At 30.9% G+C, this 72,089-nt stretch overlaps 2 protein-coding genes, 1 long non-coding RNA gene and 1 pseudogene across 3 annotated transcripts; all 4 read left to right on the plus strand.

The window, feature by feature from the left end:
* Window positions 1-9,756: 9,756 nt before the first annotated feature.
* On the plus strand, window positions 9,757-19,134 carry LOC114755545 (receptor-like protein 34). The gene is made up of 2 exons (XM_028944439.1): window positions 9,757-9,761; window positions 17,924-19,134. Exon 2 carries the CDS (start codon window positions 18,054-18,056, stop codon window positions 19,113-19,115), a length of 1,062 nt encoding a protein of 353 aa, XP_028800272.1. The 5' UTR covers window positions 9,757-9,761; window positions 17,924-18,053; the 3' UTR covers window positions 19,116-19,134.
* Window positions 19,135-23,890: 4,756 nt separating this feature from the next.
* Window positions 23,891-32,732, plus strand: LOC114755544 (protein FAM91A1-like; annotated as a pseudogene).
* Window positions 32,733-32,769: 37 nt separating this feature from the next.
* Window positions 32,770-33,679, plus strand: LOC114755546 (uncharacterized). The gene is made up of 2 exons (XR_003741317.1): window positions 32,770-32,837; window positions 33,385-33,679. It is a non-coding gene; the product is annotated as an uncharacterized LOC114755546 (long non-coding RNA).
* Window positions 33,680-60,894: 27,215 nt separating this feature from the next.
* Window positions 60,895-63,987, plus strand: LOC114755574 (receptor-like protein 34). Its single transcript, XM_028944463.1, has one exon. It carries the CDS (start codon window positions 60,895-60,897, stop codon window positions 63,985-63,987), a length of 3,093 nt encoding a protein of 1,030 aa, XP_028800296.1.
* The last annotated feature ends 8,102 nt before the right edge of the window (window positions 63,988-72,089 follow it).

A 72,089-nucleotide genomic window follows, 5' to 3' on the forward strand; every position in this document is an offset into this window, starting at 1 on the left:
GATTATTCACTTTTTATTAAATAATTTGGTTTTACAATATGATAATATGAATATATATACAAACCAAATAACTTGATTTTAAATTACTTGATAATGTTAATGTTAGTATAATGTTCCTATTGCAATATTTAATTTGATTTAATTTTAAATATGATATATTTTGATAAGAATATTTTAGTTATTTAGATATTTGCTCATTTTTTCATTTCTATTTTCTCTTGTCTATCTAAACAAAAGAGATAACAACATCTTCTCTTTAATTTTTCCTCCTCCCTATTTTACCAGTTTTGTGTTTTACTGTTTCATTTGACATCATTAAAATTCAATAAAAAATAAGGGTCAATGAAATATTTTAAATACGAAAGAGGACAAAACAAAAAAAAAAGTATAACAAGTGCTTGAACCCACCAATTTCTCCCAAAAAAATAATTTTCAAGTATGTATTTATATATATATGTCTATCTGTATATATAGAAGCTCATTCATACATTTTTTTTGCCCTCATTTTCCTCCCAATTTTCAAATCCTTCAAAAACTTCAACCAAGTTAATTCAAACAATCAAATGGTCATAATTAAAAAGAGGGTCTTAAACGAAACCGTTCAACGAGCCGTCATACAAGGGCATCCCAAATTATGTGGTGAATATATCTTTTAAAAATTCGTATGTACTTAGAATATAAGGTGTTAAATTGGAAAAACCCTCAGGTAAAAAAAAAATGGAAGACCCAAAAAAATACAAGGTGTTGATTCAGCACAACTTACTTGGACAACTAGGGGTTCCGAAAAAGTTGGGGCATGAGTCTTTCTTTCATTGTTTTTTTTTTTGGGGATACATGAGTCTTTCTTTATAAGGCTTGTTTTATTTTTAATTTTTGTAAAGTTTGTGTGAGAGGATGCAAAGAATTGCAGAAAAAATAACAGCAAGGGATGTTTTTCAATATTCTTGCCATAGTTGTAAATGTAAGAGTTAACTCTTAAATTGATATCTCAATATCTTTTGTCTCTAAAATTTATAAAAAAAATTTTAAGTTATTGATTGCATATTAAAGAGAATTTTTATTCCTGAGATAATGACCAAAAGGATATTTTGAAAAATTAAAACATATTTATTGCAAATAATTAATTTAATAAATTTGTTTGATATATATATAAATTAGTGATTTAGCTTTACCATTTAGGACCAAAAGAAATAGTTCTTAATATAAGAGCTTATTTAATTTTTATTTTGATCATAAATATAAGACTTCAATTTATTTTATATCTTATATTTATCCATTTTTTAAGGGTAGTTTTTATAATAATGGTTGTTCTAGCTAATACACTTGATTGATGAGAATATTTTAGGAAAGACAATATCTATTTATTACAAATAACTAACTTAATTATTTTTCTTAATCTACTTAAATTAATCAACTAGCTCTTATATTCAGAATTGAAGCTAGTATTATTCTCTTAAGGGGTTATAAACCTTTGAATGTTTTATGATGGGAATATTAGCCAAATGCAAAATAAGATTCCCTTGCTGTTTTTCAATATTAGCCAAATACAAAATTAGCGACAGACTCATAACAAAATTTAGTGACGGAATAAGATTCCGTCACTAATCCTTCTCTAAGTTAGTGACGGAATAAAATTTCGTCACTAATCTTTCACTAATTTAGCGACGGAAATTTTCCGTCACTAAATTCTATCGCTAATTTTAGTGACAGATTTTGTAAGGGATTAAAATTCCGTCACTAATACGCTATTTTTTTGTACTGTATAGAGAGAGAGACAAAAATAAAGTATCAATTCATGAACATAAGCTAGTTTGATTGATTTTAAAGCAAAAAAAAAAAAACACAATTCAAAGTCGGTGCTGCCATGATGAGTTTGATTGATAAATGAATGGAATCTTAAAAATTAAATTTTGGTTTTGGGTTTGAAAAGTCTTCAAATTTTGTTGGCTTCAACAGTTTACAAGGTCGACCGTCAACGCTAATTAAGCAAACTTTGGTTGATTTACATGTACTTTGAAAAAATTTTGTTTCGCTGGTCCAAGGGGGAAAAAAAAGAAATTTTTTTTATTTCTCAAGAATTTCTTTAAATTTATGTTTTGAGTAGTACTCAATAAGATAATTTAATACTTCATGAATTTATCATCAACTTATTTGGCTGTGAGTTTTCTTTAATTCATTTTCATTTCAATCATATCACAAAGGCCAGTCTTCTGCCCCATTTGGTCCGCTTTTGGAAAAATAATCGTGTAATAGAAAACATTATAAGGTATTCCCCAAAAAGAAGGAAAAAAAACATTGTAGGTTTACTATTTTCCAGTTCTCAGTATATTCTCATTGTTTTAAATGTTTTTTTTTAATAAAAAGGGGCATGAACATTAAATTTTATCAAATAAATTTATTTTTTTATTTTTCTCTTTCATTTATAGTATCAAATAAACTTTCACATTCTATACTTTGTTGCATATATATTATTTATGGGTTAATGTGCAAATTCAGATCATAACAATATTGTTCTCATACTGTTAAAAATATTAACGATCAATGCTATCATTTTAATAAATACTATTAATTTTTTAATGATAAGAAGCAATATTATCATAATTTTAAATATTTAAAATAAATTTGCACTCAAAATTAATAAAAAATTTCAGGACAAATTTACACTTTAACCGTTAATTATTTTGTATTGTGCATTTGTATGATATATTCAAAAGCAAGATAAAAGTCTTCATTCACTGTCACCATATGGGTATGGTTTATTGCCAGAAATTCGTGTGTTTGACGGTTTGAGGTAGTATTTAAATTAGAATAATTCAATACCACACTTGTCATGATAAAAATAAATTTATTAGTTCGTCATAAAAAAAATAGTTTATTTCCATTCGATCTCATATTATAATAATATATAAATTATTAGATTTGAACAGATTAAAAAAGAGTTGAAAAAGCGTTATGTGCCCCTCTTCACCAAACCTTATCCTTATTGGTCTTCTCATGAGCGTACCATACATTTTTGTCGGTCCAAAATTCTTCTGGAACAGCTGGACACAAAATTGACAACACTATCATAATTTTAACTTCAACTCAAACAAACAAGTGTGTCAACTCAAATGAATAAAGAGGATAATCTAATATTTTTCATTTGGTAACAATTTACTTGGCTTAGCTTTCTATGACTCATTTTCGTTTCGATCACGTCACAAAAGACAAGTCTTCTAGCCTTCTACCCTGCTTGGTACGCTTATGAAAAAATAATCCGTCATTAAAAACTTTTTGGAAAAACTACATTAAAATCTCACTTAAAAGAATTAAATATAAAAAAATCTCTTAAAATTATTAAATTAATATGAAATTTCAAGAAAACTTATTGCAAGAAATTCTACCTGTTTAACTCTTTTTTTTTTTTTAAGTATGCATTAACAACTAAAAAGCAGTCATTAACAATTTAAGACGTAACGATTAACAATTATCGCAGTAGATATTAATAATACATTTTCTCAGCACATCACAAAAATTTAATGCATGGTTGTTAATAAATACTGCAATAGTTATTAATAATTACACTTTAAATTGCTGACGACTTATACTTAAAAAAATAAAATGAGGACAATTTAATAATTGAACAAGTAAAATCTCATACAATGAGATATTTTGAGAGTTCAAATTAATTTAATGATTTCAAGAAATTTTGTTTGTATTTAATTTTCTTGAATGACAACCTTGATCCAATGTTCACAAATTTTTTGGGTATATATTTATGATTGATACTCATATAATCATTATTGCCTATTTTTCATTGTTTGAAATGCCTTTTTTCTAAATAGGGGCATAAACATTAAATTTTATCAAGTAAAATTATTGTTTTTAATTTTCCCTTTTCATCTCTAATATCAAGCACATGTTACACCATTTCTCTCTCTGTGTTTATTATCATTATCTGTTATTTTGCATTGTGTATTATAACGTGATTGACGGTTTGAGTAATTAGAACCACTCAAAACCAAAATTTCGGGGAAAAAGAATTAACGGTAGCTGGACAATGAAAAATCACTTTGAATATTGTCACTTCCAGACCTTCTAGCTCGCCGTTCAAATAATACCCAAAAAAATTTGTTGACGGTATGGTAATCTCTTTATATCTCTGCGATACTCTTAATATTCAAATAATGTTCAAATTGAGTTACTTTTTCTAAAGAGTATGTTATAAAAGATCTCTCATATTTCACTTTAAGTTCTTAATTGAAATTTTTGCTTATTTGGCATAAAATAAAATTATCAAATGGATCTGCCTCACAAAATTCCATATTTCTTGACCATATTAGTGATTATATTAGATTATATATGAACACTAATTTCACAAATTTTCAGAAAAAGTTGAATCAACATTCGGTCAGGCTTAAATGTGGCCATGTACTTGTCTTTTACGCCTTTTCTTGTTCTTTTGATCCATTCTCATTTCATCAATCAATCACAAAGTCAAGTCTTCTCCCCTGTTTGTTACGCTAATGGAAAAATAATCCGTAACTGAAAACTTTTTAAAGCACATATTTATTATATATATTGATATAATCATTATTCCCTATTTTTCATTGTTTTAAATGATTTTTTCTAAATAGGCGCATAAGCATTAAATTTTATCAAAAAATTATTTTTTTTCATTTTCCCTTTTAATTTATAATATCAAGCATATGGTATACTATTTCTGTGTGTGTGTATACTCAAAATCAAAATTTTGGGACAAAAATGAATTAATGGCAGCTGGACGATGAAGGACCATTTTGAATTTAAGGTTTAATAGGAAATTAAGTACGTGATTCATGTAACGTAACGTGTTTATACTCACACACGCAAATATCAATTTATGAATGTTTGAGTCAAAATTGTTCAATTTAGTTTTGGATTTGTGAGGTCTTCAAATTTTGTCGGCTTCAACAGTTTCCAATGGAATCTTAAGGGGTGTTTGGGTGAGTGTAAAAAAGCTTTTTAAAAGTATTTTTTTTTCAAATCGAGACAACCTCCTCCACATATTTATTTCGTATACCGTAAAAGTACTTTTAAAATTATAGTTTTGTTTCCACTCAAATATTTTTTAAGAAATTCACCACTTGATGCGCATACAATGGACATTGAACCGTAAACCTTGGTGGACAAACGTGTTATTTGAAAAAACTTGTTTCCCGATAATTTCTTCAAATTTATGTTTTCGCCTGCCTTTATTTCTTTAACCAGAATTTGGGTCCTTCGTGCCACAATATAATACGTTGTATGCAAATAACTAAGGGTCTCCAAATCGGGAGAAGAACATTTTCACTAACTTTTCTCTTCATTTTCTTTTCACTTAATGTCTCTGCCGTTATATTAACTTTTAATGGTTGAAATCCGAAACTATATAAAAACATTATTATAATATTAAATATAATAAAAAATTTAGCATTGCAAACTATTCACATCAAATTTTAATACTATAAATTTATCTATCTATTTTATTATTTATTATTTAATATTATAATAACATTTTTGCTGAATAAATGTCACATGTTAAAGTGAAGAGGGAAATTAGTGAAGATGTTCCGCTTCCAAACCTTCACGACATCAGGTCAACCCGACATATTAAATAGAAGAATTTGTGTCATAAGGAGTCAACTCAAATGGGTCAAGAAGATAATTTAATATTTCATTTTCTAAGAATTTATTTGGCTCTAAATTTATTTTCTTTGTTTCATTTTCATTTCAATCATAATTAATTGGCAAAGTCAAGTCTTCTGCCTCGTTTGGTACGCTAATGGAAAACTAATCTGTAAATGAGAACCTTGTAGGGGTTTATTATAGTGATATAATCATCATTCCCCATTTCTCATTGTTTCAATTTTTTTTTTGGGATAATTAATCTGTAAGTCCTTATAGTTTCAACCAATTTTGAATTAGGTCCCTATAGTTTTTTTTTCTTTTCATCAAGTCCTTATACTTTCACCTGTTTTTAAGTAGGTCATTGTATTATTTTTCTTTTTATCAAGTTCTTATAAGTTTACCTTAATTTTAATTAAGTCCCTGAATTTGTTATTATTTATTTTTATAAATTCTAATAATACCATTCTATTACCATAAAATAGTATATACTATTTAATATTAGTTTATAAACAATAATATTCTAAAAAATGAATTATTATAATAATTTTATTTTTTCCATCAAGAAAATATTAATTGTTCTAAAAATTTTTCCTAAATTAAATAATTATATTACTTATTTTTTATTATATAATTAGTAATTTAATTTCATTATCAATATTTTATATTTCAGTATTAATCTATTTAATTGATTTTATATTTAATTAATAAATAAAATTTAAAACTACATGGACATGATTAAAAATTTAGTGAAATTATAAGGATTTGATTAAAAAAAAATGCAAAGACCTAATTAAAAATAGTTGAAAGTATAAGGACTTGATACAAAAAAATTATAGGGACCTAATTTAAAATTGGTTGAAACTATTAGGACTTGTAGATTAATTAACCCCCTTTTTTTTAATAAATAGGGGCATAAACATTAAATCTTATCAAGAAAAATTATTATTTTTTAATTTCCCCCCTCATTTTTAATATCAAATACATCGATACTTGCTTTGTAAAATTGGGTCAAAGTCTCTAATTGAAAATTTTATTAGTGAAAAAGACCTAAATAAAAGTACCGGTATTTTGTATGTGCAGAATTTGCAAAGTAAAATATCGGTATTTTTTGCAGAGTAATAAAAATACCGGTATTTTTCACACAAATAAAATTTTTAATGGAGGAAATTTTTTTTCCCTAATTTTCTCACACTCGGATGGGTATTATTTTGTAACCTGCATTGTAAGGTACATTCAGAGGGAGGAGAAAGGTCTTGCTTTCTCTATCACCATATGGATAGCTAGCCAATAACAAGAAATTTATAACTTGTTTAACGGTTTGAGGGGCGTTGAAGTTAGAACCATTCAAGTACAACTGATGATAAAGAGCAATGAGGATTGACGAAGCAGGAAGCAGGAATTAGTTTTGATGTTTATTATTTTAATGAGTATTCTAAACTTATCAAATTTAAACTGTTTATATCGAATTTAAATGGTTTAGTTTGAAATCTTTAATTAATTATTTTAAATAGAAAAAAAATTATTTTTTTTAAAAATAATGGTTAAGAGATTATCTTTATTTTAGATTTCATTTATATTAAAATAATTATTTTGAAAAAATAAAAATGAAAAAGAAATCAAGTTTTGACTATCCAAATATAGTATGAATGATTTAAATTTGATGAGTTTAAGATATTCACATTAAGATGAGTACCGAAATTGGTTAGGGGGAAGCAACTGAGAGGAGTGAATAAGATAATTTAATATTTTTTTTATTTGTTAACAATTTACTTGGCTGGGTTTTCTTTGATTATTTTTCATTTCAATCACATCGCAAAAGACAAGTCTTCTTTACCAAATACAAAAAAAGGTAAGTCTTCTTTCCCGTTTGGTACGCTTATGGAAAAATAATCCGTAACTGAAAACTTTCTAGGGCACATATTTATTATATATATTGATATAATCATTATTCCCTATTTTTCATTGTTTTAAATGATTTTTTCTAAATAGGCGCATAAGCATTAAATTTTATCAAAAAAATTATTTTTTTCATTTTCCCTTTTAATTTATAATATCAAGCATATGGTATACTATTTCTGTGTGTGTGTATACTCAAAATCAAAATTTTGGGACAAAAATGAATTAATGGCAGCTGGATGATGAAGGACCATTTTGAGGTTTCTCACTTCCAAACCTTTTAGCAGGACATTCAAATAATGCCAAAAAAATTTTTTTGATAGTATGGTAATCTCTTATATTTCTCCCACACTCCTTTGTATTCAAATATCACCTTTTATCCTTAATATAAGATCTAATTAATTTATTTGAGGAGATCAAAAAAGTTAGTAAATGACCTTAATGTATTTACATTTATCATCTCTCTTCAAACTAATTTGTTACTTTTATAACTTAATATATAATCTAATGTTATGTATAAGTATTTTCAAAAAATCATTTAACATGTAATTATGTAACTGGGTTTTATATTAACGATGAGAGTAGTAATTTTGAAATTTAATTACTTTTTCTAAAGATTATATTATAAGGTCTCCCATATTTCACTTTATTCAAGTTCTTAACTGAAACTGTTTTTTATTTTAGTATAAAATATAATTATCAAATTGAAAATTGACCGGCCTCACAAAATTCCATATTTCTTGACTATTTTACTGATTATTAAATTATATATGAACCCTAATTTTCAAAATGTTTTAACCACAAATTTTCAGAAAATTTTATTCAACATTGAGTTAATCATGCTTGGCGTGTTGCCAGGACCATTTGTTTAGCCATTTCTAAGCCTTTTATTTAAGTCCAAATGAATGTTTGAATTAGTTTATCATAAGTGATTTTATATTTACAAAATAAGTATATGAGAAGAATATTGTGTCGCAAAATGTAAAATAGCTTCTTTTTTTTAATTAATTCTCTTAATAAGTCTTTCATTGTTTTTTTAATGTCAAAGGAAACATAACTTCTCTTCTTTTCTTTTTTTTTGGTAGCCCCTTGAGTATGCTCTAAACTCTACCCCTCTCGATGTATATAATATAAGGAACTTATTTTTATTTTCCTTAATTATAATATTTCCATTCCGTTTAAAAGATATACGTAAGCCTTCTCTAAATAAAATAGTTTAATTGTCAATGTATACTTGAAAAAAAAAAAAGTAACTTAGTAATTAAACAAGTGGAATCTCTTATAATATGGTCCCTTGGGATTTCAAATTAATTTGATAATTTCAAAGGAATTTTTTGTATTTAATTTTTTTAAGTAAGACCTTGTTACAATTTTTTCTAAATAATTTAGTCCCCCCAATTGTTTTATTTATTTATATATAAATGGGGCGTGAGCATTAAATTTCATGTTATAAAGTTACATTTTATTTTCCCCTTCATTTCTAATATCAGACGTATGCTATACTTTTTGAAAAATTGGAGAAAAGTTTCATATTGAAAATTTTGTTAGTGAGAATGACCTAAATTATGTATACAAAATTTATAGAGTATAGATACTTTTTGTGCATAAAAATTTATCATTTTTTCCTTACTAAAATTTTTTGATAAAATTATTTATCCAATTTTTTCATACTCGTGTGTGCATTATAAGATATATTCACTATTCAGAGGGAGGGAAGAAGTCCTACTTTGACTATCATATCATAGAGGGCCCATGAAGTTGGAACTATTCCAAAACCTAATTTTGGGACAAAATGGAATTATGCCGCTTTCACAATGAAGGACCACTTGAATTTCTCACTTCCAAACCCTTTAGCACGCTATTCAAATAATAGCAAAAACAAATTGTTGATAATATGCATGGTATATTCAAATAATTTTGAAATTTAATTACTTTTTCTAAAAAGTATGTTATAAGATCTCATATTATTTCACTTTCTTAACGGAAATTATGATTGATTTAGTGCAAAATATAGTTATCAAATTGATCTGTCTCACAAAATTTCATATTTCTTGACCATTTTCGTAATTATTAAATTATATATGAACACTAATTTTCAGAAATTTTAACCTCGAATTTTCAGAATACTAGTTGAATCAATGCTCCATCAAGTTTTATCACACACGAGAGAAAAAGAACCATCAAGTTTGAATGTGGCTAATGGCGCTGTCAGGACCATTAACAAAGGAATTTGTAGTGTGAGTCATTTTCTCTTTTAGCTTAAGCGAGTGTTTAAATTAATTTATTTTAAATGATTTTTTACTATACAAAGAAAATACATGAGAAAAGTTTGTTTCTTAGGGGGTAAAATAATATTATTTCAATTGATTCCCTTTTTTCCCCCAAAATATCCCTCAAGTCTTTTTTTTTTTTTTTTTTAACGTCCGCGGGCACACGACTGTTGTTATTAATTTTTTCTTTTTTGTAATCACTTTAGTACACCTAATTTATTTATGACTAATTTTATTACTAAATTGTACGTGAACACTAATTTTTGGAAATTTTGACGTCAAATTTTCAGAAAAGTAGTTGAATCAATGTTCCATCAGGTTTTATCACGAAAAATAAATAAATAAAAAATAAAAACAAAGGTTCCACCAAGTTTTTGGATATGGCCATGTGCTTCTTCTTTACGCCTTTTCCAGTCAAGCACGTCCATTGGTCTTGTCAGGACCATTAATTAAATAATTTCTTCTATATAGGTCTTCGCATAAAACTTAAGTGAGTGTTTAAATTAATTTATTTTAAATGATTTTGCACTGTATAACAGAAAAGTTTTGTTTTCAAACCGTAAAATAATTTTATTTCATTGACTTTCTTGTTTTCCAAACCCTTCAGCTCGCCATTCAAATAATACCCAAAAAATTGTTGATAATATGTTAATCTCTTAATATCTCTCCCACATTCGTTATATGCAAATAATATTGAAATTTAATTACTTTTTCTAAATATTATGTTATAAAAGATCTCTCATGTTTCACTTTATTTTAAGTTCTTAATTGAAATTTGTATTGATTTAGCATAAAGTAAAATTATTAAATTGATCTGCCTCACAAAATTCCATATTTCTTGACCGTATTAGTAATTATATTAGATTATATATGAACATTAATTTTCACACAATTTTCAGAAAAAAGTTGAATCAACATTTCATCATGCTTAAGTGTGGCCATATACTTGTTCTTTACGTCTTTTATTTTTTCTTTTGATTCATTTTCATTTCATCAATCAATCACAAAGTCAAGTCTTCTCCCCCGTTTGCTACGCTAATGGAAAAGTAGTCCTATAATTGAAAACTTTTGTAGGGCATTGATCATACCGATATAACCACCATTGCTCCGTTCACATTGTTTCAAATGTTTTATAATAAAAATGAAGGCACAACAATTCAATTTTATCAAATAAAATTATTTTTTCTCCTTTCATCTCTAATTTAAACGAGTACTCTTATGAACGGAGTAATGTATACAGTTTCAGGCACAGCTTATATATTTGTATGATTCATTGCATATAATACTCCTCTAGTCCTATTAAATAAGGTAGAGAGAAAATGCTTGTTTAATCCTATTTATAAGATGTATTATTAAATTTGTCATATGAATGTACACTTTTTTTTTGCAAACAATTTTATTTTATTAATAATTTATTATTATGTTATTTAATTCTTATATGGTATAATGTATATAAAATAAGAACAAAATTAAAATTTTATTAAATTTTAAGATAAAGTTAAAACTACTTCTAGTTTTTAATATAATAACTAGATAACTAATTTATGAATATTAAAAAAATTAATTAAGTTAGTAATTTGTAATAATATATTGTCTTACCTAAAATATCCTAGTTAATCATGTGTATTAGAATTGCTCTATCATGAAACTTTTAATATGTGCAATCAAAATATGGGCTATTTTGGAAAAAAGTGGATAAATATAAGAAACAAAAAAAAACTGTGATTTTATATTTATGATTAAATTAAATCTACAATTAGCTGTAAAAGGCCGAAAGTGGTAACATTTAAGGTTTTTTTTTGGCTCAATAAAACATGTTGAACATAATTTATAAATAAGATCCAAGAGTATATATGTGGGAATGAACTTTATAATCAATTGAGTTTTTTTTTCATCCCAAAATATTGACCTCTTAATAAAAATATTTCGAAATTTTAATATCTCTACCATTACATTAACTTTCAATGGTTGGAATTCAAAACTATATAAAAATATTTTTTTATTCTAAAAAGCTGATTTTACATAAGTCATAAGTAAGTTTTAGGTACTTTTGTAATCATGTTTAAAAAAACAGCTTTTGATCTATAAGTTAGATTGGTAAAAAACTATGATAAATAGCTCTCAAATTTACAAACTGATTTATCATATTTATAAGCTATTTTTTCCTCCTCAAAACGCCTTGCCATCAAACAAGCTGAAAATTGGCTTGCGACAAAGTCACAATAGTTACGGCATGTGCTACTTAAAAAGAGGAGGCAATTTCAATATCATTATTTATATATAGAAGTGTGTTACAATGTGTTGATATTTTTGTGATAAATTAATATTATTGATTTTTTCTATATAGGCGCATAAGCATTAAATTTTATCAACAAAATTATTTTTTTTTTCCCTTTTAATTTATAATATCAAACATATAATATACTGTTTCTGTGCGTGTATATACTCAAAATCAAAATTTTGGGACTAAGATGAATTAATGGCAGCAGGACAATGAAGGACCACTTTGAAGTTTCTCACTTCCAAACCTTTTTGCACGCCATTCAAATAAAGCCGAAAAAAATCTGACAAAAAATTAATGCCAATTTTTTTGTTGTTGTTGATAATATGGTAATCTCTTATATTTCTCCCATCCTTCTTGTATTCAAATGCTACCCCCATCCTTAATATAAGATCTAATTAATTTGTTTGAAAGGATCAAAAAAGTTAATAAATTACCTTAATATATTTATATTTATCTTGTTACTTTTATAAATTAATATATAATGTAATGATATACATAAGTATTTTAGAAAAATTATATAACATGTGATTTTATATTTATAATCAAATTAAATCTACAATTAGCTATAAAAGACCGAAAGTGGTAACATTTAAGGTTTTTCTTCGGCTCAATAAAACATGCTGAATATGATTTATAAATAAGATCCGAGAGTATATATGTGGGAATGAACTTTATAATAAATTGAGTTTTTTTTTACATCCCAAAATTTTGACCTCTTAATAAAAATATTTCAAAATTTTAATATCTCTACCATTACATTAACTTTGAATGGTTGGAATTCAAAACTATATAAAAATATTTTTATTTATTCTAAAAAGCTGATTATGCATACGTCATAAGTAAGTTTTACATACTTTTGTAATCGAGGTTAAAAAAACATCTTTTGATCTATAAGTCATATTGGTCAAAAGCTATGATAAATAGCTCTCAAATTTACAAACTGACTTATCATATTTATAAGCTATTTTTTCCTCCTCAAAACGCCTTGCCATCAAACAAGCTGAAAATTGGCTTGCGACAAAGTCACAATTGTTACGACATGTACTAGTTATAAATAGAGGAGGCAATTTCAATATCATTATTTATATATAGAAGTGTGTTATAATGTGTTGATATTTTTGTGATAAATTAATATTATTGATTATATTGATTGAAGTGAACTATTCCCGTGCATCGCACGGGGGTATATATGCTAGTTAAATGTAATAAAAATTTACAATTGCCAACTATTCACATCAAATTTTAATACTATAAATTTATCTATCTGTTTTATTATTTAATATTTAATAGTATAATAACATTTTTACTGAATAAATCTTACCTGTTGAAATGAAGAGGGAAGTTGGTGAAGATGTTTCGCTTTCAAACCCATGTGACATGGGCTCGACCCAACGTATTGAAGAGAAGAATTTGTGTCATAAGGAGTCAACTCAAATGGTTTAAGAAGATAATTTAATATTTTATTTTCTAAGAATTTATTTGGCTCTAAATTTATTTTCTTTGTTTCATTTTCATCTCAATCACAATTAATTGGCAAAGAAAGGCAAGTCTTCTGGGCCGTTTGGTACGCTAATGGAAAACTAATCTGTAAATGAGAACTTTGTAGGGAGTTTATTATAGTGATATAATCATTATTCCCCATTTCTCATTGTTTCAAATATCTTTTTTTTATAAATAGGGTCAAAGTCTCCAATTGAAAATTTTATCAGGGAAGAAGACTTAAGTGAAAGTACCCATACTTTGTATGTCAGAAGTTGCAAAGTAAAAAATATCGATATTTTTTGTGTATAAAAATTTAATATGTTTTTCACACAAATAAAATTTTAAATGGAGGATTCCCCCCCCTAATTTTCTCATACTTGTATGGGTATTATTTTGTAATGTGTACTGTAAGGTATATTCAGGGGGAGAAGAAAAGTCTTACTTTCTCTATCACCATGTGGATAGCTAGCCAATAACAAGAAATTTATAACTTGTTTAACGGTTTAAGGGCTGAGGAAGCAACTAAAACGAGTGAATAAGATAATTTAATATTGTTTTTTATTTGTTAACAATTTACTTGGTTGTGGGTTTTCTTTGATTATTTTTCATTTCAATCGCATCGCAAAAGGCAAGTCTTTTGTACCCAAAACACAAAAGGCAAGTCTTCCTCCCGTTTGGTACGCTTATGGAAAAGTGCCCCGTAACTGAAAGCTTTTTAGGGCACATATTTATTATATATATTGATATAATCATTATTCCCAATTTTTCATTGTTTTAAATGATTTTTTCTATTATGAGCATTAAATTTTATCAAACAAAATTATTTTTTCAGTTTCCGTTTTATTTTATAATACCAAACATATGGTATACTATTTGTGTGTGTGTACTCAAAATCAAAATTTTGGGAGAAAAATGAATTAATGGCAGCTGGACAATGAAGGATCATTTTGAAGTTTCTTACTTCCCAAACCTTTTAGCACGCCATTCAAATAAAGCCGAAAAAAATCTGACAAAAAAATAATGCCAACTTGTTTTTTTGGATAATATGGTAATCAATTATATTTCTCCCATTCTCCTTGTATTCAAATACTACCCCTTATCCTTAATATAAGATCTAACTAATTTGTTTGAGGAGATCAAGAAAGTTAATAAATTATCTTAATATATTTATATTTATCTTGTTACTTTTATAAATTAATATATAATGTAATGATATACATAAGTATTTTAGAAAAATTATATAACATGTAATTATGTAATTGGGTCTTATGTTAAGGACCAGGATAGTAATTTTGAAATTTAATTACTTTTTCAAAAGAGTATGTTGTAAGATCTCTCGTATCTAACTTTGTTCAAGTTCTTAATTGAAACTGTTTTTGATTTTAGCATAAAATATAATTATCAAATTGAAAATTGACCGACCTTACAAATTCCATATTTCTTGACTATATTAGTAATCATTAAATTATATATGAACACTAATTTTTAAAACTTTTCACCGTAAATTTTTAGAAAAGTTTAATCAACGGTCGTTCAGTCAAGCACGTTCGACGTGTTGCCAGGAACATTTATATGAGAGGAATATTCTGTTGTAAAATGTAAAACAGATTTTTTTTTAGTTAATTCTCTTAATAAGTCTTTCTTTTTTCCCAAGGAAACATAATTTTTTTTGGCAGCCTCTACCCCTCTCTCGATATATATGATATAATGAACTCATTTTTATTTTCCTTAATTATAAAAATTTCTATTCCGCTTAAAAGATATACGTAATACGCAGGCTTCCTGTAAAATTAAAATTGGGTTGCACAAATTTTTCTTTTATTTTTTAATATTTCATTTACATCGACCATGACAGTACTATTAATTATTAGTCATTAAATAAAATAGTTTAATGTTTTTTTTTTGCAAAAATAATTTTTTTAATAGCTTGCTAGTATACAGGCCCTTACCTTGGGAACATTATTCTATATTAAAGCTATAATACAAAGAACTATTATATTAGGAGTAAGGGCTACAGTGATGTTATCAACAAATCTGTTTGTCATGGCCAACATGTCAGTGAATCTATATATTATGCGTTAAATAATAGAAATCAAAACCTTGACTTATAATTCTGTTATGGGGGGGGGAAAGGCTTATAATTCTATTTTTTACAATTAGGAATTATAAGAATTAAATACACAGTGCACTAAAATTAATTTGTGTTTACAAGCCCATGGTTTATATACTGAAGCCAACCAGTTTTTAATGGCGACAATAATTCATGTTAGTTTTTTTTTTTAATCAATTCCGATTATATTTTAGTTCCCATCAAATTCTTCAATCCAAGTTGGAAGAAGAAAGTGACTTGAGCCAGCGATTATTATGACAAACCTTTTATCGGGCGTAGCTCTGCCTATAAAAGAAGCCTCATATGTTAGATACCATATCCTGCGCTCCTTCATATTCATAGCCTTCTAACTTCACTCATGGCATTTCAAATCATCATGTGTTTCTACTTGTTCCTTCTTTCTCCTTCCCTTTCTTCTTCTCTCCACCCCCCATTATGTAATTCTCATGATTCCATTGCGCTTCTTCATTTTAAAAACTCTCTCTCTCTTGATCATTCTGCTTCAATGGAGTGTGATGAGTTTAAGTACACATCTTACCCAAAGACAGCTTTATGGGGAAATGATTCAAACTGTTGCTTGTGGGATGGGATCACGTGTGACTCGATGTCTGGTCATGTGATTGGCCTTGATCTTAGTTGTAGTTGGCTCCAAGGTCAACTCCATCCTAACAATAGCCTCTTTGAACTTTCTTATCTCCAAGCACTCAACTTGGCTCACAACAATTTTAATGGGTCTTTAATATCATCTCATTTTGGTGGTCTTTCCACTCTCATGCAACTAAACTTAAGTGATTCTGTTTTTGCTGGTGAAATTTCTCCTAAAATTACAGAATTGTCCAAGTTGGTCTCTCTTGATTTGTCTAGGAATAGATTTTTCGATGGGTGGTTAAGTTTTGAACTGTCCACTTGGGAGAAGCTTGTTTTAAACATGACTGATCTAAGAGAACTTGTTTTAGATGACGTAGATGTGTCTTCCATTGCATCAAGCTCCTCGTCTTTGAAGTCGCTTAACATTTTGAGTCTTGAAGGTTGCAAATTTGATGGGCCTATTCCTGCAAGTTTTGGGAACCTCACTCAATTAACTGATTTGAACCTTGCAAGAAACAATTTTAGTGGTCAGCTTTCATTTCTTTCAAATCTTCAAAGTCTCACTTCATTGGACCTCAGTGACAATTATTTTAGTGGTCTCTTACCGAATTCCATAAGCCATTTGAAGTCTCTTGATTTTTTGGGTCTTCGGGGTAACCAATTTCATGGGCCTATTCCTGTAAGTTTTGAGAACCTCACTCAATTAACTTATTTGGACCTTGAATTTAACAGTCTTAGTGGTGAGCTCTCATTTTTTCCATATATGTCAAGTCTCACTTTATTGGATCTCAGTGGCAATAGTTTTAGTGGTTTGTTGCCAAATGTGTTTGGAAATCTTTCAAATTTGAACTTTCTTGATTTCTCTAATAACAAGCTACAAGGTAATTTTCCGGAGTCAATATTTACACTCATAAATCTTTCTCATTTGATACTATCATCAAATAACTTCAGTGGTTCTGTTAATTTTTACCAATTTTCCAAGCTTCAAAATCTAAAATATCTTGAACTTTCAAGCAACAAGTTTCTCTCACTTACCTCTGATAATAATCTTAACTACACCATTCCCAATCTTTTGAGCTTATATTTAGATTCTTGTCATATCACTATCTTTCCAAAATTCATACGCCTTCCAAATTTGCAGATGTTAAATCTTGATGATAATAAGTTGCAAGGTCTTCCTGAGTCAATTTTTGGTTCCCTAAATCTTTCCCATCTAACTCTGTCATCAAATAATTTGAGAGGTCCTATTAGTCTTCATCAATTCTCAAAGCTCCAAAATCTACAATCTCTTGATCTTTTGAACAACAAGTTTCTCTCACTTAGCTCTAGTAATGATGTTCACTATACCATTCCCAATCTTATAGAGTTAGATCTATCCTTTTGCAACATCAATGACTTTCCTAAACTATTAGGAAACCTTGAAAATCTGAAGTATTTATATCTATCCAATAACAAAATTCATGGAGATATTCCCCAATGGTTCAATAATGTGGGGAATGGTTCTTTGTATGCTTTGGATCTTTCTCATAATAACTTGACATCAGTTGAACATCTTTCAATGAGAAATTTGATATCTCTTGATCTCAGCTTTAACTTGTTGCCTGGAAATCTCCCAATTCCATCCTTTGATGTTGAATTCTTTTCATTGTCCAACAACAAATTCAGTGGACCCATTTCTTCCTCATTTTGCAATGCAAGCTCACTTGAGATACTCAACTTATCTCACAACAACTTGTCAGGCCACATCCCAAAGTGCCTTGTTGCTCTCCCAAACCTTACAAGTTTAGATCTGCAGATGAATAATTTTATCGGATCTATACCAAATAATTTTTCGAGGAGCAATTCTTTGGAATCTTTGCATTTGAACAACAATCAATTTGAGGGACAGTTGCCTTTGTCTTTGACCCATTGCAAGCAATTACAAATTTTAGATGTGGGAGCAAACAAGATCAATGACAAATTTCCTAATTGGCTTGAAGGCTTACCGAAGCTACAGGTACTCATTTTAAGAAATAATGAGTTCTATGGTGCCATTCATAGTTCCAACACCAAACATCCTTTTCCCATGTTGAAAATTTTTGATGTTTCCAACAACCATTTTAGAGGGTCTTTGCCAACAACATACATAAAGCAATTTAAAGGAATGATGAATGTTGACTTTGTTTCAGCCATGCCAAATTACTTGGAAAACCGTTATGGTGGTTATCAAGAATCAGTGATGGTCACATTAAAAGGTGTTGATTTGGAGTTGGTAAAGATCATAACTACATTCACGTCCATTGATTTGTCAAAAAACATGTTTGAGGGAGAGATTCCACATGTTATTGGTCAGCTGCATTCACTTAAGGGGCTTAATCTCTCCCATAATAAAATCACCGGCCCTATTCCTCAATCCATTGCAAACTTGACAAACCTAGAATCGTTGGATTTATCATCAAACTTGCTTAAAGGTGAGATTCCTCTTGCACTAACAGATCTCAATTTTCTTGAAGTTTTGAATCTTTCACAAAATCAGCTTATCGGAGAAATACCAAGAGGTAAGCAGTTTGATACATTTTCACAAGATTCTTTTGAGGGAAATTTAGGACTGTGTGGATTTCAATTATCAAAAGCATGTAATCATGATGAAGGGAAATTGCCACAACCAACTTCATCAAGTAATGACAACTTTGGATTTGGGTGGAAATCAGTGGCTTTGGGATATGGATGTGGGATGGTGTTTGGAATATTCATGGGTCAAGTTATTTTTTTAACTGGAAAACCCAAGGGGCTTGTCAGAATTTTTCAAGCTAGCCCTAAGAAACAAGCAAAAAGGACAAGGAAAAGAGCCCATCAGAATCAAAGAAGAGTGAATTAGGCACAAAATATGGCTTCATGTGATATATTGTTCATCTTTTTTTTCTCTCCATGTTTCCACTATGGTAATTATTTCATGTTTCTTAAATATCTTGTCAGTGATTGGAATGTAATGTACTGTATATTTAATGCAAGGTATTGTCTTTGCCCCCCCTTTTTAATGAATTTCAAGTGATTTGCCTTCATTTGTATGCTATGTACTATTTGATCATCATGTGAATAAAATTTTCCACGTATTAGAAACTTTTTTTTTTCTTTTTGGTACAGACATGTCATCAACTTATGTTATTTGAATTAGTTATTAACCATTCAACCTTTCTCGTCTAATTAATGATTTAAAGAAACTTTTAGTTTGTTCGTTTCTTTAATTTAAAGTTCTATTGAAGGATTTTTGGTTTTTATAAATATGTGAAAATCACTTTCTACTTCAAGACTTTATGATCGATATATGATTGTTTAGAATAATGCTACAAGCAAGAATTTAAAATAAGCAAAATGATTTTATTTCAAATTTTAAACTCTTAACAATTTTTTCTTATTTTGCCAAACTCTTAAAACTGAAAATATGACAATACAAAACACGAGCCTCAATTGCTTTATTACTTAACAGTTAACATTCAATTGGGCTAGTCCTCTCATGAAAATCTTGGGCCTAAAAGCATTTTAGCCTATCAACGACATCGTGACCCCTTTTTTCGTAAGTTCATAAATTCTTTTGTTTGTTTTTTTACCCCTTATTCAGATTGAAAGAAAATTAGAGAGAAAAGAAAATTAGATAAAAAAATATAGAGAGAAATTATTTTTTTTTCTTACTTGGATATGAGAGCAAATATGGGAGGAAGGAACCCCTTGCTTGAAGTAAAATAAAATTAGAGAGGAAAGAAAACTAGAGAGAAAAATATGAGGAGAAATGAGTTTTCTAAATATCAATGTAATGAATTATTTCAAAATCAATTATAATTGAATTGATCCTCATCCTAACAAAATTCATTTAATTGATATATGTATCCACCAATTCAACATAGGCATAAGATTTTTCAGGATTGGATAGGAGAGAAAATATGAGAGGAAGAAAAAATGAAAAAAAAGGGGGTAAATTCCATATCTCATTTTCTCTCTAAATATGGATAAACTTGGGAAGAAAAACAAGATTTTTTTGATTGTTCTTCCCCTCTCTTCCTCTCACATTTATTTATTTTATTTTATTTAAAAAACTATTCACTTTTTATTTTTTATCTTACAAGAATATTTTTTATTAAATAATTTGCTTTTAAAATATAATACTATGAAAAAATATATAAACCAAATAACTTGATTTGAAATTATTTGATGATGTTAATGTTAGTGTAATATTCCTGTTGTAATATTTAATTTGATTTAATTTTAAATATGATATATTTTGATAGGGGTATTTTAGTTATTTAGATATTTTCTTATTTTCTTTCCTCCCTATTTTTCTCTCATTGATCCAAGCAAGAGGATGTTAATATCTTCTCTCTAGTTTTTCCTTCTCTCTATTCTGCTCTTCTCATTTTCTTTCCTCCCAACTTTTCTTCTAATTCAAGCAAAGTAGAAAAGTGGAGGAGAAAATAAAATGGGTCATGTGTCTCATTTGATCTTCAAATTTTCTCTTTAGATATTGAGAGGTTTAGGAAGGAAAATAAGATTTTTGTGACTGTCCCTTCTCTCTTTTCCTCTCCATATTTATTTATTTTATTATATTCAAAAGATTATTAACTTTTTTATTAAATAATTTGGTTTTACAATATGATAATATGAATATATATATATATATAAACCAAGTAACTTGATTTTAAATTATTTGATGATGCTAATGTTAGTATAATGTTCCTATCACAATATTTAATTTGATTTAATTTTAAATATGATATATTCTGATAAGGATATTTTAGTTATTTAGATATTTGCTCATTGTTTTCCTTTCTATTTTCTCTTGTCTATCCAAACAAGAGAGATAACAACATTTTCTCTTTAGTTTTTCCTCCTTCCTGTTTTACCAGTTTTGTGTTTCACTGTTTCATTTGACATCATTAAAATCCAATAAAAAAATAAGGGTCAATGAAATATTGTAAATACGAAGTAGGAAAGAGGACCAAAAAAAAAAAGAATAATAAGTGCTTGAATCCACCAATTTCTCCCGAAAAAATAATTTTCAAGTATGTATTTATATATATATATATATCTATATATAGAGAAGTTCATTCATACATTTTTTCCCCCTCATTTTCCTCCCAATTTTCAAGTCCTTCAAAAACTTCAACCAAGTTAATTCAAACAATCAAATGGTCATAATAAAAAAGAGGGTCTTAAACTAAACCCTTCAACGAGCCTTTATACAAGGGCGTCCCAAATTATGTGGCGAATATATCTTTTAAAAATTCGTATATACTTAGAATATAGGGAAAATAACAAATAAAGACCCCTGAATTATCAAAGTTATAAGGAGGTCACCTGAAAAAGCCAAATTGCCAAGAAGGACCTAGTCTCAAATTGTAATTATGAAATCAGGCTAAAACGCCAGAAATGTCTTTATTCTCTTTCTTCTATCACTCCATCTCTTTCTCTTTCCTTCTTCTCTTTCTCCTCGTCTTCATCCTTCTCTGCCTCTTCATCTACCTCCCTCTCTTTTTCATTCTATTCCTCTCCCTCTCAAAATCATTCATCTCCCGCCTATGCATTTATCAATATGATTAAGGTGGTGGCTATTCCCACCAATCTTTATCACAAAAAAGATGGTGACCTATCATTAATGCTAGTTGATGACTTTCAACTTTCATTTCCAGATATGTTTTTGATATAGTACTATTCGATTGTCAAGAGTACTATCTTCTTTTTGTTTACTTGTATTTGGGAATCGATAATCTCCTCATTTGATTCGAAGTTGCTGGTTGCTGTCAAAACACCTCTGGTTTTTTGTTATTTAACTTACTATTGTTGTAATACTATTTAGTAGTGTTGTAACTACAGATTGGTTAATTTGATCACAGCAACATGGCATGACAATATGAAAATGTTGGTATTTTGTTTATGGGCATAGCAATGTTAACATTTAGTATTTATAGTTGTAAATGGTATCAATGTAGATCCATTTAATGTTCTAAAATTCATGACAGACCTCCTCACAAACTTATAATTTCACTTACCATAGTTGTTATTTGGCTTTCCACTCTTGTCAGTTGATTTTCATAACTTGTCATTCGCCTTACTCAACTTGTCATAAATTACATATCAGAATTTTTCATCTGTTAAAGAAATTTGAAATTTTGTCATTTGAAAAGAAAAAATTAAATTTTTATGAATTATTTATCAGAAGTTGTCATTCGCCTTACTAAACTTGTCATTCGCCAAGGAAATTTGGAAATAAACGAAGTTATAATTTGATATACTTAACTTGTCATATATTATACTTAAGTTATGGTTTTCTAAAGTAAAAAACAATCATCTTGTGATGATAGAAATGCAGTGATAGAAACACAGAATTTGTTACGTTATATCCACGTTGGCAGACATTTTGAAGCAAGTGATTTATAAATTGTAGAGACAAAAGATATTGAGATATCAATTTAAGAGTTAACTCTTACATTTGTTTGATGTGTATAAAATAGTTATTTAGCTTTACCATTTAGAACCAAAAGAAATAATTCTTAATATAAGAGTTTGTTTAACTTTTATTTTGATCATAAATATAAAACCCTAATTTATTTTGTCTCTCATATTTATCTATTTTTTTAGGGTAGTCCTTATAATAATAGTTATTCTAGCCAGTACACTTGATTAACAAGAATATTTTAGGAAAAACAACATTTATTTATTACAAATAACTTACTTAATTAGTTTTCTTAATTTACTCAAATCAATCAACTAGCTCTTATATTAAGAACCGAATGTAATATTATTCTCTTAAGTGGCTATAAATCTTTGAATGTTTTATGATGGAAATATTAGCCAAATGCAAAATAAATTTAATTATATAAAAATTAAATTTCAAATCTTGAATTCAAATTGAAACTTTTTCAATATGAATAACATTGAATGGTGATTAAAACCAACATGAGAAATACTTGCGATTTGATGGCAAAAGAAAAAGAAAAACTTGTTATTTAAATGATCACATAATTTGACTAGTAAATTTATTTAGTAACATTTTTTGAAACAAAAAGCAAATCTTGAAAGGAAAATGACAAATAAAAGCCCCCAAAATTATTAAAATTACATAGAAGTCACCTGAATAAGTAAAATTATCATGAAGGACCCAGTTTTATATTATAAATATGAAATTTTGGCTAAATGGCTGAAATGCCTATCAGTCAAGTTGTGATTTGGTCTATTAAAGTTGTCATTCGTTAAAGTGAACTTGTCATTTCCTATAGTCAATTTGTCATTTGGCTGAAGGGCATTTCAGAAATTTCACCAAGATTTCATATTTGTAATAAGGAATCGGGACCCTCTTGATAATTTTGCTTATTCAGGTAATTTCTGTGTAATTTTGATAATTTGGGGTCGTTTTTGTGATTTTCCCATATCGAAACATAAATATTGTCATGTTAAATCTTAAAACTTAGAGTAAAATACTATAACGGGTCGGATAAAATTCAACGGGTTTAACGACCGGCGAAACACAACGCGACTTTGAACTCAGACGAATTTCGCTCTGCAGATCTCTTGCGAAAATCTTCATCCTTGCTTCAGAGGAGAAGAAACAGAGTCAGTGGATTTGAATTTTGAAACCCTAGCAGAAGTCGGCATCTCAGACGAAGATCAGGTGCTCAAATGTCCGTTACTCTTTTTCAGTTTTGACCAACGTTCATGTATTTTCTTCCACTTTCTGTGAATTCCTTGTCACTATCATAGCATAGCTGGTAATCGCGTAATCTAGTTCGGATCCTTACGATTCGAAGCTAAGTTTTATGAGATTATTTTTGGAACTCTTATTCTCTGCATAATTAGGATCAATTCTATATGTTAAAGATTTAGCTCCGGGGTGAGATCATGACCATAATGACTTTTGGTGACTTTATGATGTTTTATAGTGTAGAGGCAGACTGGCTATCTGGGTAGTGGAAAATGCACCGTGTTCCAGTGGCAGTGGAGGAGCAATTGCTACAGAGAGCTATTAAAGAAGAATGCCCTTGGGAAAACCTTCCAAAACGACTTCAAGTAACTCTTTCTTCTAAAGAAGAATGGCATAGAAGGTAAGATTAACGTCATTAAGGTCCTTCTAAACCTATTGCTTTTGTTTTCTTGCTTCTATGAATTGTTAATTTAGTTACCTGACATAGACGTCACTGTCCAAACAGCATCCTTAAATGGGTTTCTTTTTCACATGCATTTTTAAAGGTCCTTATTTCTTTTTCTGGCCCCGGAAATTTAATGCAGGATTATAGAATACTGCATAAGGAAGAGACTCCAATGGAATAACTGTTTTGCTCGCAAAGTTTGTAAAGAAAGTGAATATTATGAAGAGATGATGCGTTATTTGCGGAAGAACTTGGCTGTATGTGCTCTATAGAAATTCTAGTTGACTCATATTTCTGAAAATGTGCATCAAATGCATTGTTAAATTGTGCTATGGTTTTTGTTTAGATGATCAGAACAGTTTGATGATGGATTTTGTTAGTAGAAAAAAGGCTGCAATTGTTTTAGTGAACGGAAATATTTATCAATTTTTAGTGTTGCCATTAAATATCATTCAAGTTTTTATGCCTTGAATAGTATTTTTGAATACAGATCTTAGTTTTTTTCCCCTTATTTTTAGGATTATTTTATGATATATTATATTTAATTGTCTTTTTGCCAAAAGGATAATATCTGTTTTCTATGACTCCTCATATTTGAAAAAAATGAAATTAAGTGAACCTATAAGTAGAACTGCTTGGATGTTGTGTGAGGCCCTCAATTTCTTGTGCTTTTGTTGTAGGAAATTTGGATTTAATGAGTTTCTCCTTTTCTTTTGTTTTCCTATTTGCAGCTATTTCCTTATCACCTTGCAGAATACATCTTCCGCATAATGAGAATCTCGCCTTTCAAATATTATTGTGATATAATTTTTGAAGTAATGAAAAATGGTAACTTCTCTAGTCACAATTCTCAAGTGAATTGTATCTTCCGTTGGGTCTTGTTCTTTTTTTTTTTTTGGGTACATATGTTGAAGTGTTGGAATCTTTTCATGTTAGATCTGTCATTTTGTTGCTTGGTCTTGTTTGCGGCAATTGAAAGCTTCTTGATTACCAGATGGATGCTCTTTGTATGAATTGGTGGTGCATCTATTTCTTAAGTTGCTAGTGGAGGGTTATTTTTTTGTTGGTTTTTAATGCTTATTCCGGTATTAAGCTTACATTTTCAAATGAATGCGTTTAGGGTCCATACTTGTTGATAGGAACCTAAGTGAGGCGGGGAACTCTTGTCCGCAACTTGGTTATTGAGGCAGAAGAACTACCCTACTTAAGTCTCCTATTGAGACATCCATAATAGTTGATATGAGACTTTGACATCTCGTAGCACCTTGGTCCTTGTCCATTGGCCATCCTTGGAAAATTGGTGTCCTGAATGGCTACACTTAACAACACTTTATTCAGCCCTTCACCTGCCAGAAACCTTCGCATGTAGCCTTTTCTAGAGACTTTAATCACCAGCTTTGGTACCAAGTGATGATTCCCAATTGGATAGGACAAACCTTTTCTAAAATTTAGTTAATGAGATGAGGAAACTAACCTTCTTAAGCATCCCATTGACCAGTGGATGCTATTCAACAGTGGATCAAGGCAGCCCATAGTACCTTACTCCTTATCACTTGTAGTACAAGATGAAATATTCAAAAGGCTTGGGATCTTACGTAGCCACAAAATGAACCATGCTGAAGGGGCTAATGGTTAACCAGGTAGCCACAAAATGAACTCTTTCGTGTGCCCCTTTGGTGCAAAGCATGATTGTATTTAAATGATATTGGTGTGTCATAGATGAACCATGACGAAGTAAAATAAAAGGGAAGGTGAGAGGAAGCTTTAAGGAGAGAGATGACTTGAGGCGAGTGTATTGCCAAAAGCAATTGTCCTAGGTATTCTTGCTGACAACATTATTATTTTGCCCTCTTTCCTTTCCTTTTTTATTTTTGGGATCTGCTTCTACAATTATTATTATTAGGAAAGAAAAAATAAATACGGCCATTACAATAGTTATATTTGTGACCTTTGCTTTTGCCATTAAGCCTTTTGGTGGACCTGTAGCTAAGGGGCACCAGTAACTAACGTTTCAGCAAAGGTGTGATGTGTGTGATTGTGAGACAGAGAAGGGCTGTAAGTTGTATATGTTCAGGGCTGAGTGTTAGTCTGTAGTACTTGCTATGACCTACATGCTGGTGAGATTAGTCTTACCTTGATAAGATTCCCGGAGCAGTTTCCATCAACTTTTTGTCAGATTTCATCATTTTATGCGTAGAAGATTTCATCATATCAATGATTTAGCTTATATGTTTGTTTGCATATGTAACATCTTGACATATGCATAATCTACAAGATTTATTATTCACTAATGGATGGATCGTATTATGTACCTGTATTTTTCGTGCTTCCCCTGGTTTGATTGTTTACTGTAAGCTTTGCATTTATGTATGATGTTAAAAGTATGTTTCTGTTGAAGATGGCCTTTAAAAGCTTGCGGCATTTTTAATTGTTTGCAGAACAACCTTACGACAGCATCCCAAATTTTACTGCTGCGGATGCTCTAAGACTCACAGGAATTGGGAGAAATGAATTTATTGATATAATGAATAAGTGCAGATCTAAGGTACTGCAATGATTTTCCTTTGTATAATAATATACAAAAATAGAATTGATGCTTGGATTCCATGTATGCTTCCTAATCTTTAGTTTTCATCTTTAATGAAATATGGTAAATTAAGGGAGTCAAAAGTAAAAATTAACTTTTGCAAAATGAATGTCTTCATGAAAAAGTAGGAATGGTCTTCAAACAGACATGCAGCCACTTCTGTCCACAATAATATGCCTTCCAGCAGACTTGCAAGCATGAAAGCCTTTTTTTCCCTTGTCTTCTTATCTCACCTGTCATTTCCTTTTTTGGAGTAACCAGAAAATCACGTGGAAACTGAACAAGTCAATTGCAAGAGAACTTTTACCAACACAGCCTGTGGATTTCCCAATTGAACCCTGGTGGGGAATCTGTCTTGTGAACTTTACCTTGGAAGAATTTAAGGTGAGGCCTGTCTTTGATCTTAATAAAGTGGAAGTTCGCTTGGCAATGTTGATTGTTTTGCTAATTTAGGAATGTGAATTTTTCCTTCACATTCCTAGATTGATAGAGCATAATGGCATCATGCAATCTTTGTAGCCAACCCCACCTAGGGAAATAAGGCTTGTTGTTGTCGGGTATTTTTTGCTGCCTTTTCTCACCCTTTTTTTGCGTTTATAGAAACTCTCAGAGGAGGAAGCAGCTGCTATAGACAAAATTTGTAAAGAAGAAGCAAATTCGTTTATCCTGTTTGATCCTGACATAGTAAGGGGTCTTTATAGACGGGGATTGATCTATTTTGATGTTCCTGTATACCCTGATGACCGGTTCAAAGGTGTGTTCTCTATATTTAATATTTATGTTTTATTCCTTGCTTTAAATGTTAGATTTTATATTATTTAAAGGGGTGGGTATGGGAATATGTATAATATATATTTCAAAATTTTAGGATACGGGTATTATTGTCTTGAGTTTTTCACAAATATTTCTAATGTAAGATAAAGATATTATAGCAATCAACAAAAAATATTAAGATTTTTTTTTTGTTGATAAAAATTGTGCTACAAAATGTTAGAATAGGTTATATGTATCATGAAGTACAGTACGTGTATTGTATTGGATACATGTACGGTTACTTTTTTGGAGTAGGGGTGCTTAATTGCTAAACATGTTCAATTTGGCATAGTTTTATAAGTATGTAACATATGCAAGCATAAATGTAGAAAATCTATGTTTATATAGTTCAAACGAATTTTGAAGGTTCTGCATTGTCATTTGAGCTGGTGAAGGTTGGCAAGTGATTTCAATAACATCTAAATTTATAATTTATAATGGTTCAGTTTCCAGGCTTGAAGGTTTTGTTTCCAACAGGGAGCAGTCTTATGAAGATCCTATTGAAGAGTAATGAAGTTTTTTCAATTTTCAGTTCCATCCTTTTTGTTTAAAATGTTATTTCCTTTAAAAGAGTCTAAGTTGGAAGCTTATTTTCCAGGTTACTTTATGCGGTCTTTGTTGTTTCAAGTGAGAATGCAACTTTTGCTGAATTGGCAGCTACACTACAGGCTGATTTATCTCAATTGCAGGCTGCTGCATCTTTTGTATGCCGATTGGAATGGGCAACAAAAGTAATTGATCCATCAGCTATTCTTCAAGATATTAGCATGCCTGCTTCTCCTCGAAGTGTAGTCAGTCATGAAGATGGTTCTCATGCTAGTCTGGGTTCTGAGAATATGCTATATTGATAATGATACCAATCAACAAGGAGATGTTTCAGGACCAGGGAACTATGGTCTTCATTCAGCCTATACGCGTGTTGCTTTCATAGTTGATGCTAACATTACATCCTATTTAATGATGGGTTCTGTTTCGCCAGGTTTGTTCATTTTCATATCCCCACTTTGTTTTCCTTAAAGCCTAAATTCCTTTTCTAAAATTCTGGGATATGTTTTTGACTTGTTTGTAATGTCAATTGTTTTGAGTGGGAAAATGAAAGGTCACAGTAAGCCCATTCTTAGATTTCTGATGATGTATTTTTGATACTGTGGCGGAAAGCCATCATAATTAGGTGTCTCCTCCAGATATGTGGATAAATACTTAAAAACCCCCTTAGATATTTTATCATTTTTATTTTATATTTCGTATGTAAATCTAGTTTGGTGTATGTATCTTGAATGCTGTCTTTTCCATTTTCTGTCAAATTTAAACACGCTTCAGATTGATTTTTCCAGTCCAACAATTCATTTCTGTCTGTGAGTCTTAATAGCGGCTGATGGTACCATGCAATCATGTTTTCTAAACTTCCAATGTACGTTAGCTTCGTTTTTATGTGAGTACATTGAAGCTCATGATAGTGTCCAATCTTTCGTCCCAGAATCTTGCTTTATAGGGATGGATGGCAATTTGATAGGAATATGGATGTGAAACCTGGGGTTCTGTAACTGATTCCAGAAATTGAAGTAATAAACAAAAATGGGCATGAAAATTACAGGATGCTAAGATCGGCAATTTATTTCTTGGCATAATAGCAAGAATATTGGAACAATGGTGCAGCCAACTTCCTGCATTGGTTTATTAAAAAAAACAAAAAGAAAAAAAAGAAAAGCCTTCCTGCATTGGTTTGCTCGTTTGATAATGTACTCACTGTTAGATAGCAGATTGATCACAACTGCTTGAATGGCTTGACGAGAGATATGGTTGAATGTTCCGTGGGACATGTATTGTAGTATGCATGCGGGATTTTGTTGGGAAAAATAAAGGTAGAAACTGAGCTTTAACAGCTAGTATTGGCCAAAGAACCCCTTCATTTTGTCGCCAATTTTTTCCTACTAATGGTTTCTTAATGCTCGATGCAAAAACTGATCCTCTTCATGCTACTTTGTGTCAAGATGTCGTCATCTTGGCATGAATGACACACATGTTAGGACTTTCATTTCAATGCCTGTTTTGGGTTGTTTTTCTTTGACAGGAGGCTTTTCTATTTGTTTGGTTTTTCACAAGTGATTTCACAAAAAACTGTGCTGAAGAATTCGCAAAGACGTGAGCTTGTTCCTTCTTGTCCTTGTCCTCTTTTAAAAGTACATGTTTAACAGAGTTCGGATAAGCTGAGGCTGAAATACCAGCGTTTTATTTATAATTTTATCAAGATCAAAACAACTTATGAAGGAATCCAGCCAAACCAACTACAAATTATTAAATGAAGATTCATGAATAGCTTTATCTTAATCTTTACCACGCCCACCAGTCCTTCTGGTGAAACTTAATTTGATTATGGAAATGGAGACATCAAGGATCAAATTCATCAGTCTAACTCTAACTTCATTGACATTGAGGCTCTAATTGTCAAGGGACACGTCAGATCAAAAGCTTAAACTGTTAGATGAATGCCCATGAATTGCTATGTTGTGATCTGAGTCCCAAAGCTTGCAAAAAAGGGGGCATGTTCTTGTTATGCCTAAGCAGTTTTAGCAAGCCTTTCTGTTTCACTGTCAATAAGATCATGAGTTTGTTAGTCCTCTACCTTCCCATGTGTGTGAGAATTCGTTTGATTTTTTTAAATATGTTTGAAGTCTCTGAAAAAAATCTCTCCTCTGTGTGAAATTTGTTAAGGCTTGAAATCTCATGCTGTTACGCTCTATGAAGCGGGAAAATTGGGTCATGCCAGCATTGCTGATCTTTGCAAGGATCTAAGTACCTTGGAGGGTGCAAAATTTGAGGGTGAACTACAGGAATTTGCAAATCATGCTTTTAGCTTGCGATGTGTATTAGAATGTTTACAATCAGGTGGACTTGCTACTGATGCAAAAGTGGGGGAAATTTTTGACAGCATGGGTATGCTAACTTCAAACAATGATGAGTCAGCTTCTCTAATATCTGAAACATCCTTGGCTGACAAATCAGGTGATTCCAGTATCACAGAGTCCAGGAGGGACAGTGATCATTTGTCAAATTTGGATAAAAAGAAGCATGAGGATGCTCTTGCTTCCTCTGAACCTACTTCTAGCAGCACACTTGATGGAACTCCTTCTACCACATTGGATGATGACATTAGTCATAAGCAAGAAGCCAGTGAATCTGATGCCAATCTCCTGAATAATGAGAAAATAATAGCAGCTGATGTGTCGGATGTTGGAACAGAAATATTAAAGCGGAAAAAGAAATATCATGTAGATATTCTCCGCTGTGAAAGCTTGGCCTCTCTTGCACCAGCTACTCTAGATCGTCTGTTTCTTCGTGACTATGATATAGTTGTGTCCATAGTGCCTCTTCCTTATTCATCAATCCTTCCTGGACCTGCAGGCCCTGTTCATTTTGGTCCTCCCTCATATTCTTCTATGGCTCCTTGGATGAAACTGGTATTGTATTCAATGATAGCTTGTGGGCCATTGTCAGTTGCACTAATGAAAGGACAATGCTTGCGCATGCTTCCTGCCCCCTTGGCTGGATGTGAGAAGGCCCTTATATGGTCTTGGGATGGTTCCACTGTAGGAGGGTTGGGAGGGAAACTTGAAGGAAACTTAGTGAAGGGAAGTATACTCTTGCATTGTTTAAATTCACTTCTTAAACATTCAGCTCTGTTGGTGCAACCTCTCAGTAGATGTGATCTTGATGATTCTGGAAATGTGATTACTATTGATATCCCTTTGCCACTAAAAAATTCTGACGGCTCCATTGCTCCAGTAGGAAAAGAGTCAGGTCTGTGTGAAGCAGAAAGCTCAAAGTTGAATTGTCTGTTGACTGATGTGGCGAACAAGATGGAATTGTGGACAGTTGGTTACATTCGCCTGTTGAAATTATTTAATGGAAAAGGAGCAGATCATTTGCCACCTGAAGAAAAGTATGAATGGGTTCCACTAAGTGTGGAGTTTGGGATTCCTCTATTTAGTCCAAAGTTGTGCTATAAAATATGTAAGAAGGTGGTTTCATGAGACTTCCTTCAAACTGGTTCATTAGTGAATACCATGATGCAACGCAAAGCTTAAGGAAAAAGTTGCGGGACATTTGTGCTGAATACCAAGCAACAGGTCCTGCTGCAAAGCTTCTATATCAGAAAGAGCAGGCTAAGGATTCTTCTCGACAACTTATGAACTATGCTAGTGGAAGATGGAACCCACTTTTGGACCCTTCCTCTCCGATCTCGGGGGCATCAGGTGAGCATCAGAGATTAAAACTTGTTAATAGAGAGCGTGGGCGAGCTGAAATTTTGAGCTTTGATGGCAACATTCTTAGGTTTGTCTAGACTTTTGCATTCGCTTATTCCTTCAATGCCGAATGCTCTCTCATAAAATAGCAAACAATATTTTGGCAAATATGAGATCAATTGCTTTTAAATAATCTCCTGGACCTTTCTTTAAGCTAATCAGATGACGAAACTTTTCTTTGATTCTTGTCATTCTATATGTTCCTTTGTCTTTGTTTTTAAGTTTTTCGGATGATTTTGATTGTTTTTAAATGACAATATTTTATGCCAAGTGCAGTGATAGAAATAGTAAGAAACCAAATCTAGCTCTTTCCACTTTGGAGGCTCATAATTTAATTTTGCTTACCACCCAAGTCTCTAAAACCGTATGATTTTGAATGGTGCATGCAGATCTTATTCCTTAACAGTTTACGATGATATCACAAGGCCTACTGGAGAATCCCCTCAAGGAAATAATACGAATAGAACTGAACCAGATGAAAATGACAGTAAAGAAGTAGTCCTTCCCGGTGTAAATCTTATTTTTGATGGATCTGGTTTGCACCCCTTCGATATAGGTGCTTGCCTGCTGGCTCGCCAACCTATTTCCTTAATATCAGAGGCAGTAGCTGCTTCAGCATCTGCAGTAAAATAGATCTGCTGATATTCGTGCTCACAAAAGGCAAGGCTAGCAAGTTCCTTGGCAGTATTATTACTACTGTCTGGTCTGTGTGCGTCTTCGAGATTTGATCATTATGCACAAACTTTGGGCTTATGTTGAAGGTAAATTTAGTCCCTTCTTTTTTTCAGTGCCTGACTATTAATAATCGTGATTATCATTGACCAGCTTTTGAGGATTTTGTTTACCCTCCTCCTTCCATTAAAAGAATGGATGGTGAAGGAGAAAACAAGAGAGTTTGGGGAAGTTCCTAGGTGTTTATTTCGAGGTTTCCCAATAATAACCATGGCATGTAATGGAACTGTTTTGAACAACGCGATCATGTAATTCTAAAACCGCAAAAAAATTTTTACTAGAAAATTTATTACAAATGTGTAGAAACTAGATTGTGGGTGTAGTTTGAATTATGATTGAAGTTGATCTTGAAGCCTAGACAAGAAGTGTTATTCAAAACATATAAAACTGTAATCCTTAACTAGTATTATGAGAACACAAAATGTATTTTCCATTGAAAACCCTTATTGATACCATCTTCAATGTAAGCCGGTCCTCTTTTAATTTAATTCCATGCCCAACATTTTACTCCCTGGGTAGATTATGTTCAATTACGTAGTTGAGAAAAAGATCGATAATGGTGAATTTCTGTTATAGGTACTGATTTATAACCTGCTGTGGGGAAGGAAACGAAGCTGTATTCAAGAGAGAAATTTGGAGATTTCATGTATTTGTTTGCTGGAGTGTATTTTACTCTTGACGGGAATGTTTTTGAGATGTTCATAGTCACAAATTAAGAAATGGGCAATTGATAGTCAATTATGATTCAGGAAACATTTGGCCTGATGTAAACATTTTTCTCTCATGATCATTTGGTTGTATCATTTTTTCTTTTTATGTGCATAAAGATAGATAACGTCGAGGATTCAATATACGAATTTTTGGAGGTGAATTTAGCTTTCTCTTTCGCTTTTTTTACCCCCTTTTGTGAAGTTTGTGTACGGTGTGAATTTCTGTGGTTGAAGGCGTATATTGATAATTTTATTTGCCGTCGCCTATGATGATGATAGAAGACGCATCCTAACAATCTGGCAGAGGTCCAGTGGCACCAGTTGTGTTTTCGTGGCAGTAATGCGGGGGCTCGTAGTTCCCCAAGCATTATGCCTTTCGCTAAAGGAGAAAAATTCTGTCAGTCGAGGGCAGTGGTGTTTGATTTAAAATTTGGGAAAACTAATATTGCAGTCCTTGTACTTTAATCTAGTTTTGAATCAGGTCCCTATGGTTTTTTTTCTTTTTATTTCATCCTTTCTTTTTGCTCTGTTATCTGTGCCAGCCCTTCTGTTTACTTATGCTGTTAGTTTAAGTTGGATAGTAGTGATCTGACTGGGGAGCTACTGACATGGAAAGAAGAAAAGATTGACTGTGGAAGAAAGAGTCTGCAAAAAGTAAAAAATTTCCCTTAATTTCCTTCTCCATGCTCTCTTCTCTATCCCTACTCGCCGCTTCCCTTGCTCTTCCTCCTCCCCCCCCACCTCCTATTTTTCCCTGTGATTAAACTGTTTATTATTATAATTGATGGATGCTCGTGAAAATTCCCCATATCCCATCTTTTATGGGTGCAGTTTGGATGAGGGAAGGAAGGAAGAAAGAAACCGAGCCCAGTCTCATTCGTCTCCTCTCACTATTGTAAATATCATTAGGCATGTTGACCACGACAAGGCAACTCTCACTATTGTTCTCACCATGGCTTTAGCGGTTTTCAAAGACAGTTCCCCAAAGAAGCACTACTATGTCGACTGCCTTGACCCCGTGGAATATGTCAAGAACATGATTGCTAGTGCTGCTCAATGGATGTTTCCATCGCTGATGGTCTAATGCCGCAAACCGAGAAGCATAAGCTATTGGGTAAACAAGTGGGTGTTTGAGATATACAGGGTCATGTTTCTCAATAAGCAAGACCAGGTTGATGACGAGGAGCTTTTCTACACCTATGAAATTGGAGGTTCGTGAGCTTCTTTTACCTTATGAATTCCTAGTAATGATGTTCCCTTGGCTCTCTTGCTTCTGCCATCTCAGTCGTTCTCATTTTTATCTTGTCATGCTAGCAAGTGTTTAGGTGGATCGCCACATCACTCTCAGTCAACTCAAACTAGCGGCGTATGTATGTTTCAGTGACAAAAGGACTGGCACATATAACGGAATAAATAATAAGGATGGGATAAAAGAGAAAAAAATCATAAGGACTTGATTCAAAACCCCTTAAAACCATAAGGAATCCCATATTAGTTTTCCCTTAAAATTTTAGGGCTAAAGTACATCAGTTTCTTTTCTTTTTTTTTTTTGGAGTTTTTGAGTTATACATTAAGCTTTAATGAGACAACAAGAATGGGGACAGTGGAAATGAAAATGTTGAGATGATTATGCATGGGTATACAAGAAAAGTTTCATATAAAGTGATTTGGATCTATATATACTGTTTGAGGTAGTGGTTGGTAAAGAAGAAGAAGAAGGGCATTTTAAAAAAAAAAATCATAAATGCTTCAATATTTTACCAAAAAAAGAAATTTCTTATATCTTGAGCCATGAAAACCTCTCAAAAAAAAACCTATAATTTGAAACAGCGGAAGTGCTAGAGACATGACAGTACCAAAATAATCTTTTAAAGGCATAAACTTCTAGTTAAAGGCAAATGAATATGATCTTTGACAACATAAACTAGAGCCGGGAATCAGGGTCGGCCCGACCCTCCAGGGCCGGCTCTTCAAGGCTGGCGGGCTTAAAAGGGCCGGCCCTCCAGGATTGAAATTTTAAAAATTCTCCAATTTGCTAGGCCCGGCCCTTAAGCTACAGGGCCAGGGCCGGCCAGCGGGTTTTTGACCCGTTTAAGAAAAAATACTATTTTTTTATATTTATCAAATTTTTTTTATAAAAATATAAAAATAAACCAATGAAATTATTAATAAAAGACATAAATATAAATAAAATTAAGTCACAAATATAAAATATCATCATATATAAATATTCATCAACATCTAAGAACATCTAAAACATTCATTAACAAGATAACAACATCTAAAAGTTTTATCTATAATGCAATTGTGCAATAAATAAACACTATCATTAATCTTTTGAAACTTCATCATCACTATAATTAATTACTTTTCTTCATAAGTATGCTTTTCTTTCGTAACAAAAATATCAAGTTTTTCTTCTTTATAAGAATTTTATTTTTGAATTTTGCAATCTAACTATTATTTTACTTTAATGTGAGAAACATTATTGTTGAAACTCATGAATTTCTAATTCAAATTATAGAATCACAAGTTATATAAGTATAAAAATATTCTATTATCAAATATATATATATAGTTTAAAAATATCAACGCATATAATATAAATTAAATCATTATTAAAGTCCAAATTAACCTATTTTTTAAAAATTTAATTGGATAAATTATTGTCTAAAACTAAATTTAATTTTAAAATGATAATAATAACTAAATATTTGAAATATTATTAACAATGTAAAAAATTAATAACATTAATATTATATAAAAAAATTTTAAAAATAAAAAAATTATAAAAAGGCTTAAAAGGGCCGGCCCTCGGCCCTCCAGGGCCGGCCCTTTTAAGCCCTCGGCCCTCTAGAGCTTATTTTTCATTTTAAAAGAAAAATATCAAGCCCGACCCTCATAATTTCAGGGCCTAAACGGGCCGGCTCGATGGGCTCGGCCTGTTTTCCCAGCTCTAGCATAAACATGAATAGAAGAGTATGGGAAGGATGATGAGAAATGGGGCGACACTTTCAATATCATTCGCTGGTTTCTTTAGAAATGTTGAAATGAGGGGATTTTTTCAGGACAAGAGTACTCGTCCCGAAAGTATCAATGCTCAATCTAAAGTCATCGTCGCATAAGGTGAAGCTTCATGGCCTTGCTGGTGAGGCATTGGATGAAAGTGAAATCATGCTTTATTTTGTGGAGTTGTGGAGGGCTCTGTAAGAACCGTATGGGTTAACCTTTAGATGCTTTTATACTTTGAATGGAAAGATTTCTGCTGACTGATTAACTATGGTCTTCCCTTGCTCGTTTTTCTTTTATACTCCTCGATATAATGTCTTGAGTACAAACAAGTCTGGTTTTCTTTTTAGCATATCTCAAAATCAACCCACACACACACACACACACATATTTTCTTTCATATATAGACTAATTAATCACTATATTCATCTTGTCCCAAATAAGTTAAGAATAATATTTCTCATGTCTCTTGTATCGTTCAAAAATTAAAAAAATAGAATCATTAAGTTCTAAAAATTTTTTTGCTCAACTCTCTTAAAATTGTTTAGAATTTTTAGAGCCGAACTTGTTATAAAAGGGTTATAAATAGGAGGGCTAACCCATCTTATTTTAAAACATTTTCTTAAAAAAATTACAAATTGAATAATAAATTGTTATGGACCAAATTCTTATTGATTCTATGCATAAGGTTACATGGCCGAATTAATTTCAAAAATTTTAAATACAGGCAATGTAAACCATTCTAAAATATTTGCAACTATCAACCATAAGGCCAGATATTCGGCTACATGCCTTATCTTCTAATTATTGTGTCCCAATAAATTCATAGTCAAATTAAATGGAGTAAATAGAAACTAGAAATTAAAAAAAAAAGGGGGGGCTAGGGAGCTAGCCTTCAAACTAGGTGGGTCTACTAGTCTTTTTAATCAATGGGTTGTGTTAGGGGAGCCAGATCAACCCATATTAAAATTGTTTCAAAATTTAGCCCAGACATCATTTTAGGCCGGCTGAATTACTTATTTCTAAAATATTTAACACACCCTTTCCCTCTACGATTTTTGTTATAATTTTTCATTTTCAGATGTATTTTACATTTTAAAATTTAAAGGTTGAATTTTTTGAATTTATTTTGTTTTGTTTTGTTTCATTTTTAAAGCAAAATTAGGGTCAACTATAATAAACAATCTTGAGGAAGGAGGAGCAGAGAAGGAGAAGAGAGTAATCGGGGTTCATTTGTTACATGGAAACTGATTAATCAAGCAAGGTGAGCCTCATAATCCCTCTCCCAAGGTTGTTTTCTGGTTTTGGTGGCCAAATAGGAAGTTGATTATGAAAGAAGTTTGGGTTTAGTGAGAGAAATTGAGGGAAACGAATGAAATAAGTAAGGAGGGCCGAAGATTAAAGCTTGTACGATTAAAATGTGGAGTTGCATGTTGACAAATCCGGCTGCATGTGGATTTTCTTGCTCTGTGTTGTTAATGGCCGAACAGGGGTTGATGGTTTCTGCAGGTTTTGGCTTCGGATTTCTTGTCCATTTGACGGGTAGGAGCTGGTTTTGTGATTGCACGCTGTTGGTTCTGGTTTTGTAAATGGGAGAATATATTTATGTGTGTATATATAAATGATAACTCGTGTGTTTGACTTTGGATCTGAAACTAGATTAGAGAGAGATGTACATAAACATGCTTATGTTTGTATGTGCGTGCCGTGAGGAGTGAGTTTGGAATCTAAAATCAGATTGGAAGTGAAAAGTGACACACACACACATATATATATAGACACACATAGTTAAATGGTTTCGAGTTATCGAAGTAGAGAGGATTTAGTTTGATGAAATTATTTAATTTTATTGCTCGTAGATGTGAGAATTGAGAGAACTATTGAATCTGGAATTTTGCTTGAATGATTTTGATTTATGATGCTTAAGATAACATTAAAATCTGAAAAATTTCATATTCAAGGGAAGTTGTTATTCGAAAGTTTAATAGAAAGTGAAGAAACCATTAGCCACACATGAGAAACAACATGGAACGGTGGAATAGGAATTGTGATGTTTGTTTCCTGGCTTTCATGTTAGGGACGGTGAAGAAAAAGTATTGGCTGAACCTAAAGCTCCCCGTTTCAATGGGTATAGCGTTGGGTTTTCTGACGAAAATGTTAAAGATAGTATACATATTTAACAGTGTGTAATATAGATGGATCATGGTTGTCTAGATGGCTGATTACATGTTGAGTTTTGAATCTTTGGAGAATATATTTCAAATCTGAAAACTTTGTGAAGAAGCGAGAGTGCTCATATGGTAGGGGAATGGTATGATGCAAGTGATGTTTAGATATATATGAAGATTAGATGGTGCTGTGTGATATTTGGGAGGATGATTTTGACTCTGCTATACTATCCGAAAATTGTAACCTTGTATTTCAGGGGGGTTTCATTTGGCTTTTATTATGGGGATGGTATAACTATACCTTAAATTTTAGAACCTTCGATTGTTGTTGTCTAGAACATTTTTGAAAGATAAAAGCTGACATTTTGAGTGGAATTGAGGGGAGCTTTAGAGATTGAATGACGGAGGTTAGAATTAAATTTAGTAGATGTTTGATGGCCAAAGAAGATAAGTTAGGAAAATATGATGGGAAAGATTGTTGATGTTTCAGAGTGTTGTAGAGAAAGTTATTTCAGAACTTACAAGAAGGATAGTTTGAATTAATGTGGATGATTAAAAGTGTGTTTGAGGATTCAAAGATGATAGATAGATTAATGGTTATGGAGTTGGAAAATGATAAACATTAAGTTAATTGTGAATAAAAAGCTAAGAGAGGTCGTTGAATTATTTTGGAAGAAAGATTAAGTTAATTAAAGGATTCAGAAATCTTGGAGATTACGTTAGCTTGGACATGAGATAGTAAAATAAATTGATGCAATTATATATATAATTGTTTGTGTGTCTCAGGCATGTGTGCAAAATTAGTGAAGTTGGATTTTAATTAATTTTATTTCAATGGGATTAGATAATTGAGGTATGAAGGGCACCTTGTTTGTCCTTAAATGTGATACATATAAATAATATTTTTAATCAAGATGACTAATTACTAAGTAAAGTATCTGTATAGGTTGAGATAAGGGGGAAAAAACTTCAAAGACAATAGTTTGAGTAAGAAAAATTGTCCAAGATGACCAACTACTAAGTAAGGGTAGACAATAAAGAAGATTTGAGATTTGAAGAGAGCTATTTAATTTATAAATTATAATCAGACCAAGCATTGATCTACTCTTACAAATATGTTAGGTTTTAATATCTACTCATACCCACAAAAGAAGAAAAAATTTGTAAGGTTTGATTTGAAGAGAAGCGGACCAGGTAGCAGTTCTTTCTTACCCTACGCTTGCGCATGATTAATGCATATCTGTTTTTGCCATATTGCTATTTTAAGGCATGATAACATGTAATCCTTAATTCCTTTCATAGATTATTTAGCCATCATCACATATAGCTGATAGACATAGGACAGTATCTGCCAATTATTTGCACATTATTTATTCAACTTGTTTATCTGTCATTGCGTATAAGTGCTTAACTGCATTAGCTCGCAAAATTATATTCCATTTTGGCTTGTTTTGTATGCTTGATATGATCTACATTTTTGCTTGGTGGAGATTACTACTACAAGAATTCTTAGGAATTTCACCCTCCCTCCTAGAATGTACAACGAAGGCAAGCAAGTCCAAAGGGAAAGAGGTATTAAGAGGTGAAGGTGGGCTAGACTGAAGAGGAGGAATGCCTGCTTGGTATTATACTTTTATAGTAGAATATTTTGGTATTTGTTTACCTATGCTTTTATATAAATCATGTGAGCAAGTCATTATTAATTGCTCTATGTAAATATAAATTTTGTATCCTTCATGGGAAGGGGAGCCCTGCCAAGCACAAGTAAGTGCCATCAATTGGAATGGCTGTTACAATATAACATAATATTATAGAATTATATGGCTTGGATATTCCTTATAGGCTAAACAAATATAGGTCAAGATAGAGTTTGTTATGAATCACTTGTCAGTTATTGCGAAAGTTTAAATTATTTAGACAATGAATTTCAATGTTAGTTTCATGTTCAACTCCTGTATTGAAATTCTATCCACAAATGGTTCGTGTTTTAAATCGGAAAAATTTTTTTATCCCATTTTACCTAGGTAAGAAACCTGATATTAGTGATTCACAAATATTAAAATAACTTTATTAGTATATAAAAGGGTGGGTGTTATGCATGATTTGTCAAAACAATGGTGCAAATAGGAATTTAAAGTAAGCAATATAATTTTATTACAAATTTCAAAGCATTTTGGCCCGTCAACGATTTATGTGACACTTTTTTTCCTAAATAAATAAATTCTTTTTTTAAGACTGGTTTTTTTCGTTGACAATTTTATTTGGCATCATTAAAATGCCATAAAAAAACAAGGCTCAATGAAATATTGTAAATGTGAAGTAGGAAAAAGGGGGGAAAAAAACAAGAAGGTCAAATTAGTACTTCAATCTACCAATTTTTCCAAAAATAAAATAATTTTCAAGTATTTGTTTATACCTTAGTTCATTCATATTTTTTCTCACTTTCTTCCCAGTTATTGAATCCTTCAAAAACGAGTTATATCGTTATTGATAATAACACATGATGACAGTAATAAACAAGTATCCCAAAGACCTTTAATATCAATGTCAATATTTAATACATATAACTCCATACTAGCTGGCCAAAAGAAAAAAGAAAAAAAACTCCATACTAAGTTATAATGCCGACAAGTTGTCAATTAAGCACATGTTAGAAAATTGAAAAATGAGAGAATTACAATGAGATCCTATGTAAGGAAAACAATTAAAAAACAAGTCTCAAAGGTTGTTATTCTTATTATAGAACTTGTCATTATAAGCTGTTAAGGTTGCCATTAAGACTTTTTAATAATTATTTCTCTTTTGTGGGATTTGATTATAATTTTCCTTTGAAAAATTGAAATAAATATAAAAATGAAAATAGTAAATCTTAAACAATATATCATGGATATTACATAAATTAATGTCCGTAATTTTTTAACTCTTAAGATTCTTCACCTTTAACTGTCATAATGACATAAACTACATAACATCTTTAATGAATAATTTAGGAAGAGTTTCTTATCGTTAATGTCATTATGATAGAACTTCAATATTTAGAGACTTTTAAATAAAGGCAATATCTAAGACATTTACATTATAAAATAACGTGAATGAAAAAAAAGTTATTTTGTCTTCCATATCTTGTTTTTATCTGCCACTCCTTAGTTACATTTTCTCTTATTTATCTCATTTTCTCTCTCGTATTATAACAATATATAAATTATTAGATTTGAACAGATACGAAAAAGTTGAAAAAGCATTACCTGCCCCTCTTCACCAAGCCCGATTCTCATGAGTCCCCTCATGAGGGTCCCATGCGTTTTTGGTTGGTCCAAATTCTCGGTAGCAGCCGGACAAAAAGTGACATATAACGCTACCATAATTTTGACTTCCACTCAAACAAACAATCGTGTCAACTCAAGCGAGAGAAGAAGATAATTTAATATTTTTCATTTGTTAACAATTTACTTGGCTGAGCTTTCTTTGATTCAGTTTCGTTTCAATCACATCACAAAAGACAAGTCTTCTAGACTTCTGCCCTGTTTGGTACGCTTATAGAAAAATAATCGGTCATTGAAAACTTTTTGAGAAAAATACACCACGATCCCACTTAATATAATTAAATATAAAAAATCTTTTAAAATTATCAAATTAATATGAAATTTTGAAGAATCTCATTACAAAATATTATATTTGTTCAATTACTAAATTGCCTTTTTTTTTTAAATATGCATTGACAATTAAAAGTGTAGTCATCAATAACTTGAGGTATAATAATTAACACTTATTATAGTAGATATTAACAACACATTTTCTCATTACATCACAACATTTAATTTATTAGTTGTTAATACATCAAATTATTAACTACTGCTTTTTAAGTTGTCAATACATACTTAAAAGAACAAGATGAGTACAACTTAATAATTAAACAAATATAATCTCTTGTAATAAGATACTTTGAGAATTCAGTTTAATTTAATGATTTCAAGAGATTTTTTTTATATTTAATTCTCTTGGATGGGAACTCAACACAATGTTCTCAGATTTTTTTGGCATATATTTATTATATACACTCATGTAATCATTATTCCCTATTTTTGTTGTTTAAAATGCCTTTTTCCAAATAGGGGCATAAACATTAAATTTTATCAAATAAAATTATTGTTTTTAATTTTCCCTTTTCATCTCTAATGTCAAACATATGTTATACTATTTCTCTCGGTGTGTGTATTATTATTATCTATTATTTTGTATTGCGTATTATAACGTGTTTGACGGTTTGAGTAATTAGAACCACTCAAAACCAAAATTTCGGGGGAAAAAAGAATTAACGGAGCTGGACAATGAAGGATCACTTTGAATATCGTCACTTCCAGACCTTCTAGCTCACCATTCAAATAATACCCAAAAAATATTGTTGATAGTAGGGTAATCTCTTTATATCTCTGCCACACTCCTAATATTCAAATAATGCTTAAATTTAGTTACTTTTTCAAAAGAGTATGTTATAAAAGATCTATCATATTTCACTTTAAGTTCTTAATTGAAATTTTTGTTTATTTGGCATAAAGTAAAATTATCAAATTGATCTGCCTCACAAAATTCCATATTTCTTGACCATATTAGTGATTATATTAGATTACATATGAACATTAATTTTCACAAATTTTCAGAAAAAGTTGAATCAACATTCCATCAGGCTTAAATGTGGCCATGTACTTGTTCTTTACGCCTTTTCTTGTTCTTTTGATTCATTTTCATTTCATCAATCAATCATAAAGTCAAGTTTTCTCCCCCGTTTGTTACGCTAATGGGAAAACAATCCCATAATTGAATACTTTTATAGGGCATTGACTATACTGAGATAACCATTATCCCTGCGTTCTTATTGTTTCAAATGCTTTATAATAAAAATAAAGGCATAAAAATTCAATTTCATCAAATAAAATTATTTTTTCCCCTTTGATCTCTAATTTAGTCGAGTACTCTTATGAACGGTGTAATGTATACAGTTTCATGCATAGCTTATATATTTATATGATTTTATTGTATATAATACTCTTCTTTTCCTATTTATAAGGTATAAAGAAAATTCTTGTTTGATCTTATTTATAAGATGTATTATTAAATTTTTCATATGAAGGCACAATTTTTTTTGGTGCAAACAATTTTATTTTATTTGTCATTTATTATTGTGTAGATTTTATTTTCAGATGATATAATGTACTCCTCCGGTCCTTAATATAAGACCCATTTAACTAATTTGATTATATTAAGGAAATTAGGTAAATTAGTTAATTATAATAAATGTGACATATTTTTCCTAAAATATCATAATTATCTTCCTTAATACCCCCTCTCTCTTCTACTTGATTATGGTTGAGGGAGTATCCATAGGGGTAATTTAAAGAAAATTGATAAATATGAGAAATGGGTCTTATATTTAAGACCAACACTAATTCAACAATTGGGTCCTATATTAAAGACCGGAGGAGTATATAAAATATGGACAAATTTAAAAATTTATTAAATTTTAAGATAAAGTTAATACTACTTCTAGTTTTTAATATAAGAACCAGATAACTAATTTGTGAATATTAAAAAATTAGTTAAGTTAATTATTTGTAATAACATATTGTCTTGCCTAAAGACCCTAGTTAATCATGTCCATTGGAGTCACTCTATCATGGAACCTTTAATACATGCAATCAAAATAAGAACTACTTTAGAGAAAAATAGATAAATATGATAAACAAAAAAGATAGTGTCTTATATTTATGACCAAATTAAATCTACAATTAGTTTTATATTAATGATCGAAGGTGGTAATGTTTCAGGTTTTTTTTATCTCAATAAAAGATGTTAAATATGATTTATAAATAAGATCTGAGAGTACCTATGTCGGAATGAACTTCAAAATAAATTGATCTTCAAAATTTTGACGTCTTAATAAAAATATTCGAATTTAAGATTTAATAGGAAATTAAGTACATGATTCATGTAATGTAACGCGTTTATACTTGCACACTGCAAATATCAATTTATGAATGTTTGAGACAAATTGTTCAATTTTAGTTTTGGATTTGTGAAGTCTTCAAATTTTGTCGGCTTCAACAATTTCCAATGCAATCTTAGAAATTTACCACTTGACACGTACATAATGGACATTGACCCGTAAAACTTGGTGGACATACGTGTTATTTGAAAAAACTTGCTTCTCGATAATTTCTTTAAATTTATGTTTTCCCCTCCCTTTATTTCTGTAAACAGAATTTGGGTCTTTCGTACCACAATACAGTACATTGCTATATGTAAATAACTAAAATCTAATTAACAGTATAGTTATTGAACAAATTTTAGAATTTTAGGATTGAAATTGATGTGAGGATTTTCAGCCATACATTGATCATAAAAAATTAAGAAGAGTCTCCAAATTGGAAGAAAAACGTCTTCACCAACTTTTCTCTCCACTTTTTTTTTCACTTAATATCTCTATCATTACATTAACTTTTAATAGTTGATATTCAAAACCATATAAAAATATTGTTATAATATTAAATATACTAAAAAATTTACAATTGCAAACTATTCACATCAAATTTTAATACTATAAATTTATCTATCTATTTTATCGTTTAATATTTAATATTATAATAACATTTTTACTGAATAAATCTCACCTGTTAAAGTGACGAGAGAAATTAGTGAAGATATTCCGCTTCTAAACCCTTGCGACATGGGGTCAACCCAACATATTGAAGAGAAGAATTTGTGTCATACGGAGTCAACTCAAATGGGTCAAGAAGATAATTTAATACTCGTCCGGTCCTTAATATAAGACCCATTTGACTAATTTGATTATATTAAAGAAGTTAGGTAAGTTAGTTAATTATGAGAAAAGTGACACATTTTTCCTAAAACACCATAATCATCTCTCTTAATACCCCCTCTCCCTATTCTACTTGACTATAGTTAAGGGAATATCTATAGGGGTAATTTAGAGAAAATTAATAAATATGATAAATGGGTCTTATATTTAAGACCAAAACCAACTTACTAATTGAGTCCTATATTAAGGACCGGAGGAGTATTTCATTTTCTAAGAATTTATTTGGCTCTACATTAATTTTCTTTGTTTCATTTTCATTTCAATCATAATTAATTGGCAGAGGCAAGTCTTCTGGCCCGTTTGGTACGTTAATGGAAGACTATAATCTGTAAATGAGAACTTTGTAGTGGGTTTATTATAGTGATATAATCATTATTCCCCATTTCTCATTGTTTCAAATATTTTTTTTCTTTATAAATAGGGGCATAAACATTAAATCTTATCAAGTAAAATTTTTTTTTTATTTTCCCCCTTCATTTCTAATATCAAATACATCTATAATTTCTTTGTAAAATTGGGTCGATGTCTCCAATTTAAAATTTCATTAGTGAAAAAGACTTAAATGAAAGTACCGATATTTTGTGTGTACAGAATTTGCAAAGTAAAAAATATCGGTACTTTTTGTGTATCAAAATTATTATATTTTTCAAACAAATAAAATTTGAAATGAAGGATTTTTTTTTCCCTAATTCTGTCATATATGTATGGGTATTATTTTGTAACGTGTATTGTAAGGTATATTCAGAGGGAGGAGAAAAGTCTTACTTTCTGTATCACCATATGGATAGCTAGCCAATAACAAGAAATTTATAACTTGTTTAATGGTTTGAGGGGCATTGAAGTTAGAACCGTTCAAGTACAATTGATGATAAAGAGTTAGTGAGGGTTTGAGGAAGCAACTGAAATGAGTGGATAAGATAATTTAATATTGTTTTTTTTATTTGTTAACAATTTACTAAAAACACAAAATGGCAATTCTTCCTCCCGTTTGGTACCCTTATGGAAAAGTGATCCGTAACTGAAAACTTTCTTAGGGCACATATTTATTATATATATTGATATAATCATTATTTCCTATTTTTCATTGTTTTAAAAGATTTTTTCTATATAGGCGCATAAGCATTAAATTTTATGAAACAAAATTATTTTTTCATTTTCTCTTTTAATTTATAATATCAAACATATGGTATACTATTTCCGTGTGTGTATATACTCAAAATCAAAATTTTGGGACAAAAATGAATTAATGGCAACTAAACAAACCATTTTGAAGCTTCTCACTTCCAGACCTTTTTGCGCGCCATTCAAACAATGCCAAAAAAAATCTGACATAAAAATAATGCCAATTTTTTTTTTTATAGTATGGTAATCTCTTATATTTCTCCCACACCTCTTGTATTCAAATCTTGATCCTTAATATTAGACCTAATTAATTTATTTGAGGATCAAGAAAGTTAATAAATTACCTTAACATATTTATATTTATCATTTCTCTTCAAACTAATTTGTTGCTTTTATAAATTAATATATAATCTAATGGTCTACATAAATATTTTAGAGAGACCATATAACATGTAATTATGTAACTGGTCTTATATTAAAGATTGTGGTGTGTATAAAAGTCTTATATTTAAGATCGAAGGAGTAATTATCAAATTGAAAATTGACCTACCTCACAAAATTCCATATTTCTTGACTAAATTAGTGATTTTTAAATTATATATGAACACTAATTTTCAAAATATTTTCACCACAAATTTTCAGAAAGGTTTATTCAATGTTGAGTCAATCACGCTTGGCGTGTTGCCAGGAGCATTTGTTTAGCCATTTCTAAGTCTTTTCTTTAAGTCTAAGTGAATGTTTGAATTAATTTATTGATTTTATATTTACAAAATAAGTATATGAGAAGAATATTGTGTCATAAAATGTAAAATAGCTTCTTTTTTTTTGGTTTAATTCTCTTAATAAGTCTTTCATTTTTTTTTTAATGTCAAAGGAAACATAGCCTTTTTTTGTAGCCACTTGAGTATGCTCTAAACTCTACCCCTCTCGATATATATAATATAATGAACTTATTTTTATTTTCTTTAATTATAAATATTTTCATTCCGTTTAAAAGATATACGTATTTTTATTTTCCTTAATTATAAATATTTCCATTCCGTTTAAAAGATACACGTAAGCCTTATCTCAAATTAAAATCGTGTTGCACAAAATTTTCTTTTATTTTTAATATTTCATATTCATTCACCATGACGGTACCATTAATTATTAGTCATTAGATAATATATTTTAATTATTTTTTTTTGCAAAAATTGTTTTTCCAGTAACATGCAAGTACAGGCCATTGCCATGGGAATATTATTCTATATCAAAGCTATAATGCAAAGAAATATTCTGTTATGCGTGAATCTATATATTATGCGTTAAATAATAGAAATCAAAGCCTTGACTTATAATTCTATCATGGTAGAATAAAAGGCTTCTAATTCTATCTACAATTAGGAATTATAACAATTAAATACACAGTGCACTAAAATTAATTTCTGTATTTTACAAGCCCATGGTCTATATATTGAAGCAAACCAGTTTTCAATGGTGACAATAATTCATGCTATTTTTTTAAAAAAAAACATAAATATAATAGATAAAGTGGATTAAAGTCTTATAATTAGGATCAAAATAAAAATCAAACAATACCTTATATTAATGATAGGAGGTAGTATTTTAGTTCCCACCAATTCCTCAATCCAAGTCGGAAAAAGAAAGTGACTTGAGCGAGCGACCATCATGACAAACATTTTATCATACGTAGCTCTGCCAATTTTTATTATGGCATTTCGAATCATCAACAGAAATGAGTGAATAAGATAATTTAATATTGTTTTTTATTTGTTAACAATTTATTTGACTGTGGATTTTCTTTGAGAGGAATTCTTAGATACTCTCAAAGCACCACCTAAGTCATACTCTGACCAATATAGTTGCACCAATTATTCAAAATATAATCTGACGTGGAATCATTTTAATTAAAATATTGTCATAAATGTTTTCTGAAAAAGCGGGCATCTTTAACAGCACATTCTTCTCTCTCTTCTGTCATCGTTCAATCCTGTCTCCCTCTGCCTCACCATCGACGCCGTCCCTTGATTCAAGTTACTTTTTCTTCTTCTTCTTCTTACCCCATTTCGTCTTGCATCACTCCCATATCACTCCCTGCTCTCAAAATCTGCATACTCATTCTCAAAACACTGGTAATAGCATTTCTCGTGATGGCCCATTCTCGTCAGCTTTGTCTAAATAAAAATGAGACAAAGTTCAAACCACAAGCAATGGGATGCTAAAAACGATGGTGAGATCAACAAGTCAGGGGCTATTGCTATACCAGATCCATCACAAGGAATGCAAAAAGATGATGATGGCATCTTGCAACAAAATCAGAAATTAAAAAGTTTCTTAATTTTTATTTATTTCCATTATAGTTTTTTTGGGTAATGTGTGTCTTTTTCAGTTCTTGAAAACGGAGAAGAAAGGAGTGGAAGCGAAATTATTCAATTAAAATAGGCAGAGAGATGGGTGGGGCGGGTGAAAAAATCATATTAATGATTGGAGAGGGAGATGAGCAGATGGCTGGGGTGCAAATATGAAGAAGAAACTCTACGCCAACGGGGAAGCAGGAGGGAGACGGGACTGAACAATGATAGAAGAGAGAGAAGGTTGCGCTAGTGAAAAACTAAAAATGCCCGCTTTTTCAGAAAACATTTATGACAATATTTTAATTAAATGATTCCACGTCAGATTATATTTCGAACAATTGGCACAATTATGTGCCTGTTTGAATTCACTTAAAATCAGCTTAAATTTTAAAATAAGCTGGGTTGCAATATTCACCCGTTTGGTTGGGCTTAACTTCAAAAGGAGCTTATATGTTTTAAGCTGTTAAGCCAGCGTTGGGGGAGAAGCTGCATTTTGTAGCTTATTTTGGAGCTTATTCTGCTTTTTCACTGTTGCACGAGTCAGAGCTTTTCTTTCCCCCTCTGACTTCAGCTATATTAACACATTTCCTGAGGTTTGTTTTTCACATCTGACTCTCACACCTCTCCCACATCCTCCGTCATTTTTTTTCACTTTTATTTTTTTTAATGTTTCACTTTATATTTATATTACTCTTCTGATCCTAAATATAAGATTTTTTTTATAGTATAAATCCTATCCTAAATATAAGACTTTTTTTGTAGTGTAATTACACTATAAAAAAGTTTTATATTTAGGACCAGAGGAATATTTTTTATAATTTCTCTAAAGTTTTAAAATTTAATTCACTCATTAAATTTAACTTCTTCATATTAAATTATTTTAATTTCATTGTATTATGTGAAATTATTTTTTAATCATATTTCATTATTTATTAAAACTTATACCCATTTTGGTTATTTTACAACCAAACTTACTTTTACTCAACCATAATCCAAACAATCTTTTACTAATCTCACTTTTGCAAACTAGCTTTTCTGAACTCCAATCCAAACACAATTCAGCTTATCCAATTTAGCTTTTACCCAACTTCACTTTTCCATAAGCTACTTTTTCAATAAGCTACTTTTCCAATCGCTGATCCAAACGGACCCTATATTGGTCAGAGCATGAGTTAAGTGGTGCTCTGGGAGTACCTAAGAATTCCTCTTTCTTTGATTCATTTTCATTTCAATCACATCGCAAGAGGCAAGTCTTCTCTCCCGCTTGGTACGATTGTGGAAAAATAATCCATAATTGAGAACTTTTTAGGGCATATATTTATTATATATATTGATATATTCATTCATCCCTATTTTTCATTGTTTTAAATGATTTTTTCTATATAGGCGCATAAACATTACATTTTATCAAATAAAATTATTTTTTTCATTTTCCCTTTTAATTCATAACACCAAGCATATGCTATACTATTTCTGTGTGTATATATTATTACATATTATTTTGTATTATTCTGTATTGTAACGTGTTTGAGGGGGTATTGAAGTTATCAGAACCATCCAGAGTAAAAATCTTGGGACAAAAATGAATTAATGGCAACGGGACAATGAAAAACCATTTTGAATTTTCTCACTTCCAAACCTTTTAGCACGCCATTCAAATAATGCCAAAAAAAAAAAATCTGTTGATAGTATAGTGATCTCTTATGTTTCTCCCACAGTCCTTATATTCAAATATTAACTCTAATCTTTGATATAAGATCTAGTTCACTTATTTGAGATGATTAAGGATGTTAATAAATTATCTTAATGTATTTATATTTATCATTTTTCTCTAAACTAATTTGTCCCTTTGATATATAATCTAATGATATATATAAGTATTTTAGAGAAATCATGTAACTTATTATGTAATTGGGTCTCATACTAAGGACAGGGTAGTAATTTTGAAATTTAATTATTTTTTCAAAAGAGTATGTTATAAGTTCTCTCATATTTCACTTTGTTCAAGTTCTTAATTGAAACTGTTTATGGTTTTAGCATAAAATATAATTGTCAAATCGAAAATTGACCGACCTCACAAAATTCCATATTTCTTGACTATATTAGAAATTATTAAATTATATATGAACACTAATTTTCAAAACTTTTCACCAAAAATTTTTAGAAAAGTTTAATCAACGTTGGTTCGGTCAAGCATGTTCGATGTGTTGCCAAGACCATTTGTTTAGTCAAGTGAACATTTGAATAAATTTATTTTAAATGTTTTTATATTTTCAAAATAAGTATATGAGTGGAATATTCTGTCGTAAAATGTAAAATAGATTTTTTTAGTTAATTCTCTTAATAAGTCTTTCATTTTTTTTTTAATGTCCAAAGAAACATAACTCTTTTTTGTAGCCTGTACTCCTCTCTCGATATATATATATATATATATATATGATATAATGAACTTATTTTTATTTTTCTTAATTTTAAAATATTTATTCCGTTTAAAATATATACGTAATACGTAAGCCTTCTGTAAAATTAAAATTCGGTTGCACAAATTTTTCTTTTATTTTTAATATTTCATTTTCATCGACCATGACAATACCATTAATTATTAGTCATTAAATAAAATAGTTTAATTATTTTTTGCAAAAATAATTTTTTCAATAACTTGTAAGTATACGGGCCCTTACCTTGGGAATATTATTCTATATTAAAGTTATAGACTAAAGTATACATTCAGTCCTTTCATTTTGTATAAGATTTCAATTTAGTCCTTTAACTTTAAAAAGCATACATTTGGTTCTTTAGCACCAAAATCATTAGGTTTCAATGATGATTTTTTTTGTAACAATCATGGATTTTTTAAAAATTGAACTTAACATGTTACCATTTAAGAATATTTTGTCAACATTTAATATCTTAATGTCATCATTTTTTAAAAATAATTTCAGGGTTAAAGGACTAAAATTATACTTTTTAAAGTTAAGGGACTAATTTGAAACCTTGTATAAAGTTAAAGGACTAAATGTATACTTTAACCAAAGTTATAATACAAAAAGATGTTATATTATGAGTAAGGGCTACAGTGATATTATCAGCAAATCTGTTTGTTATGGCCAACATGTCAGTGAATGTATTATGTGTTAAATAATAGAAATCAAAACCTTGACTTATAATTCTGTTATGGTAGCGTGGAAAAAAGGGCTTACAATTCTGTTCACAATTAGGAATTATAAGAATTAAATACACAGTGCACTAAAATTAATTTGTGTTTATAAGCCCATGGTTTGTATACTGAAGCCAACCAATTTTTAATGGCGACAATTAAGCACATATTAGATATAAAACAATTGAAAAATTGAAATAGATATAAAATATGAAAATAATAAATCTTAAACTATATATTACGAATATTATATGAGCTAATATCCATAGTCCCTAAATCTTAGGATTCCTCACTTTTCAGTGTTATAAAGACATAAGCTATATAACATTTATCATAAATGACTTCCGACGAGTTTCTTATTATCAATGTCATTATGATTTTTTTATTTCTTTATAACCCTGATATATAAATAGAAGTAATGTATAAGGTATTTATATTATGAAACGAAATGAATTAAAAAGACTATTTTCTCTCTCATGTTATAACAATATATAAATTATTAGATTTGAACGGATAAAAGAAAGCATTGTGCGCCCCGCTTCACCAAACCCTGGTCTTCTCATGAGCGCACCATACGTTTTTGTTGCTCCGAAATTCTTCTGTAACAGCTGGACAAAGAGTGACATAAAACACTATCATAATTTTGACTAAAAAAGTGTTTGGCAAGATATAAAAATATTTTTCAAAAACACCTTTTAATAAAACAAGACAGATTTTTTTATATATTTATTTCATATACTATAAAAATATTTTTAAAATCATGATTTAATATTTTTTTAACTCAAACAAACAATAGTGTCAACTCAAATGAGTAAAAAAGATAATTTAATATTTTTCATTTGTTAACAATTTACTCGACTAAGCTTTCTTTGATTCATTTTCGTTTCAATCACAACACAAAAGCCAAGTCTTCCAAACTTTTGCCCTATTTGGTACGCTCATGGAAATACAATCCGTCATTGAAAACTGTATGAAAAAATTACACTAAAATCCCACTTAAAAAAAATTAAATATGAAAAAATCTCTTAAAATCATGTACTTGTTCTCCACTAATTTTAAGATTTTTTTTATGTTTAATTCTCCTAGGTAAGAACCTTAATGCAATGTTCTCAAATTAGTTGGGCATACATTTATGATACATACTCCCATAATCATTCTTCCCTATTTTTCATTGTTGAAAATGTCTTTTTCTAAATAGGGGTGTGAACATTAAATTTTATCAAATATGATCACTAATTTTCAGAAAAAGTTGAATCAACATTCCATCAGGCTTAAGTGTGGCCATGTAGTAATTTTCAGAAAAAATTGAATCAACATTCATTTTCATTTCTTCAATCAATCACAAGCCAAGTCTTTTCCCCCTTTTGTTACGCTAATGGAAAAACAATTCTATAATTGAAAACTTTTGTAGGGCATTGATTATACTGATATAACCATTGTTCCTACGCTCTTATTGTTTCAAATGTTTTATATTAAAAATGAAGGCAAAAAAAATTCAATTTTATCAAATAAAATTATTTTTTCCCCTTTCATCTCTAATTTAAACGAGTACTCTTATGAACTTTGTGATGTATACAGTTTCATGCATAGCTTATATATTTGTATGATTTATTGCATATAATACTCATCTAATCCTATTTATAAGGTATAAAAAAATACTTTTTTAATTTGATCCTATTTATAAAATGTATTATTAAATTTTTTATATGAATGCACAATTTTTTTATGCAAACAATTTTATTTTATTCATAATTTATTATTGTGTTAGTTTTATTCTCATATGGTATAATGTCTATAAAATAGGAACAAAATTAAAAATTTTGACCTCTTAATAAAAATATTTTGAAATTTTAATATCTCTGCCATTAGATTAACTTTCAATGGTTGGAATTCAGAACTATATAAAAATATTATTATAATATTAAATATAATAAGAATTTACAATTACTAACTATTGACGTCAAATTTTAATATTATAAATTTATCTATCTATTTTATTATTTAATATTTAATATTATAATTTTATTGAATAAATCTCACCTGTTGAAATGAAGAGGGAAGTTAGTGAAGATGTTCAGCCTCCAAAGCTACGTGACATGGGCTCGAAGGCTCGACCCAAGATATTGAAGAGAAGAATTTTTTTTTTGGTTGCCCAGAGTATCCTTCCACCCGAACGGTAAGAGATTAATCTCTCGGGGTACTGTCAGGCGCCGTAGCGGAGACCCCTCCCAACAGTGTTTTTTCCATACACACTGCCTCAAGAATCGAACCCAGGACATGATGTTTAAGGGGTCCAAGTCCCTTCCACTTGGACCAACACTTGTTGGTTGAAGAGAGAAGAATTTGTGTCATAAGAAGTCAACTCAAATTTTGATATGTGTCCGAGCAGCCTGACTGCCTGAGAAGCTTTGTGGAAAAGGATTGTTTGGGATTTAATCCCACTTTAGTTTAGTTTTTTTGCTATCCAGTTGTCCCAAAAAAAATAAAGAGAAGTCAACTCAAATGGGTCAAGAAGATGTAACCCAAAAAAAAAAAAGGGTCAAGAAGATAATTTAATATTTCATTTTCTAAGAATTTATTTGGCTCTAAATTTATTTTTTTTGTTTTGTTTTCATTTCAATCCCAATTAATTGGCAAAGACAAGTTTGGTACGCTAATGGAAAACTAATACGCAAATAAGAACTTTGTAGGGGGTTTATTATAGTGACATAATCATTATTCCCCATTTCCTCATTGTTTCAATATTTTTTTTTTAATAAATAGGGGCATAAACATTAAATCTTATCAAGTAAAATTATTATTTTTTAATTTCCCCCCTTCATTTCTAATATCAAATGCATCTATACTTTCTTTGTAAAATCGGGTCAAAGTCTCCCATTGAAAATTTTATTACTGAAAAAGACTCAAATGAAAGTACCAATACTTCATTTGTATAAAATTTGCAAATTAAAGTATTGGTACCTTCTGTGTATAAAAATTTATTACGTTGTTCACGCAAATAAAATTTTTAATGAAAGACGCTTTCCTAATTTTCTCATACTTTTATGGGTAGCTACCATACGGATTTCATTTTGAGGATTGCTGTCACCATATGGATAACTAGCCAATAACAAGAAACTCATAGCGTGTTTGAGGATTTGAGGGGCATTCAAGTTAGAAGCATCCAAAATCAAAATTTTGATTTGAAAATGAATGTGAGCCACTTTCACTTTCACTCTTCAAATAATACCCAAAAAAATTTGTCGATACTAAGGTAATTCCTCATGTATCTCTCCCACACTCCTTATATTCAAACAATGTTGAAATGTAATTATTTTTTCTAAGGATTATGTCATAAAAGATACTATTTCTAATTATTAATATAAGAGTTAGTTTAATTTTTTATTTGATTCTAAATATAAAATCCTAATCTATTTTATTTCTCGTATTTATCTTTTTTTTTTTTAAGTAGTCCATGTAATAGTTGCTTATGTTAAAGATTTTATCAAATAGTAGTTTTAGCTAATATATATTATTAGTAAGGGTATTTTAGGAAAACAAACTATATTTATTATAAATAACTAGTTTGACAAACTCTTTTAATCTAGTTAAATTAGTTAATTAGCTCTTATATTAAAGACCAAAGATAGCATCTCAGGTTGCTTTATTTCAAGTTCTTAACGGAAATTGTTATTGATTTAGCATAAAATATAATTATCAAATTAATCTGCCTCACAAAATTTCATATTTCTTTATTATTTTTGTAATTACTAAATTGTACATGAACACTAATTTTTGGAAATTTTGACGTCAAATTTTCAGAAAATTAGGTGAAGCAATGTTCCATCAAGTTTTATCACCCAAAAAACAAAAAGGTTCAATCAAGTTTTTGGATATGGCCATGTGCTTGTTCTTTACGCCTTTTCCAGTCAAGCACGTCCATGGGTCTTGTCAGGACCATTAATTAAGCAATTTCTATGTGGGTCTTCGCACAAAACTTAAGTGAGTGTTTAAATTAATTTATTTTAAATGATCTTGCATTATATAACAGGATAGTTTTGTTTTTCAAACGGTAAAATAATTTTATTTCAATTGACTTTCTTGTTTTCCAAACCCTTCAGCTCGCCATTCAAATAATAACCAAAAAAATTGTTGATAATATGGTAATCTCTTAATATCTCTTAATATTCAAATAATATTGAAATTTAATTACTTTTTCTAAAGAGTATGTTATAAAAGATCTCTCATATTTTACTTTATGTTAAGTTCTTAATTGAAATTTGTATTGATTTAGCACAAAGTAAAATTATCAAATTGATCTGCCTCACAAAATTCCATATTTCTTCACAAATTTTCAGAAAAAGTTGAATCAACATTCCATCAGGCTTATGTGTGGCTATGTACTTGTTCTTTACGCCTTTTATTTTTTCTTTTGATTGATTTTCATTTCATCAATCAATCACAAAGTCAAGTCTTCTCCCCCGTTTGTTACGCTAATGGAAAAATAGTCCTATAATTGAAAACTTTTGTAGGGCATTGATCATACTGATATAACTACCATTCCTCCGTTCACATTGTTTCAAATGTTTTAAATAAAATTATTTTTTCTCCTTTCATCTCTAATTTAAACGAGTACTCTTATGAACGGTGTAATGTATACAGTTTCATGCATAGCTTATATGTTTGTATGATTCATTGCATATAATACTCCTCTAGTCCTATTAAATAAGGTAGAGAGAAAATGCTTGTTTAGTCCTATTTATCAGATGTACTATTAAATTTTTTGTACAATTTTTTTGTTGCAAGCAATTTTATTTTATTAATAATTTATTATTATGTTATTTAATTCTTATATGGTATAATGCATATAAAATAGGAACAGAATTAAAATTTTATTAAATTTTAAGATAAAGTTAAAACTACTTTTAGTTTTTAATATAAGAACTATATAACTAATTTATAAATATTAAAAAAATTAGTTAAGTTAATTATTTTTAATAATGTATTGTCATGCTTAAAATATCCTAATTAATCGTGTGCATTGGAATTGCTCTATCATGAAACTTTTAATATGTGCATTCAGCACATAGGCTATTTTGAAGAAAAATAGATAAATATAAGAAACAAAGAAAATTGTAATTTTATATTTATGATCAAATTAAATCTATAATTAGCTATAAAAGACCAAAAGTGGCAACATTTAAGGTTTTTCTTCGGCTCAATAAAACATGTTGAATATGATTTATAAATAAGATCCAAGAGTACATATGTGGGAATGAACTTCATAATAAATTGAGCTTTTTTTCATCCCAAAATTTTGACCTCTTAATAAAAATATTTCGAAATTTTAATATCTCTACCATTACATTAACTTTCAATGGTTGGAATTCAAAACTATATAAAAATATTTTTTTTATTGCAAAAAGCTAATTTTGCATAAGTTATAAGTAAGTTTTAGGTGCTTTTATAATTGTGCTTAAAAAAACAGCTTTTAATCTATAAGTCAGATTGGTCAAAAATTATAATAAATAGCTCTCAAATTTACAAATTGGCTTATCTTTTTTTCCTCCTCAAAACGCCTTACCATCAGACACGCTGAAAATTGGCTTGCGACAAAGTCACAATTGTTACGGCATGTACTACTTATAAATAGAGGAGGCAATTTTAATATCATTATTTATATATAGAAGTGTGTTATACTGTGTTGATATTTTTGTGATAAATTAATATGATTGATTATATTGATTGAAGTGAACTCTTCCCGTGCGGTGGACGGGGGTATATATGCTAGTTAAATATAATAAAAATTTACAATTGCCAACTATTCACATCAAATTTTAATACTATATATATTTATCTGTCTATTTTATTGTTTAATATTTAATATTATAATAACATTTTTACTGAATAAATCTCACCTGTTGAAATGAAGAGGGAAGTTAGTGAAGATGTTCTGCTTCTAAACCTATGTGACATGGGCTCGACCCAACATATTAAAGAGAAGAATTTGTGTCATAAGGAGTCAACTCAAATAGGTCAAGAAGATAATTTAATATTTCATTTTCTAAGAATTTATTTGGCTCTAAATTTATTTTTTTTGTTTCATTTTCACCTCAATCACAATTAATTGGCAAAGAAAGGCAAGTCTTTTGGCCCGTTTGGTACGCTAATGGAAAACTAATCTGTAAATGAGAACTTTGTAGGGAGTTTATTATAGTGATATAATCATTATTCCCCATTTCTCATTGTTTCAAATATTTTTTTTTAATAAATAAGGGCATAAACATTAGATCTCATCAAATAAAGTTATTATTTTTTAATTTCCCTCCTTTATTTCTAATATCCAATACATCTATACTTTCTTTGTAAAATTGGGTCAAAGTCTCCAATTGAAAATTTTATTAGTGAAAAAGACTTAAATGAAAGTACCGATACTTTGTATGTGCAGAAGTTGCAAAGTAAAAAATATCAATATTTTTTGTGTATAAAAATTTAATATGTTTTTCACACAAATAAAATTTTAAATGGAGGATTTTTTTCCCCCTAATTTTCTCATACTTGTATGGGTATTATTTTGTAACGTGTATTGTAAGCCTCTAAGGTATATTCCGGGGGAGAAGAAAAGTCTTACTTTCTCCATCACCATATGGATAGCTAGCCAATAAAAAGAAATTTATAACTTGTTTAACGGTTTAAGGGCTGATGAAGCAATATAAAATGAGTGAATAAAATAATTTAATATTGTTTTTTATTTGTTAACAACTTACTTGGCTGTGGGTTTTCTTTGATTATTTTTCATTTCAATCACATCGCAAAAAGCGAGTCTTCTTTGCTAAAAACACAAAAGGGCAAGTCTTCCTCCGCGTTTGGTACGCTTATGGAAAAGTGATCCGTAACTGAAAACTTTTTAGGGCACATATTTATTATATATGTATTGATACAATCATTATTCCCTATTTTTTATTGTTTTAAATGAATTTTTTTCTATATTTGCGCATAAGCATTAAATTTTATTAAACAAAATTATTTTTTCATTTTCCCTTTTAATTTATAATATCAAACATATGGTATACTATTTCTGTGTGTGTATACTCAAAATCAAAATTTTGGGACAAAAATGAATTAATGGCAACTGGACAATGAAGGACCATTTTGAAGTTTCTCACTTCCAAACCTTTTAGCACGCCATTCAAATAATGCCGAAAAAAATCTGACATAAAAATAATGCCAATTTTTTTTTTTGTTGATAATATGGTAATCTCTTATATTTCTCCCATCCTCCTTGTATTCAAATACTACCTCTGATCCTTAATATAAGATCTAATTAATTTGTTTGAGGAGATCAAGAAAGTTAATAAATTACCTTAATATATTTATATTTATCTTGTTACTTTTATAAATTAATATATAATGTAATGATATACATAAGTATTTTAGAAAAATTATATAACATGTAATTATGTAATTGGGTCTTATGTTAAGGATCAGGATAGTAATTTTGAAATTTAATTACTTTTTCAAAAGAGTATGTTATAAGATCCCTCATATTTAACTTTGTTCAAGTTCTTAATTGAAACTGTTTTTGATTTTAGCATAAAATATAATTATCAAATTGAAAATTGACCGACCTTACAAATTCCATATTTCTTGACTATATTAGTAATCATTAAATTATATATGAACACTAATTTTCAAAACTTTTCACCGTAAATTTTTAGAAAAGTTTAATCAGCGTTCGTTCAGTCAAGCACGTTCGACGTGTTGCCAGGACCATTTGTTTAATTTACTTTAAGTGATTTTATATTTTCAAAATAAATATATGAGAGGAATATTCTGTTGTAAAATGTAAAATAGATTTTTTTTAGTTAATTCTCTTAATAAGTCTTTCTTTTTTTCCAAGGAAACATAATTTTTTTTGGCAGCCTCTACCCCTCTCTCGATATATATGATGTAATGAACTTATTTTTATTTTCCTTAATTATAAAAATTTCTATTCCGCTTAAAAGATATACGTAATACGCAGGCTTCCTGTAAAATTAAAATTGGGTTGCACAAATTTTTCTTTTATTTTTAATATTTCATTTACATCGACCATGACAGTACTATTAATTATTAGTCATTAAATAAAATAGTTTAATTTTTTTTGCAAAAATAATATTTTTAATAGCTTGCTAGTATACAGGCCCTTACCTTGGGAACATTATTCTATATTAAAGCTATAATATAGAGAACTATTATATTATGAGTAAGGGCTACAGTGATGTTATCAACAAATCTATTTGTCATGGCCAACATGTCAGTGAATCTATATATTATGCGTTAAATAATAGAAATCAAAACCTTGACTTATAATTCTGTTATGGGAGGGGGGGAAAAAAGGCTTATAATTCTTTTTTTTTACAATTAGGAATTATAAGAATCAAATGCACAGTGCACTAAAATTAATTTGTGTTTACAATCCCATGGTTCATATACTGAAGCCAACCAGTTTTTAATGGCGACAATAATTCATGTTAGTTTTTTTTTAATCAATTCTGATTATATTTTAGTTCCCATCAAATTCTTCAATCCAAGTTGGAAGAAGAAAGTCACTTGAGCTAGCGATTATTATGACAAACCTCTTATCAGGCGTAGCTCTGCCTATAAAAGAAGCCTCATATGTTAGATACCATATCCTGCACTCCTTCATATTCATAGCCTTCTAACTTCGCTCATGGCGTTTCGAATCATCATGTGTTTCTACTTGTTCCTTCTTTCTCCTTTCCTTTCTTCTTCTCTCAACCCCCCATTATGCAATTCTCATGATTCCATTGCACTTCTTCATTTTAAAAACTCTCTCTCTCTTGATCATTCTGCTTCAATGGAGTGTGATGAGTTTAAGAACACATCTTACCCAAAGACAGCTTTGTGGGGAAATGATTCAAACTGTTGCTTGTGGGATGGGATCACGTGTGACTCCATGTCTGGTCATGTGATTGGCCTTGATCTTAGTTGTAGTTGGCTCCAAGGTCACCTCCATCCTAACAGTAGCCTCTTCGAACTTTCTTATCTCCAAGCACTCAACTTGGCTCACAACAATTTTAATGGGTCTTTAATATCATCTCATTTTGGTGGTCTTTCCACTCTCATGCAACTAAACTTAAGTGCTTCTGTTTTTGCTGGTGAAATTTCTCCTAAAATTGCAGAATTGTCCAAGTTGGTCTCTCTTGATTTGTCTAGGAATGGATTTTTCTCATATGATGGATGGTTAAGACTTGAACTGTCCACTTGGGAGAAGCTTGTTCTAAACATGACTGATCTAAGAGAACTTGTTTTAGATGACATAGATGTGTCTTCCATTGCATCAAGCTCCTTGTCTTTGAAGTCGCTTAACATTTTGAGTCTTGAAGGTTGCAGATTTGATGGGCCTATTCCTGCAAGTTTTGGGAACCTCACTCACTTAATTGATTTGAACCTTGCAAAAAACAATTTTAGTGGTAAGCTTTCATTTCTTTCAAATCTTCAAAGTCTCACTTCATTGGACCTCAGTGACAATTATTTTAGTGGTCTCTTACCGAATTCCATAAGCCATTTGAAGTCTCTTGATTTTTTGGGTCTTCGGGGTAACCAATTTCATGGGCCTATTCCTGTAAGTTTTGAGAACCTCACTCAATTAACTTATTTGGACCTTGAATTTAACAGTCTTAGTGGTGAGCTCTCATTTCTTCCAAATATGTCAAGTCTCACTTTATTGGACCTCAGTGGCAATTATTTTAGTGGTTTGTTACCAGATGTGTTTGTAAATCTTTCAAATTTGAACATTCTTGATTTCTCTGATAACAAGCTACAAGGTAATTTTCCGGAGTCAATATTTACACTCATAAATCTTTCTCATTTGATACTATCATCAAATAACTTGAGTGGCTCTGTTAATTTTTGCCAATTTTCCAAGCTTCAAAATCTAAAATATCTTGAACTTTCAAGCAACAAGTTTCTCTCACTTACCTCTGATAATAATCTTAACTACACCATTCCCAATCTTTCGAGCTTATATTTAGATTCTTGTCATATCACTATCTTTCCAAAATTCATAGGCCTTCCAAATTTGCAGAGGTTAAATCTTGATGATAATAAGTTGCAAGGTCTTCCTGAGTCGATTTTTGGTTCCCTAAATCTTTCCTATCTAACTGTGTCATCAAATAATTTGAGAGGCCCTATTAGTCTTCATCAATTCTCAAAGCTCCAAAATCTACAATCTCTTGATCTTTCGAACAACAAGTTTCTCTCACTTAGCTCTAGTAATGATGTTCACTATACCATTCCCTATCTTATAGAGTTGGATCTATCCTCTTGCAACATCAATGACTTTCCTAAACTATTAGGAAACCTTGAAAATTTGAAGTATTTATATCTTTCCAATAACAAAATTCATGGAGATATTCCCCAATGGTTCAATAATGTGGGGAATGGTTCTTTGTATGCTTTGGATCTCTCTCATAACAACTTGACATCAGTTGAACATCTTTCAATGAGAAACTTAATGTGTCTTGATCTCAGCTTCAACTTGTTGCAAGGCAACCTCCCAATTCCATCCTTTGGTGCTTATTTCCTTTCATTGTCCAACAACAAATTCAGTGGGCACATTTCTTCCTCATTTTGCAATGCAAGCTCACTTGAGATACTCAACTTATCTCACAACAACTTGTCAGGCCACATTCCAAAGTGCCTTGTTGCTTTCCCAAATCTTACGAGTTTAGATCTACAGATGAATAATTTTGTCGGATCTATACCAGATAATTTTTCTAGGAGCAATTCTTTGGAGTCTTTGCATTTGAACAACAATCAATTTGAGGGACAGTTGCCTTTGTCTTTGACCCATTGCAAGCAATTACAAATTTTAGATGTGGGAGCAAACAAGATCAATGACAAATTTCCTAGTTGGCTTGAAGGCTTATTAGAGCTACAGGTACTCATTTTAAGAGATAATGAGTTCTATGATGCCATTCATAGTTCCAACACCAAACATCCTTTTCCCATGTTAAGAATTTTTGACGTTTCCAACAACCGTTTTAGAGGATCTTTGCCAACAACATACATCAAGGAATTTAAAGGAATGATGAATGTTGACTTTGTTTCAGGCACACCAAATTACTTGGAAAGCAAGTATGCTGCTTATCAAGAATCAGTGATGGTCACATTGAAAGGTGTTGATTTGGAGTTGGTAAAGATCATAACTACATTCACATCAATTGATTTGTCAAAAAACATGTTTGATGGAGAGATTCCACATGTTATCGGTGAGCTGCATTCACTTAAGGGGCTTAATCTCTCCCATAATAAAATCACTGGTCCTATTCCTCAATCCATTGCAAACTTGACAAACCTAGAATCATTGGATTTATCATCAAACTTGCTTAAAGGTGAGATTCCTCTTTCACTAGTAGATCTTAACTTTCTTGAAGTTTTGAATCTTTCACAAAATCAGCTTGTTGGAGAAATACCAAGAGGTAAGCAGTTTGATACATTTTCACAAGATTCTTTTGAGGGAAATTTAGGACTGTGTGGATTTCAATTGTCAAAAGCATGTAATCATGATGAAGGGAAATTGCCACAACCAACTTTATCAAGTAATGACAAATTTGGATTTGGTTGGAAACCAGTGGCTTTGGGATATGGATGTGGGATGGTGTTTGGAATGTTCATGGGTCAAGTTTTTTTCTTAATTGGAAAACCTGAAGGGCTTATCAGAATTTTTCAAGCTAGGCCTAAGAAACAAGCAAAAAGGACAAGGAAAAGAGCCCATCAGAATCAAAGAAGAGTGAATTAGGCACAAAATGTGGCTTCATGTGATATATTGTGTCATCTTTTTTCCCCCATGTTTCCACTATGGTTATTATTGCATGTTTCTTAAATATCTTGTTAGTGATTGGGATGTAATTTATTGTATATTTTAATGCAAGTTATTGTCTTTCCCTTTTTTCTTAATAAATTTCAAGTGATTTGCCTTCATTTGTATGCTATGTACTATTCGATCATCATGTGAATAAAATTTTCCACATATTAGCAACTTTTTTTCCTTTTTGGTACAGACATGTCATCAACTTATGCTATTTGAATTAGTTATCAACCATTCAACCTTTCTCGTTTAATTAATGATTTAAAGAAACTTTTAGTTTGTTCTTTCTTTAATTTAAAGTTCTATTAAAGGATTTTAGGATTTTATAAATATGTGAAAATAACTTTCTACTTCGAGACTTTATGATCGATAGATGATTGTTCAGAATAATACTCCAAGCAGGAATTTAAAATAAGCAAAATGATTTTATTTCAAATTTTAAACTATTAAAAAAAATTTCTTGTTTTTGCCAAACTCTTAAAACTGAAAATATGAAAATGCAAAACACAAGCCTCAATTGCTTTATTACTTAACAGTTAATGTCCCATGTTGAGAAATTTTACTTGGACATAGGGAATCAAAAATTAGGATGAGAGCTAATGTAAAAACTAGATGGGGAGATGAACCAACTTTTGATATGAAACCCTGATAAGGTTTGGCCGGGCATTTCCATAATTATTAGTTTAGGAAGAGTAAAATGGGAAAATTTGGGAAAAATTTCAGAAAATCCATAAAAAATGGGGAAAATGTAGAGTAGAGATTTTTGAAACTCGATTGAGGCTCGAAAGATGGAATTTCAGTGAAAATGATTTATTACGGAATTTCCCATAAACGAAGCTTTTCCCCTTGAAGTAACCTAGTGGATAAGTGTTAAAAAGGTAGTGTTGAATTATAATTTGATTGTTAATCTTGCTTGTTTAATGTGATTTTTGTTTGCTGGATAGAGGAACTTGTGTTGTGGCATGGATTGGGTGAATAACATTGGTTTATGCTTTGGTCAAATGCATTGGGTTATGTCATTGTGGAAGTGTTGATGTTCCTCTTTTAGCATGGCATTAAGCATGATTTTATGGGGTTGATTATGCCTTGAGGTATCACAACATGTCACATGATAACTTGCTTGATTTGCATGATAATTGTAATTCAAATGCTACTGAGATTTCATGGAAATCTCATTCCTCCTATGTTAAAATATGTATCAAATAGGAAATGATTCATCTGATAGCAAGGACAAGGAAATGATTTAGGATAGAGAAGCAATTATGGAATTGATGTTATTATGTTGTGTTGTGTAATGTATTAATGAACTTTATGTTGAGAATGCAATGGATTATGAATGATATGTGATTAAATTTTGTTTGCATGACATGCCTAAATGCTGAAATATTGAATGGTATAATGTCAAAAGAGTGTAGGAAAAAGAAAAATGGGAGATAAATTAAAGAAAGTAGCATTAGGGGATGGAATCTCCTGAAAAGAGGCCAAACTTGTGGCGCATAAAATAATGAGCAATTGTTGGAATTTGGACATGAAATTTTACAGGCTTATAGATATCATTTTTAGCTTTAAAAAAGTGGAAAATCACTAAAAGTGGAGTTTTGTGCTAAGAGTTATGCCTTTCCAAAGTTGGGTAAAAATACTGAAAATTTGAAAATTTACCAAATGAACAGTGCACTTTGACGAATTTCTTGGAATTATTCTGGGTGGAACTTGACCTAATGAGTATTTTTTTCTCCGTAGAACTCTTAGCAAGCTTTGTGTAAAAATTGGAATCATATCGTTTTGTTTTTTTTAGAATTAATTATAAATTTTCAAATTTAGCTCATTTTCGGATGAACAGTGTATGGACAAGATGAACAGTAAAATCTTGAATTTTAAATTTTTCGCTCAGACGTGTTATGAAACGATTTATATTAGTTCCAATTGATGTATCATGGATTATAAAGAGAGGTGTGACATTTTTTGGTATCAGACCAAAGGTTCTAGCTCTATTTCTGTGCACTGAGTTTGCTGTTATGTATTATGCACAATGATTAATTATTGTGAATAGTATTTGGTAGTTGCATTGTTTTAATTGTTATTGTTGATCATGAAATGTGATTGTTGATTGAATGATTCTAGTTGGGATTATATCTAGGGTAGACTGGTATATTATAGATTGAGTTGAGTATAGGATAAACAATGGCCTGCTGTAGTGATGATTCCAGGAAAACAGTAAACCAGAGGATGCTGGGGGAGCTGTACCCAGACTGGTTCCATCCATATGTTTCTGATCCTGATGACCCGACTCCACCACCTAGAGCCTCTCTGGGAGATAAAGGATATATATTCAGAAGAGGACTCTAATGATCCAATCAAGTTAGAGAAAGGTGATGCTCAAAGCAACACAAGACCTCAGCCACACCTTGATGAGGTGAGTCCCAGTGCCATTAGGGCGGTACCTATCCTAATGGTAAGGCCAGAGCAAATTAAGACCAAGGATCTGTCAATCAAGAAGAGACCTCTATCAGTAAAGAAGGTATTTAAAGACCATAACAGTATCTTCTAGGAATTCATTGAACTCAGTAGACACATAGATCTGACACAGAATTAGTATGTCCCGGTCTACCAGGGCTACTTCTATTACTTAAGGTTACTACATAACGAAGTAGTCGAGGAAGGTTAACATGTAGATGACGTCTTATGGTATGGAGTGTTACTAAAGACATTACCTACCACTCGAGTTTGGCAGACTCATATTCGACAGCTTTGCAAATCCTCTATGCCCAGTGATGTTGATCAGCTACTAGACGACTTGGAACTTTTTGTAGTTACTCTGTTTCCCTCTTCCTCTGCTGGGTTGTAAATATAGGATGACTGTATACTATACTAACTGTATAGGCTGTGACCTTACTTTTGCTGACTATACCTGATGTATATATAAACTGAAAAGTAATACAAATATTATTTATATAAATTAATGATTCTGTTCCTCTTATAGTTAAGACGAAAACAACAAAATGGTGAGAATAAGAGGAGGGTCAAGAGGAAGGGGAGAATCGTCAAAACCCCCGGTTGATCTGATGGAAAGGATTATAGAGAGACTAGAGGAACAGTAGAGGACCATGGCTGAGAGACAGGCCACTCAGGCTAGGCAAGAACAGGGGAGATATGCGGCTATAGCTATGGCAGTAGCAGCAGCACTAGCATAATTACGACAACCCGGACCAGATATAGCCAGGACAGCCCAACCTACGCCACAACCACCACAACGGCCACCTGGAATAGCTCCTCTGAGGCCCCATCCTACTGTAGAGCTTGATACACTACAACAATGGATTGTTAAGTTTGGCAAACACAATCCTACTGCTTTTAAGGGGACCGTTGATGTGCAAATAGCTGAAGACTGGATAACTCGGCTGGAAAAGATCTTTACTATACTAGAGTGTCCGTCTGAGAGGAAGGCACAAATAGCAATCTATAAACTAGAAGGGGAAGCCGACATATGGTGGAAGAACACTGAACTGGTCCTCCAGGTTAATGGAACCCCTTTACCTGGGAGGTATTTAAGGATCAGTTCTTTCTGACATATTTTTCTTGATCTGTGAGGGACGAGAAAGAAGCAGAGTTCCTTAATATAAGGTAAGTAGCGAACAAACCTTTCAATGAGTACTTGGCAAGGTACATTAAGTTATCCAGGTACTCCACTTATCTCCAGCACATGAACGATGAGCATTGGTTCACAGAGAAAATGATAAGGGAACTAAAGCCCGAGTTAAGAGAAAAGGTAGCCCCATGACAACTTGAAGTATTTAACAAGACATTGGAGGTCTACCGCATTATGGAGAATAGCCAGAATCATCAAGATTCGGCCAGGGCAACACAAAGGGCTGAGAGATTCGCGGGAAGGCCAAGTTAGGAAGGGACTTCCTACGGTAATAGCAAGGGAAAAAAAAAGGCCTAGTTCATCAAGAAGACTTAAGCGAAGAGGAAGAGCAAGACAAGAAGGAATGAACCCCATTCCCCAAGGAAGGGAATGTGAGATTTGTGGTAAAAGCCATGGGGATAGGCCATGCTTGATGGGCTAAAATGTATGCTTTAAGTGTGGAAAGCCAGGACATTTCATACGAGAGTGCCTACAGAATAGGGAGAGTTCGAGGCTATAAACTCAGGACAGGGTATTTGCCCTTAGCAAGGAAGAGACTAGTAAGCCGCTTAAGATGCCCCGAGGTACAATCATTCTAAATGATCTCTTTATACAACCATTTTTTTGACTCTGGTGCTAATCATTCCTTTATATCGTATGATGACGTGATACGCATAGGCCTCACCATTGACATGTTATTATATGATCTTTGTATTTTCATTCCTACAGGTACTAGAGGTTTAACTTCTGATGGTTATTTAAATGGCATGTTCTGATATGTTCCTTGTTGCACTAAATTGAACCCCATAAGCATGCCTTTCCATGACATTGATGTTATACTCAGTTGAATGGGTTATCCTTGCATAATTTACTCCTTGATTGTAAGAAGAAAGCATTGACCCTACCTGTCGGAAGATTTGGTCTTCACATTGAAGTGAAACCAAATTGCATTACGGAGGCAAAGATGGGTAAATACGTGAGACAGGGTCACAAAAGACTTGAGTAAAATAGAGGCAAGACGATAGGATAAAATACTTAAAGTTTGTATTAGAACCCTAAATAGGGATAAAAGCCCTTAGGCATGATAAACTAAAAGGGATAGAGACGAGATGATATGAAATGAAGAACTAACACTAAGTTAAGTGCCTGACCAAAATAACACAGCGTGATGATTAAATATTTGCTGTGTAATGTGATAGAAGGAGGGTGGTCGATATCCGTTCGTAAGGATATCATGAAAAGGAAATAGATGAGAATGTGATAGTTGATAGTTGTACTGAGAAGTGATATACAGAAAGTAATGAGCAAGTTCCTGATAATGCCCAGAGTCTGATAATATTTAGACACGTGGTAACGATGGGCACTAGTAAATATCCCTTTATGTCCCTCAGGCATCAATGAGAAGTGTGACCATAGCACTCAGGCCAATAAGAACGCAAGAGATAAGACTCGTATAGATGGATGCCACTCCCATAGTGATTAAATGGATCAGGTTGAGAGAGTCCCCTAATAGGGATACAGTATGAAAAGAATATGCCAGGATAGAGCCTAAGCAATTGGCTAGTCTTGGTCATAGAGTGTTTCTAGAAAAAAAAATTTTGGGAGGTGGTTCTCCGGCTCAGGGTGACATTGCTCTATTGAGAGTAAGCTATTCTCTAAAAAGAAAGTGGTTCTCTCATATAGGGTTGATGCTACTCTATTGGGGGCGAGTTGTTCTCTGAAGAGGAAGTGATTCTCTGATGTAGGGTTGACGTTGCTCTATTAGGGGCCAGTTGTTCTCTAAAGAGGAAGTGATTCTATGACACCGAGTTGACACCACTCTACCGAGAGCGAGGTATTCTCTAAAAGAAAAGAAAGATTCACAAAGTTAACCTTACCCCAATGGCAGCGAAACTGGCCAAGAATAAGGAAAGGATGGAAAATATAAGAAGAGTGTAGAGATGATTTTATAGGATCTCTTTTGGCAAGATGAAGAAGAAAATCACAAGGCATGACAGATTGGCATGGATATGATAACAAGCCTAGAAGGGCTATAGAGACGAGCTAATGGTTTAGAAAATTTCACGAGCACCGTGATAGGAAAATGGCCTGAGGTAGCTAAAAGTTAAGAGGAAAAAGAAACACAAGAAAAATGAATGATTTCAGAGATGACTGAAAGAAGCGAATCAAATTTGGAAAGACGATACTGGCACCTATGATCAATCTTGGGAAATGACCAGTTAAGCCACCAACTGAGGGTAGACAACTTATTCTCTAACTCGGTCCATTAGCCTAAAGACTCCTAAAAAGTGGAACATGGTTTAGGCATAATTGGAAAGAATTCAGGGTCACGGTAGGTTCTGAAGAGGCTTATAGGAGAGCGTGGTAGCTCTCAAGGTCATAGTAGACTGAGCCTAAAGGAAGGTTACTGAGCTATAAGGATAGTATCTCTTTGGAATATGAGAATGAGATAACTAAGGATGAGGCTAAGATGGGGAAACTTCTTCAGGTTGGTTGCTTAGTATAGAGAGAGTATCTTGATCTTTTCACAAACACCATTAGCGTTGAATAGGTTGAACTCAATTCTACTCTAGCCAATAAAAGAAGGCAAGGAAAGTAAGAGTTGAAAGAACTACAAGCTGTAAGTCCTGAAGGGTACATATTCAGGCAAGCTAAATACGAGGCAAGAATATGAAACAGAAGAGGCATGCCCTTAAAGTAAAGACGGGAACAAAAGGATATGCTAGAAGTGACAAATAAAAGTAATGTTAGAGGAACCTGAAGTGCCAGGGTACAGTAAAAAGCCATAAAGGCAAAAGCACTGCCATAGTAATGTAATGAAAATAAGCTAGGCTCATATAAAGGACAGAAAAACTATGCTGACATATGATGGAAACCCATGAAATTTGAAGTTGGAAACCACAATTATCTAGAAGTACCTCGAATTACGAGTGTAGGAAGGTTGACCAAAGCCCGCGAATTGATGCCGAAGTTCATCAAGACCCTTCCAAATCCTATCCAAAGCTGCCCGTAGACTTATAGCTTCGCCCTACCCCCTGATTTGAGCCAAATTTGTGACGTCTTCTATGTTTCTCAACTGAAAAAGTACCAACCAGATCCCTCTCACATTGTGAAATACAAAAATATAACATTGCGAGATAATCTCACTTAGAGGTGAAGCCGATAAAGGTTGATAGATCGGCAGATCAAACAACTGTGGAATAAAACTATTCTGAAGGTTAAAGTCATCTGGAGGGATCTAACTCAAGAAGAGGCCACGTGAGAGAAAGAAGATGACATGAAGGCCAAATACCTAGAGCTGTTAGATAAGGTATCTTTCTAAATTTCGAGGACGAAATTTATTTAAAGGGGGGAGAAATTGTCACATCCTGAGAAATTTTACTTGGACATAGGGAATCAAAAATTGGGATGAGGGCCAATGTAGAAACTAAACGGGGAGATGAACCAGCTTTTGATGTGAAACCTCGATAAGGTCTGAGTTGTCATTTCCATAATTATCGGTTTAGGAAGGGTAAAATGAAAAAATTTAGAAAAAATTCTAGAAAATCCCTGAAAAATGGTAAAAGTGTAGAGTAGAGATTTTGGAAACTCATTTGAGGCTCAAAAAATGGAATTTCCCGTAAACGGAGGTTTTTCCGGGCAAATATTAGAAAATCTGAGGAAAATAATTATTTTAATTAGTCAGAGGCTTCAATACATTTGGGAGATTGATGAAAAATTCATTTAAATATTTATTTAAATTTATAAAACTATTTTCAGGCCTTGGAAGCTCAGGAATAAATTTTAAGGAATTTATTTTCCCGCAGTGACACTAATAGAGGCCTAATCGGAGAAAATTCAAAATAAATATCTGGAGGCGGTGAAAAATTCTGAAAATTTCAGATCATACTCCCATATTAAAAGGTGAATCATCATGGAGAGAAATAAATTTTTGGAAATCTGGAAAAATTATGAAATGTTACTAGTGAATAGTAACCGATAATGTTTCTAATTGTTTTGAGATAGTGATTTGATTTGTGAGCCATCTTTTTGAACCAGCCCAAACCTTTTGTGGGCCAACACTGAGCCCAATAAGGGCCCAATTTTGTGCACCTTCCAAGTCCCTCCATTTTTATTAAATAAAATGTGAAATTAAGAGATATTTTTGTGTAAAAATCTAGAGAAAAGGCACATGGAGTGATCTGAATATTTTGGACAATTGATGGCTGCCACATGCACCTTATTAGGTGTCCAATTTCGTCCAATTGAAGAGGGGTGAGGGTAGATGGAATTTTTCTATAAATACCCTCGTAGAAAATACAAAAAAATGTTGAAAAAATATAAAAACAGGGGGAAGTTGTGCCATTTTGCTTGCAGCACCCTTCAACCAAAAATTCTAAGTGTTTTGGACAAGGAATCATTCAACATA

Source organism: Neltuma alba, unplaced genomic scaffold (assembly GCF_004799145.2).
Source record: "Neltuma alba isolate B1F8T4 unplaced genomic scaffold, ASM479914v2 tig00010294_pilon, whole genome shotgun sequence".
Taxonomy (NCBI): Eukaryota; Viridiplantae; Streptophyta; class Magnoliopsida; order Fabales; family Fabaceae; genus Neltuma; species Neltuma alba.

What these genes read in the sequence shown, in the direction of transcription:
- LOC114755574 (XM_028944463.1), top strand. Translation starts at nt 60,895, where the DNA reads ATGGCGTTTCGAATCATCATGTGTTTCTACTTGTTCCTTCTTTCTCCT.
- LOC114755545 (XM_028944439.1), top strand. Translation starts at nt 18,054, where the DNA reads ATGAATAATTTTATCGGATCTATACCAAATAATTTTTCGAGGAGCAAT.